Source organism: Tenrec ecaudatus, chromosome 9 (assembly GCF_050624435.1).
Source record: "Tenrec ecaudatus isolate mTenEca1 chromosome 9, mTenEca1.hap1, whole genome shotgun sequence".
NCBI classification, from domain to species: Eukaryota; Metazoa; Chordata; class Mammalia; order Afrosoricida; family Tenrecidae; genus Tenrec; species Tenrec ecaudatus.
Window position 1 is genome coordinate 157,986,978 of NC_134538.1, and position 62,989 is coordinate 158,049,966.

At 55.1% G+C, this 62,989-nt stretch overlaps 2 protein-coding genes across 3 annotated transcripts; one reads left to right on the plus strand and one right to left on the minus strand.

Moving 5' to 3' along the window:
* Positions 1-10,662: 10,662 nt before the first annotated feature.
* SLC37A3 (solute carrier family 37 member 3) lies at positions 10,663-38,575 on the minus strand. Of its 2 annotated transcripts, none has more exons than XM_075558736.1 (15): positions 38,440-38,575; positions 30,250-30,408; positions 29,301-29,409; positions 26,915-27,007; positions 24,713-24,796; positions 21,734-21,879; positions 20,860-20,956; positions 19,898-19,982; positions 18,564-18,754; positions 16,754-16,895; positions 14,789-14,890; positions 14,337-14,384; positions 13,519-13,670; positions 13,271-13,336; positions 10,663-11,595 (listed from the first exon to the last, which is right to left on the minus strand). In XM_075558736.1, exons 2-15 carry the CDS (start codon positions 30,336-30,338, stop codon positions 11,503-11,505), a joined length of 1,497 nt encoding a protein of 498 aa, XP_075414851.1. In that variant the 5' UTR covers positions 30,339-30,408; positions 38,440-38,575; the 3' UTR covers positions 10,663-11,502. The 2 variants fall into 2 exon arrangements, with proteins under 2 accessions (XP_075414851.1, XP_075414852.1); XM_075558737.1 differs by lacking the exon at positions 38,440-38,575 and adding an exon at positions 37,710-37,889.
* A 7,832-nt stretch (positions 38,576-46,407) lies between these two features.
* RAB19 (RAB19, member RAS oncogene family) lies at positions 46,408-54,531 on the plus strand. Its single transcript, XM_075557753.1, has 3 exons — positions 46,408-46,608; positions 49,073-49,256; positions 52,429-54,531. The coding sequence occupies exons 1-3, from the start codon at positions 46,408-46,410 to the stop codon at positions 52,695-52,697; spliced, it is 654 nt and encodes a 217-aa protein (XP_075413868.1). The 3' UTR covers positions 52,698-54,531.
* The last annotated feature ends 8,458 nt before the right edge of the window (positions 54,532-62,989 follow it).

Below are 62,989 nucleotides of genomic sequence, written 5' to 3' on the forward strand. Positions count from 1 at the left end.
AGCCAGTGGCTCAAACCCACCAGCAGCTCTGTGGGAGACAGACGACCTTTTCTGCTCCTGCAAGGATTTCCCGTCTCGGGAACCAACCGTGTAGAGGGCCGAAGGGAGCCAGGACCAGCTTGATGGCGGTGGGCCTGGCTTGTCTTGGGCGGGCTGCTATGAAGAACCCCTGTGATACAAAGGCTAAGCACTTGGCTGCTAACAGACAGTCAGCGGTTCTCACCCACCCGCTGCTCTGAGGTCAAAAGATGAGGCAGTTTGCTCCCATAAAGATGGACAGGCGTTGAACCACCCCCCACCCCCCAGAGGCTCTACACAGCCCTATAGGATCCTTACAGGTCTGATCTCAGTGGCTTGGAGGGAAGGCCTGGCTCTGGGCTTTGAAAAACTCAGCCACTGCTCTCTCTGGAAATGGTCTATCTGACCGGAGTCTAAGAATTAATATACAGGTAACCAAACAACAGCAAAAAGCCAAGCAGCCCAATCATAAGATGAGCACAGAAGGCCTGGAGTGGATATTCCACCAAGGAGGACATTCAAAGGGTCCCCACACATGAAAAGATGCCACCAGAGACACTAATGGAGACCACAGCGAGATGCCATTTGGCTCCTACTGGCGTGGCTGGCAAATCTCCCCGAGCCACTTCCACTTTCCACAGCCCCTCCCCTGGACCAAGCACAGTGTCCTTCTCCAGGGACCAGCCTCTCCTGATGACACGGCCAAAGTAGGTAGGATGAAGAGACAGATGGACACAGTGGGTGCAACAATGGGCTCAAGCCTGGGAACAACGGTGAGGAGGAGACTAACTCTCGATAGGGTAGAAAGCCCGCCTTCCTCCCGTGGGGCATTGATGGTTTCCACCCAGCAGTTAGCACCCCAACTCGCAACTCTGCACCGCCAGGACCCCCTAAATAGTACAAGGGACAGACATGTCATCAGCAAGTGACACGCGCACACACACGCATCTTGAGATAGAGTTTCCTTTGGACACATCTTCTAGAAAGACCAATCGCTAGAGAAAGATGCGGTGTTTAGGAAAGGCTGAGCAAAGAGGAACGTAAAAAAGACTAAGATGTATAAAGCACATCCATACATTCCCCGCCCCAATCATTCTCAAAGCATTTGCTCTCCACTCAAGCCCTTTGCATCAGGTCCTCTTTTTTTCCCCCCTCCCTCCCCGCTCCCCCCTCCCTCATGTGTCCTTGGTCATTTATACATTGTTATTTTGTCATATCTTGCCCTATCCGGAGTCTCCCTTCCCCCTCTTCTCTGCCGTCCCTCTCCCAGGGAGGAGGTCACATGTGGGTCCTTGTAATCAGTTCCCCCTTTCCAACCCACTCACCCTCCACTCTCCCAGCATTGCCCCTCACACCCTTGGTCCTGAAGGTATCATCCACCCTGGATTCCCTGTGCCTCCAGCCCTCATATGTACCAGTGTACAACCTCTGCCCTATCCAGCCCTGCAAGGTAGAATTCGGATCATGGTAGTTGGGGGGAGGAAGGAAGCATCCAGGATCTGGGGGAAATCTGTGTTTTTCATCGGTACTACCTCGCACCCTAATTAACCCATCTCCTCTCCTAAACCCCTCTATGAGGGGATCTCCATTGGCCAACACTTGGGCAATGGGTCTTCACCCTGTACTTCCCCCTTCATTCAATATGGTATATATATATATATATATATATATATATATATACACACACACACACATATATATACACACACATATATATACACACACATATATATACACACACACATATATATATATACACACACACATATGTATACATACACACACACACACATATATATACACATACATCTTTTTGTTTTTTTTGCATGATGCCTTACACCTAGTCCCTTTGGCACCTCATGATCGCACTGGCCGGTGTGCTTCTTCCATGTGAGCTTTTTTGCTTCTGAGCTAGATGGCCGCTTGTTCACCTTCAAGCCTTGAAGACCCCAGACACTATCTCTTTTGATAGCCGGGCACCATCAGCTTTCTTCACCACATTTGCTTATGCACCCATTTGTCTTCAGCGATCCTATCATGGAGGTGTGCAGTCAATGATATGATTTTTGTTCTTTGATGCCTGATAACTGATTCCTTCGGGACCACTCGTCACACAGGCTGGTGTGTTCTTCCATGTGGACTTTGTTGCTTCTGAGCTAGATGGCCACTTGTTTATCTTCAAGCCTTTAAGACCCAGTCACTATCTCTTTTGATAGCCGGGCACCATCAGCTTTCACATTTACTTGTTCTTCCACTTTGGCTCCAGCAGTTGTGTCAGGAGAGTGAGCATCACAGAGTTCCAATTTAATAAAAGAAAGTATTCATGCATTGAGGGAGTGTTTGAGTAGAGGCCCAAGGTCCTTCCGCCACACCTTAATACTTAACCTATAAATATAGACACATAGATTTATTTCCCCATCCTCCTATATATATTTGCATGTACATGTCTTTGTCTAGACCTCCATAAATGCCCTTTGACTCCTAGCTCTTTCCTCCATCTCCCTTGACTTTCCTCCTGCCCTACTACCATGCTTCGTCGCCACCTGGGCTAGAGTATACCTCTTCTCTAAGCAACTTTACCCTTGTTCATTTCCCACCAGGCCTGCCACTCCCCCCTCTCTACCATTTTGGGTCCCATGTTGTTCCCTTGTCCCTGTGTTTGTTAACACCACTTCCTTACCCCCCCACCCCCACCCCAAGTCCCCCCTGGAACTGTCAGTCCCATTGTTTTTCCTCCAGATAGTTCATCCAGCCTGTCCTATTCAGACAGACCTGTGGAGACACTAACATGCACGAAAACAAGACAGAGGAAAACAAAGCAACAGTATACAACCAGACAACAAAACAACAAAAACAAACCACTGACAAAAAACAAAACACTTCACAAAAGAAAAGCTTGTAGTTAGTTCAAGGATCGTTTGCTGGCCCTTAGGAGCATTTTCCAGTCCAGTCTGTTGGGGCACCACGCCCTGGCCCCAAAGTCCACTTTCAGCATTCCCTGGGGACCTGGCCGCTCCATTCCCTTGCTGCTCCGCTGCACTCCCCCAGTGCATTGCCTCGGTGTGGTGGGATCAGGTCAGGTGCAATTCCCACACTGTGTCTCCGGTGCAGTCCCCTGTATCGCCCTTAGCCACTGATTGGCATCATTTCTCATAGTGGGGCCAGCCATGTGCTTTATACAATTGATGTATGTATATGTATGGATTGTGATAAGAGTTGTATGAGTCCCTAATAAAATGTAAAAAAAAAAGAGGAAAAAAAAAGAAAATGATTAGGGCAAAGAATGTACAGATGTGCTTTATACAATTGATGTATGTATATGTATGGACTGTGATAAGAGTTGTATGAGCCCCTAATAAATTGTTTTTTTTTAATTTTTTAAAAAAAAGAAATGTGGATGTGAAGAAGTGTTGAGGGGAAAGACTAAAGAATTGGGTGGTATCTGTAACGATTACCTCTGTTGTGAATTAAGGATGAATGTAAATAAAATATGCCCCAGCACTGTCTATGGAAAAAGACTAAAATGACAAATGTTAGGTATGTCTTTCCTCACAAGTTACAAAACTTACAAAATACAACAAACCACCACGCTCCGCAGGGCCCACTTCACAAGTTCATGACAACAGCCTTGTTCTTCCCATTCCATTTCCCCTGGAACTTCCCACAGCCCCTCGCATGACAGGCCTGGGCAGACCTGCCCGCCAGGCTCCCCGGGGATGCCGGGAGCTCAGTCGCTCATCTGCCCTTTGGGCAGCAGGGCTGTGGGCCCATGCTGCTCAAGCTCGGCTTTCTCAACCGCATCAGCCTGGACTCCATGGGCCCAGGAGGAGCCCGGATGTCCCCTCCCCCCAGGGGACAGGACAGATGTGTGGGTGGGCTTCTCCTTGGGGAGGGAGTTCAGAGGGCAGCCATCCTGATGGATCACCCCAGGGGCTGTCCAGTAGTACTGAGACAAAGATGGCATCCAGGAGGAGGGGTTCCTGTTGAGTTTGAACCCCAAAGAGGAGCTATGGGGACCCCTCCCTGCTTCGGATGGTGACTCGGGTCTGCGGTGAGAGAGCCCCAGGCCACTTCCTTTTAACCCCACTAGGCCCCCAGGGGAGGCCGGTCTTGCTTTGTCTTTACATGTTAATCGCAGTTACAAACCATGTATCCGAAACACAATGATTGCCATGCAAGTCTGCTCCTTCAATGGTGTCCGCCAATTGTGTCTCCATTTCCAAAATGCCCAGTGCCCGGAAGCAGCAAGCCCCAGCCCGCAGCAGCCACAGATCCACCTTGTTTCCAGGCATGGGCACTAACTTGGGACCCCTGAACATGAATGAACTAACCCTTGCCCCAAGAGCCCCTCTCTACCTGCAGAGGTCCCACCTAGAGGTCCCTGCAGCACATGCCCCTTAACCCCGAATGGCAGCCTGGGTTAGGCCCTCTCTGAAATAGTCTGGGGACTATTTCAGCCCAGGGGTTCAGCTACTTGTCTGTTGACAGACCCTGGTTGCTACCCCCTGCTGGTGGGTGAGGGCAATGCCAGTGGCCTGCTCTGTGTGTCCTCTGCTGCGTCTGCAGTTTTGGGGGCTGGTACATCCCTGAATAGATGTGGACCCACAGACGTACCTGGACAGTCCCACCAGGTGGCCTGCCCACCCTGAGCCCCTCATGCAGCCTTGCCGGATCAGCCAGCTCAGGGCGCTGGGCAGACACCCAGGGCGCCCGCCTGTCACCTGAGCGGAGTGGCACGGGGCCATCCTGCTTGCGAGGGTCAGGGCCATTCTTCCACCGCACAGGCTTGGATGAGGTTACACCCACCCCCTCCGCGGCTGGCACGCTGGCAACCCCTGCAGCCAGTTTTCATTACAGACACCTCAGGACAAGAGTGTCCTCACCATAATGAGAGGCGGCTGCAGATGCCCTCCTCGTCCCGAGTCCCCTGCTCGGCTCCGCTCGAGGTGATCCACCGGAGACTCTGCTGGGCACCGAGCAGCCACCAACCGAACAGCAGCAGTGGGATCCGTGCAGGGACCGCTGGGGACTTGAAATGTTAGAAAGACATATCCTGACGGGTGGGACCTCAATGCCACCAAGAGCCACCGTGGAGCACAGTTTCCAGACCGGGGGCCCCCGAGCTGAGAACCTCCCAGCCCCAGCGGCAGATGATGCCAACACACCTGGGCTATCTCCTCCAAGGGAGGCCAGCCCCACAGGTGCAGAAAGGAGACAAGGCCCTTCCCCCAGAGCCGACCGAGAGAGAGCCTTCCGCCTGAGCTGGTGCCCTGAGACCGGGTTTCTAGCCTCCTGAACTTTGTTAAAGAAAAAGAAAAAAAGAAATGTTAGCTTCTTCAGGTGGGAAAAGCCTCGGTCCTTGACTTCGCAGAGAAAGAATTCACACCGGAGCCTGGTTTGTGATCCACGTGGGTGTTCATAAAGGACAGAAGCCGTTTCAGGCATGACATTAAGCCAGGGGTGTCAAACTGGTGGTCCTCGGGCCCCACGCAGCCCCCGAGGTAATTTTTTGTGGCCCACGATGCTCTGAAATAAAGTGTAATGAGGGCATTGTGTGTACGGTATTGCCTCCATCTCTCCTAAGCGCTATTTTCTTCATAATAATTTTTTTCTACTTTCATTTTATTTTAGAGCATTGTGGACCACAAAACATTACCTTGGGGGCCACATGTGGCCCGTAGACCGCCAGTTTGATACCCCTGCATTAAACCTAGGAGAAAGAGCAGAGGCTGTAGCACGGCTGAGCAGAAGGCAGGGCATTTGGGGGGCAGGGGGGAGGGAGGGAGGGAGTGTGTGTGTGTGTGTGTGTGTTCCAGTCTTTTGGGGCCTGCGGCTGCGAGGCATGATCGACGGTACTGGTTGACCCCTTTGGCTGAATTAAGTCCAGCTGGCCTATATTGGGCCAATCCAGGTCTACCACCTTCTTGGCTCCAGGGCCTGAATTGGCGCATGCCCTTTGCCCTTTATCAGCTTCCAACTTCCTGTAGGGGCCCCTAGACATGGAGAAGAGCAGCCCCCTATATTGCCACCTAACAGGAGTTATTAAATACAAACCCAGCCCCCACAAGACCTCCTGAGCCTGATACAAAAACAGGCTGGAGAGACAAGGGGGTCCCCGGGGAGCTGCTCTGGAAAGACACGGAGAACCACAGCTTCCACCTGAGACAGAGAACAGCAGAAGGGCACCAGAAGGGGCGGGGAGAACCGCCCGCGGCGTCCACAGTGCTGGGTGGGATCCAGAGGGCTCCTCACACAGGGCCCTGGAAGTCTTCATGGGGGCGTCTGCACAGAGCCCGGGGGTCCTCACACAGGGCGGAGTGGCGCTGGAGCCGGGCACATCAAGAAGGGCAAGGAGGGCCCCAGAGCAGGCCTTTTCTCGGGACCCCAGCTGGCTGTGGTCTCCAACCTAAGGTGACCCCACAGGAGTCAGGGGAGAACAAGCTCCCCAGGGCACCCCACACAGGCTTCCTTCCATAGTGCCTCGGGGGAACAGGCTTGGACCTCCACCCACCCTGCAGTCACTGCGGGCGACAACCTCTGGGGACTCCAGGCACTGCTGACCTGTCTGGTGGCAGAGGCCCAGGCTCTCTGATCAATTACTTCCCCAAGGGCCTCACGTGTTTGCAATGGCCTTCCTAGACCATACCGTACCCCTACACTGTAAGTTCATGTAACAGTGAAGTCCAAGGGCAGCCCAGCTGCCTGTGGTAGTCTGCACACCACGACCCTGTGATGCGGCTCCAACAGGCCAAGGTCCTGCAGCCTGTGGGGGCGGTAGGGGAGCTTGGCTGCACCACTTGCTTGCAGAGCGCAGGTGCCCGAGGCTGGACTTCAGCACAGGCATTTCAACAGGTATCCTCCCTGCCTTGTGTCAGACAGTGTGCCAGGTTTGCGTCCATGTGGCCGAGCAAGGATTCTCAGTTGTTTGGTAATTTAGGCCTGCCTCCCTGCCACCCAACCCCCTCGCCCCCATACCCCCTTTGGAAGGAAACTTCAGGTGTGTGGCCTATGTAAGTTGATTCTGGGGGGAAACTAGCTCACTTCTGCAGGGTCTGGATCCCGTGTTTTGGATTTGAGACGATGAATACCTGCTGTGTTCATCCAGGTAGACAAGAGAAACAAAGCCAGGGTGACTCATGTGTGTACAAGAGAACTTTATATCAAAGAGTAATGTGTATTAAGAAAGCATCCCAGCCCGTTCAGGTCAAGTCCGTGAGTCCATATTAACCTACATGTCCATTACTAGTCCATAAACTCCTCTTCTGACTCAGGCAGCACAGGCAATGATGCCAAATGCAGGAAGATCACAGGCCGGTGGGTGGAAAGCCTTATAGATCCAGTGGCTGTAGAAGCATCTCAGTGTTGGCATGGGTCTCCACATGGCTCCTCCATCTCTAGGGCTCTGGCCACCATCAGTGTGTCTGCATGTGGCTTGTCAACAGGAATGTCTCGCAGAAAGTGTGTGTCCCGCCTCCAGAAGGAAGTCACAGCTCCCAGAATCCTCAGGGGAAGGTCATGCCCACCAGAGGCCTCATTGGCTGTGCCCTGATTGAGGCTAGACTCCACTGCTTCGCAGGATGACTGATGAGTTAACTGCCACAAGGTGTGCAAGCAGCAGGCAGCATGGAGAGAGGACGTGCACAGAAGCACCCTGGGAAGGTGAAGCAGACCTGTCTGCTCTGATGGTGGTCAGGCAGGATCCCCGAGCTGCGCCCTGAACAGGTAGTTTCCACTAGAGAACATGTGGTGACACACGTGTTGCCCAGAGCAGTGGGGGACCAGCGTCCCCACAGCTGAGTGGGTACAAGGGGCGGTTGTGTAACTCAGGGGTAAATTCAAGGGACAACAGACAAAGCTTGCAAGGGGCTCACCTCCTTGGATGGAGACCGAACCAGAGAGAGCGGGGGCTGTATGCTCTCAGGCTTACACAATCTCGGGCGTGCGAGCCCCAGTGAGCACATACGTACCCAACGGGAAGGGGTTGTGTTAAAGGCAGACAGGAGCTAGGAAGGGGAGTGCTAGAGTACACGTGTGACAGGAAGGCACACGTGTGACAAGAGAGGCGGGTTCTAGAGTCAAGGTAACCTTGGTCTTCTCTGAGCTGACTTGACTTTAAGTGCCCCTGAGCTCTTCTCCAGGGAACAATCCTTATCAGTGGGCCCTCCCTAGGGTGGGACAGACAATAGGGTCTCATCACTCCAGGGCACACAACCTCCAGGCAGATAGCCTGCAAGCAGTTGGCCTTCATGTGGAGCGTAGCAAGCATGTGCTTTTAAGCACCTTAAGACTGGCATTATTCCGGGGGACTTGGTGGGGATTAATCTTCATTATGACAATGTGATTGGGCCTCATCTCTAATTTCCTCCAACCAGAAACCTGGCCTCCCAGGCTTCTTCAACATGAGAATAAAGAACTTGTCCACATGCGCTCTAGTCCCGGTTCTCAGTTCCCCACAGCGCTCGCCTTGTGTCTGTAAGAGCAAGTGGGGGTGGGAGGGGCGAGCATGGCTCCAGGGTTTGGACGGCTGAAGAGTGTGGACATGACCCAGTGGGCGTGGACCTCCACAAGCTGGAAGAGAATGGAGTCAAGGCCTCCGGAGGTCTGTCGGGCCGTCATCTCTAGGATGGATGGAGAGGGCGAGGAGTTAAGAGGCATTTCTGTTCAGGCAGGGTAAGGGCGGCCTGGATGAGGGCAGAAACAGTGGGCCCAGGGAGGATGGCAGGCTATGAAGGTGTGCAGACAGCCTGGGCGCTCACCGGACAGAAAGGAAAGACGACAACAGACTGGGCACTGGCCCTCTACTTCACACCCGTGACGTCTTCTCTGGGAGCAGAGTGCCCTTTCTGCGAGGAGACAAGGATTTGCAGGGTTTCTTGCCGCACATGCCCACATTGGCATCTGACATGGAATCCGAATCTGGTAGGCAACTTAGCCTAGGGAATTGGGAAGTCCATTTACGCATGCCCAGGAGGGCCAGCATAGGACAAAGCTGGATTTCCCCGCTGGTGGGCTCGGATGGGCATTACATCTGGAGCAGCCCACCTGGGCCAGGTGATTGCAATTCAGTCATTCGACCTGGGGTCGTTCACCACACCTCCCCAGGGAACCCTTGAAAAGGCAGGGACCGGAAGGGAGAGGGGCTTGTCTGGTCGTCTTCATGGGAGGAGAGAGATCCTTGCGTGACCCAGAGCAGTCTCTGCCAGGCCGCATGGTCAAAGGAATCCTATGGGTGCCGCATAAAACCTGAAGCTTCTTTTAGCTCTCATTAAATTCACTTGGATCACGAGCCTGGCTTCGGCGTGAAATCTTTCTTGCGCAGAGCCAAGGACCGAGGCTGAAATTTAGGCTGGAGAGAGAGACCTTACAAATCCAGCTATAAACAGCCCTGGTGGTACAGTGGATTCTATGTTGGGCTGCTAACCAGGTCAGCAGTTCACACCCACCTGCCATTCCTCAGAAGAGGCTGTCTGCTTCCAGGAAGATCTGGTCTGAGACCCGTGGGGGCAGTTGTACTCAGTCTGATAAGGTCACTAGGGGTCAGAACAGGTCAACTGTGGGTTTTAGTTTCAACCACGGGTCAGCAAACTATGGCTCTTTCAGTTCCTATATGTGGCTCAGAAGTCAAATTGAAAATGAAAATTGAAGGGTATTATTCAGATAATGGTAATTCATTTATTTGAAAAAAATATATATCTATGGCTCTTGGGTCATTTTTAAATTGCTTTGAGGGACAGAATTGGCTCTTTCATCCCCCAAAGTTTGCCGACTCCTGCTCTAGACATATCAAGGATTTCAAAAGTTGATGGGAAAATGCCACGATCTTTCTTCTCGTTAACTTTTGTGACCCAGGGACAGCTGACAGTGCTGGCTGCTCTCCGTGGTCGCTCATGCAGCTTCCTCCCCATGTTTGCCGCCTGCTCCCATTCTGCCTCCTTTCCTGACCCCTGAACCGTCTTTGGGGAGACATTGCTCCCTAAGTCTGGAGTGGTGGGTAATTATTAGGGTGAACCCATTGCTAGCGGTGGTGGTTCCCCTCTTAGACCTGTCTACTGTTGGGGGACCCAGGAATGATCGGGGGTGACCTGGGGCATAAAGCCTGGAGAGGGGACGTGGGTAAGCCACCACGCCTGTGTAAGAGCCCACCGAGGATCACGACCCCATGCTCCTGAGGAGACGAGGAGGGCAGAATCAGGCGTCCACGTCCGTCAGAACAAGGAGGCGCAGGCTGCTCCCAGAGGGCTGCCCGACTCCTGAGCCAGCCGTGAGCAATCCAAGCCCCGCAGTGTCCCCGTCTCAGCCGTTCTGCGAACCGAGTCCCTGGTTGGGGGGGGGGGAATTGGCTATAGGCCTAAAGAGCAAGGGCAGCCACCCACCAGAGAGGAACAAGAGCTGTGATGGGCACCAATAGGCAGCCGTGAGGCGTGGGAGAAGGTAGTCTTTGTGGCAGTATCAGGCAGGGGTGAGATCAGCACGGGCCTGCCTGTCAGAGGCAAACTGGCACCACCCACGCAGCGTGACCCTCAAGAGAGGCTGTGCCGGCTGCTGCCTCGAGGGGCCGGGCTCCCTCAGGACATCCTGGGGCACCACCCCCACACTGGACGTCAGCACCCAGATTGGCCGTTCAAACAAAGATGGACATGTATGTACTACAAAAGTCCCTTTATTTCCCTGTCTGTCAGTCATAATAATGAAGTGATTGGAGGTTTGCATGATTGGATAACGTTGATGTTATCAGGTCCACGAACATCCACATCTCAAAAGAGTATAAAGCAGGAAGCTGAACATCGTGCACCCCACCCCGTGTTTGCTTACATGATTTAGAACACATATAGGGTGACCTGATAATATCGATGAGTGACCACAGCCCCTGCCCCTCTTCCCATGCCCTAGCACGACAAGGGGCCCGACAAGGGGCCCTCCCACCCAGCCGTCTGCCGAAGAAACGCCAGGCTGTGCCGAGTCCAGCAATGGCAGTCGACCATCAAGTGCCCAGCCGGCAGATCAGGGCTGAGTGCCTGGGTTGTCAGACCCTCGCTGGAATGATCAGGCTAACGGACGTGCCCTTGGTCCTCGACAGGAAGTCTGTGTGGCCTCTGAATGTGGGAGGGTGGGAGGGCTGACGGAGTCAGGCCACGAGGACCTGAAGGTTCTGTCCTCAGAGCGGTGACGTGCTGTGGGACGAGCCCTCTCCTGCCAGACGAGCACGGGGCCCCACCAGGCTGCTCAGGCTGGGTCCCCTGAACACAGAGGATGCAGGGCACACCCTCTGCCTGTGGGGTACGAGGTGAGGTATCTCCACCACCCACCCCCCAGGTCAGGGGGGCTTCGGCATGTCAGGCTGAGGGGAGGCCGCTCCACACTTGTAAAACAACAGCACCACATCACGACGGTCTCGTCCCGAGGGGAAGTCAGCTGGCTGGGGCTCCCACAGCGAGGGCGGGCAGCAGAGCCCCTCCAGGTGCCGTGGCAGTGTGTGGCCCGCCGTCACTCATTTAACACAGGGGCCCTTCTCCTCCGCACCAGGTGGCCCACCTCCCTCACGACGAGGGGCAGGATGAAGACGATCGTGCAGCTTGTCTGCGGGGGGAGAGAAAGGGACACCATCAGCGGAGTCTTCTCTGCGTGTCCCGGGCATCGCGCTGTGGGCCTTCATGGGGCCTCCAGGGGAAGACAGCACCTGATCATAAATAGTAAAACTATCACTCATCCTGCCATCGAGTCAATTCAGACTCACAGTGACCCTGTAGCATGGGCCCTGTCGGTCTATCCAGAAGCAGAGAGCCTCATCTTTCTCCCACAGAATGGATAGTGGGTTTGAACCGCCAACTCTGTGGTCAGGAGCCCATTGTGTAACCCATGTGCCACTAAGGCTAAGGTTATTGTTAATACCAAATACTTGGGTTACCTTTCCCTCTCCAAACGGAGCTGAGAAGCAAAAAAGAACCCCTCTGTCATAAGGGGAGCAGAAATAGCAGTGTTTCCTTCTGCGGCTTCTGCTGGCCCCTGGGCTCCCAGCAGGCACTCCTGGGTGTGGGTGTAAGTGGGGCATTGAGATGGGCAGAGACCAGCATCAGTGCTGGGTGACAGCAGTAGCTAAGGGCACCCTGGCCATCTGCTCCTGTGTACACTAACACCCAGGAACCCCCCCCCTCCCCCCAGGGCAGCTAACTTGGTGTCCCGGGGTCCCTATGGGTCAGGATGGGCTGGGTGGTGCACAGTAACCGGATTCTAGCGCTGGGTATGCTTCAGGGGGCACGGTCTACACACCATCCACTCAGACACTCACAGGTGCATCACATGCCCCTCAATGGCAAATCACATGCCAGCTATCCCCAGAAAGTGTAAGCCCCAGTCAACAATGCCCAGCATAGCGGGCCCATCTAGAAGTGACGACCACGCTCAGAGCCACAAGTGCACTGGCCCAGTGCTGGTCACAGCAGGGTGTGGGGCTAGCCCAGGTCACCAGCCCAAGCTGGCCAGGCCAGGACCCCAATGGAGCAGGCCAGGGATCGACATCAGTCCCTCACTGTCAGCTTCTCTAGGTGGAGATACTTGTCAGACTTGGAGTCCTCAAAAGAGATCTATTATTGTCAGGTGAATATGATGTGACTTTTTACAAAAGCCTCTTTTCAAAAAAGCTGACAGATTTCAACAAGTGATGTAATGCTTTGCTGCTGCTGCTGTTGGGTCCCATCAAGAGGGCTCCGACCACAGCGACCCCGTGCCCACGGGAAGGAAGCACGGCCTGGCCCCGGCCATCCCTGGCCTCGCCTGTTGATGCGGCCACGGGGCCAGTCCACCTCCTCAAGGGCCTCCCCCTTCCTACTGCCTTTCCACTTTAACAAACGGCATCCTTCTCCAGGGGCTGGTCTCTCCGTCCTTGCCGCCATGGAGCACTCCGGCTGTACTTCTTCCAACACAGAGTGGTTTGTCCTTCCAACATCCTTCTTCAGCACCACGATGCAAATGCAGCGATTCTTCTAGTCTTCCTATTCAAGGTCTAACTTTCACATGCAGATGATGTGGTGAGAGAACACCACGGCTTGGGTCAGGTGCACCTTAGCCCTCAAAGTAACCTCACCCTCTAAAGGGGTCTTACGCCGCAGACTTACCTAATGCAAGACATCTTTTGATGGCTTCACTGTTCCATGTAAGATACAATCCTTGACACCTTCAACCTTTTCTCCATTTCTCCAGTCTAAACGCTTTAGAGTATATTAATAAGAAAAACACATTACCCTTACACACTTACCATGAGAATGAAAAAATAGAACACCCACATCCATCCAAGTTTGTCCTGGATCAGAGACACCAGATACTGAGAGAGAGAGACAGGATGAGAAGATGATTAGAAACTGATCAAACGGAGTGGCTACACAACAGGGCGGCCACGGCTGCCTCTGAGGAAAGGAAATTACTGACAGCTGGGTGCTGCAGGAGGGCAGGACCACCAAGGATGTCTGAGCCCCTGACCACTCCTCCATGCCCCCTCCCTCTCACCTGGCCAGCCGCAGCCCCAATGCTCCCAGTTCCATCAACGATGCCCGTGACAGTGGCCAGCGCCTCACTGCTCCCGCGGACTTGCTCCTGGCGCCCCAGGTCAGCAGAAATCGCAGAGCTGATCATGTTTGATGGTCCACCAATGAAGAACCCTACAGTCACAAACGACCTGCTCTCAGGAAGACATCCTGGTACCCCCTGGGACACTGGTGCATAAAGGAGCCAAGGGCAGCCGTGGTCCTCCTACTCTGGCCACTAGGCAGCTCCACTGGGGGAGGCGGCCCCCACCCAGCAACAGTGGGAGCGCTCCCCTCTGTACACACATGGCCATGTGGGCTCCCAGATCACACACCAAGTCGCCAGCTTCTAGGCTGACTGTGGTCGGAGCAGCCAGCTTCCTGGGTATGTGCCCGCAGGTGGACCAACTACACTGCCACAGCTGCCTAGTGAGTGGCTGGGCCCGCGACCAAGACCTCTCCAAATGCTGGCTCCGGATGTGTCACCGACAGTTCTAAAGGACTTCGTCCAGAGGCAATGCGGGGAAGCTGACACGGGACAGGAGACCCCACGCAGGGCAGAGCGAACCCTGCAAAGGAAGGACCACTGGGCTTTCCTAGAACCCCATCCCCCACAGGGCAGTTTCCTTCCTGTCTGGAGGGCCATGACATCCAATCCTAGAGGCCTTTGCCAAGTGTTTCTGGGCTTACTGCTCCCCAAAAGTGTCAGGAGGTTCCAGAAGGAGGGGGGCATGACCAGAGGCCTGCAGCAGCCAACAGGGAGGCGGCTCCCAATTCTACTGTGAACATACTTCTCTGTACCTGTGACTGCCATCAGGAGAGCGTTGATGGACTTGCTGTCCGGCGAGCCTGTGAGAGAGAGGCAGAAGGCCATAGTCGACCTCACGGGTGGCGGCAGTCTCCGCTAGTGGCCCTGGGGATGACTGTGACCCCCCTGCCCTATTGGGCTTCTATGTTCTATGCATGGACACACTAGCAGCTCCACTCTCATGCAGATGCCAGACTCACTCATCACCCTCCTCCCCACCCCGGACCCCACCTTTTAACTGCTCTTTTGCCTGGGTCCTCACCAAGCCAGCCCAGGTCCATGTCCTCCCAGTCACATCAGCCACTGGAGGGACACTGCCAGGTGCTCGGGGACATGAAAGGGATGTGGCTGCCTGTCACTGCCTCAGGTCTCCACAGGCATTCCCTAACTCTGTGGCAAACACCTCCTCAGAGACCGGAGAGCCCTGGGGCAGAGGGATACTCACGGCTGTATCCCACGAGGGCCCCGGTGGCCAGCAGCAGGCTCAGTGCCAGCACAGGGGCCCTCTTCTGCAGCAGGTCGGAGATGAAGCCCTGCAATGTGCCACCTGCAGAGGACAAAGCAGTCAGGGGCAGCAGGGCTGGCCACCCTGGTCAGTCCTGGCACCCACCTTCCCCACCTGGACCCCACAGCTGGCCACCCTAAGACGGTGGGCTCCAGAAGAGCCCCTCCTTAGCTTCCTCTGAGAAAGATGGACGCTGCGTTGCCACAGCAGCTGATGGGCACAGGCCACTGTAAATCAGACACCAACATACAGACGGAAGGGCCTTACCCTGTCTCTCCCGAGAACAACCCGTCAGTTTCTTGATGTCCTACCAGGGACTTTTGAGAGACCATTTCCCGGGTCATGTGTCTGAGGCCTTAACAGCCCACAGCCTGCAGGTGGACCCTGACACAGGACACAGCAGACCCGCTCTGTAGGGTGTCGGCATGTCCATCTTTACAGACAACCTCATCTTTCCCGAGGAGCGGCTGGTGAGCTTGAACCATTGACCTTTAGGTTAGCAGCTCAACACTGAGCTCAGGGCTCCCTACAGCCTGTGAATCAAACCAAAACCACGGTCCCAATGACCGAGTCATTCTGACTCAGTGACCTCACGGGACCAGGTAGAACTACCCCTGTGAGTGGCCAGGCGGTAGCCCTTTGCGAGGTCGAGAGCCTCCCAATCTTCACCACAAAAGCAGCGGTCAAGAAATCACAGCCTGTGTCACACTGGATAGGCCTGCGGCAGAGACTCACGCAGGTGGGCCCGACACGCTTGTGAAAGCTGGCCCTGGACAGGGCAAGTGAAGAGCGCGGAGAGCACTGGAAGCATCTGGACTGTCGCCCCGACCAACCGTCTCGGAACGCTCTAGAGAGAAGGCTGGGACACTGCCTCGTGTGCTGGGGAAGACCCTGGTACTTGGCAAGGCAGGAGTCTGGGGAGAGAAGGACCCTGGACGAGATGGGTGGACAGAGTGGGCTCCAGCCTAACAGCTGGGAGGCGGGCCCAGGTGCGAGCCAGAAGGAGCGAGGGCAGCCGGCAGCAGCAACAGGAAGTCAGCAGCCACAGACTCATGCTGACCAGAGGGCGGGGAAAGTGGACAGAGAGGGGGTGACCCTCCCCATGGTGAGGCCTGGTGGCCAGGAGGCCCCAGGGCACTTGGGCGCTTTATTTTTAAGGACCCATGTAGTCGCGCCCTTCCCTTCGGCTCTGGATCTGAGAGAAGGGCCAGGAGTTCAGGTGCAGGAAGGGTGTGTCACCCAAGGGTGTGGTGCTGGCTTTCACAGGTGAGTCTCACAACAGAATGTGCACGTCACAGAGAGGCTCATGCGTGGGGCATAGCTGTGTCCCTCACACCCTTCCTCCCGGCAACGGCCAGCTGGATTCAGACGGTCAGGCCTGTCCCCTACGACAGGTCGGCCTGCGCACTGAGCTGTCACAGCCATCAGTGGTGCAGAGAAGAGGAACCCCTTCTTGTTCACTTAGATCTTGGACACTCGCTTCCCTTCACAGCGGAAAGATCCTTGGAAGTGCACCAACCGAAATGTATACCCAAGGCCACCCAGCTGATCCCACCCAGTGAGCCGGGGCAGGGCTTCTGAGACGTCAATCCTGGCAGGAGCGGGACAGTCGTATCTCTGTCCCTCGGAGAGGCTGGTGGCTTTGAACCATGAACTTGCAGTTAGCAGCCCAATGTTTACCCAAGAGGGCCCCTAGGGCTCCAAGGGACATGTGCAGAGGACTACATTCAAGGGGACCACAGAGGCGGCAAACACCGGTGTCATCCTAAGACGCAGAAACAGAGCCCACAAGCCCCAACTTGCCCGAGCTCTGTCCCACCAGGGGAGCTATGAAGGGACGATACAGCCATGGGAACAAACAGACCTCGCGGCCCAGCAGGGATGGGCATGGCCCCACCTGCCTACCTATGATGCCTCCGACGTCGTACCAGATGGACAGCTGGTCAGCTTCGGCCTCCTTCCACTTGAAGTTCTTGCTCAGGTAGAAGGGCAGCCAGAAGAAGAAGGAGTAGTTGACCAGCTTCAGGCAGGCGTAGGCCAGCGAGTACTGCAAGACAGGCCAGCACCGTCAAGAGCACTCAGTGCCAGGAGCCAGGGAGAACCCAGACCTGAGGTTAGTCATGCCTGTCCACGCTTCCACTTGTGGCACGTCACCTCCCCTGCTCCTGGTCCCATGGGTGTCCAGGAAAGCAGAGAGAGTAGCCGTGGGTGAAAACACCTGCTCATTTCTAAGGGCCCAGTGCTAGGCGGAAGCCTTTCCTGTCAGCAGGAGAGCGTATGCTAGATAGGCAGAGAGGAAAGCACGTAGTAGTGGGGGCTGGAGGGCTACGGTCATGGCGGACTGCTGCCCAACCCCCGTCCCTGAGCTGTCCACACAGAAGCTGCTGGATTCGTGCAACAAACACCCAAAGACACGAGGCTCAGGAGAGAAGCAGGTTAAGGAGCAAGGTGGCTAGTCTCTGGGGAAGGTGGGTGAGGGCAGGGGTCCTGTACATCAAAGGGATGAGGCAAGCAGGGCAGGTGGCCTTCAGAGGGCATCTGGCCGTACCCCCTGCCCCCATGGTCCCCAGCAGTGCCTCCAGCACGGCTACCACTGTCCCCTAGAGAGCCAGGCCCCAGCCAAAAGCGTTCCACTGGTCAGCTGGCCCGAGACAAAGGGACTAAGGCCACTCTGTGTCCACTCAGGCTGGCAGGCCACGAAACACAAGAGCCGGCAGCTTGTGTGCGGCCTGGCAGACTGACAGGGCTACAAAGGGACGGGGCGTCTAGCAGAAAGGCACGGCGCTGGGCCAAGAACACCAAGCACATGGCTCTTCAGTTCTGACCGCCTGGCTGCAGGCGGTGCCCTGCTGCACGGGCACCTTGTACTCTGAACCCGCCTCCACCCTGGCTTTCACTCGCCAGGCCTGGGACCCAGGTAGGTGCGGTCTGGTCAGAAGGACACACAGCAACCGGCAAAGTGTCCTGGACTGCAGCTGCAAGGTCGGAGGTTCAAACCCACTGGCTGCTCAGTGGAGATGGACGAGGCTGTGCTCGTGGGGACTCACTGCCTGGGAAATACTCAGGGCCAGCTCTGCTCTGTCCCCCTGGGTGGTGCTAAGTGACGGGCTTGGGGTAGACTTGAGTGTGTTTATGGAAGCAAAACTACAAGCTGAAAAGCCAGGGGCTAACTCCCCCACACCCAGGGCTGCAGCCCCCGGGTAGGCCCCACAGTGGGGCTGAGACACTTGGCGGCCAGGACGTATCTTGAACTCAGAGTCCGTGGGCAAACTGGACACTTAGCCTGGGTCTTAACTTCCCTCAGTGCTCAGGCCCCGAGCCAAGTTGGCAGCAGGGTGCTAGTGGGTGGACACGGTGACAGCAGGAGCGTGCTTCCTGAGCTAATACCTGGCAGGTGGCCCACCGGGCACTACAGGGAGCTCCTTCTGGACCATCCTGTGAAGGGCAGACCCTTCTGCAGCGGTCAGATTCCACCAAATGAGGCCAATCCATGACCCGACCTTGACAGGTCTGTCAAGCATTGATCTGGCTGAACTAGTCAGGTGAACTGAGGGGCAGGGGCAGTCCCTGTGTGTCCATGCATCCCCAGTGGCTTTGTGCTCGTCCAGGCTGCGTAGCATGGCAGAGACTGTGGTTCCCTCAAGCTGACACCAGGCTGTCCATGGCCATGCTGATCTGCTACCTCCCCCCAAAGGGTCTGGGGCAGGGTCCTCACCGGTATAACCCCAGGAAGGCAGCAGGCCTGGGAGAAGCTGATGGCCTTGACCTCATGGGGCTCGGCCGGCGCACCGCCTGCTTGAACGGAGTAGTTAGGTTCGTAGTCGTCTTCGATGCCGGCGCCCGTGATCAGTGGCTGGTGTGAGTCTTCCTCCAGGCTTCCATCTTTGGCCTCCACACCCGGGAGCCCTAGAAGGAGAGGAGGAGCCCACGTGTCAAGGGTCACCCGCAAGTCCTGGGGGCCCCCACAGCAAGTATTCAACAGCTTGTCAAGAGGATGGAGTCAGGTCCATGTAGAGGCACCTCAGCAGAAAGGCCTGGTCACTGACACCCCGAGCTCTGCCCTGAGACCCTGGGCTGCTGTGCCCTGGGGAATAGGGAGGGTGGACTGGGGTTTGGCCCATAGTCAGGGCCAATGGTGTTCAGGGCCAATGGGGTGAAAGTTTCCGAGGCCAAGATGGGTCAAGGTCAACAGCTCATAAGTACCGAGTCCAGGGCTCCCCTTATCCCATGCCATCTGCTGGCATGAGTCCCTGCACACTGTGTGCTCACTTGAAGTGTCTCTGAAAATATGTAAACCATCACTGCGTTAAAAATACTTTAACACGATACCAGGAGGGTGGGGTGGAAATGGGGAACCGATTACAAGGATCTGCATACAACCTCCTCCCTGGGGGATGGACAACAGAAAAGTGGGTGAAGGGCGATGTCAGACAGTGCAAGATATGACAAAATAACAATTTATAAATTATCAAGGGTTCATAAATAATATGATCAGCCAAAAAATCAGCCTCAGTAAATTTTAAAACATAATAATAAAAAAAAGAAAAAAATTATCCAGGGTTCATGAGGGAGGAGGGAGGTCGGAGGAGGGGGGAGGAAAAATGAGGAGCTGAGGCCAGGGGCTTGAGTGGAGAGCAAATGTTTTGAGAATTATGAGAGCAATGAATGTACAAATGTGCTTTACACAATTGATGTATGTATGGATTGTGGTAAGAGTTGTAAGAGCCCCTAATAAAATGATTTTAAAAAAACACACAAAAAAAGGCCTCCGGGTTTGGGCCTTCTCACCTGCTGCCTTTAGCCCCAGGTAAGTATCTAATCCAATTCTTGTCACAAGTAAGAGCAGGGCACCCCTCCAGCCCCCGCCCCAACCCCAGCTTCCTCAAAAGGTGAAATCAGGACAACATCCTGGTTGATCCACAGGCAGGGTTTCCATGAGGAAAACTGTCCTCGGAGACCAGCCAGGCCTCCGGACCCTCCTCTCCCCTCCCCAGGCACCCGCCCCCACAGAGCGCCAACAGCAGCACAACCCCAGGTCCCCCTCCTCACCGATTTCTTCTGGGGACACCAGGAGCCCAAAGAAGATGACAACTCCACCAGCAAACTGCACCGACGCTGTCACCAGAAAGGCATACTGGGAGACAGGACAGAAAAGGCTCGGCGTGGGGGTACGGTCGGACAGGTGGGGTGCTCAGAGCACAGGTGGGAGGCAGGGAAGGGTATGGCAGCTACTATCTGGAGCCTCCCACAGGGTTCCAACTCACAGCGACCCCCCGGACAGAGCAGACTGCACCCCCCAGGGTGCACACCACAACCCCCCCATGGGGGTTCCAAGGTGGACTGCTTAACCAGTGTGCCACCAGGGCTCCAGAGCCCAAGCAAACCCACTGCCACCAAGCTCATTCCATCTCACAGTGACTCAGCATGGGGTCCCCAGACTGAACACCCCTAGGGAAACAGATGTGCACCCCTTGCCCCTCCCAAGGAGTGGCTGGTGGGCTGGAACACCGATCCCAAACATACTGCTCCAGGAGAACCTGGAAAGGCTTCAGGAACAGGTGCTGACCACACGCTGACCACACGGACAAGCCATGTGTGCAGGGGCATGTTCACACGTGGTCAGGGGTGGGCTCGACTCCCAGGGACTTCCCTTTCAGGGTGCTTGCTGCCAGGCCTTTTCTTAGCGGTGTGGGGCCTTCATACAATAAAGGAGCCCACATAGGGCAGCGGGTTAAAGGTCTGGTCGCTAACCAGAGGGTTGACAGTTCAAAGCCACTGGCTGTTCCTCAGGAGAAAGATGAGGCTGCCTATTACTGCAATGACGGGTAGTCTTGGTCCTGCAGGGTTGCTGTGGGGTGACTTGGGGTGGGGGCCCTGTTTACACCCTAAGGGGAGCAGCTGTCAGCACTCTCAGGACCCAGACACAGCTGAAGCCGTCTCAGACAGCCATGCGACGACTGCCGTCTCAACAAAGGGTGCCCTGTGCCCAGATGAAGCCATGGGGGACGCACCTCATAGCCATACTGCAGGACGGAGGACGCCAGGCAGGCTCCCAGGATGTTGCCCACGGAGGCACAGGCACTCCACAGCCCGAAGATCACTCCCCGCCTGGGGTGCGGGGGCGGGAGGGAGAAGAGGGATGACAAGACAGGGCTTCAGAGGTGGGGCTGTGGGACAGGCCATATGTCACACAGCCAGAGCCACAAAGACAGATGCCACAGAGAGGCAACACCCCGCCTGAGGGGGTTTTAAGGACACCAGGAAGACAAAGCATCCGGTGTTACCTAATTCCCAAAGTGTATGATTTTGAAACCTGCTCTGGGGCTCACTGGGAGGCAGGGGGAAAGGGGATAAAAGGGCATCAAGACCAGGACGTGCTTGTCCAATGGCAGACCTGCACTCAGAATATAAAGGGCTCCCGGGACTGGGAGGGGGTAGCCAGGAGAATCCACTGACAAATACAAAAACAATCCAGTCACCTCAAAAGAGAATTTTTTCTTTAACTGACAAACTCAAGAACCTCAAGTCAAATACAGCCTAGGAAGTACAAGCCGGTTTGGGGGTTTGGGGAAGCCCCGACATTTGGCATTCTTAATCGGAATCACATGGTGAAGTTTGGCCCCACTAAGGTGTCTCCCACCTAAGAAAGTTGGAGCAGGTCCCTGAGAAAGGCCACGCCCACAGGAAGGCACTCAGGGCGACAGCGGGGGTGGGGGAAATATTCTAAACAGAATCACGAGGAAAACTTGGGACCCACTCCCTCCGTCTGAACTCGAACCCTGGGGTGGGCCCGCTGGGTGCCTCCTCTCCAGGGCAATGCCTGAGGAGCAAGCCACCGACCGGCCTCTGGTGAGCTGAGCAGTGGTGCTGGGCAGAGTGGCTTACCCAGCTTTCCCGAACCAGTTGCCCATGACGGCCACCACGCAGGGCCAGCCTGTGGACTGCAGCAGCCCATTGATGACCCACAGGGCGCAGTAGAACCACTTGTTGTAGAAATGAAGCCACTCTGTGACGGTGCCAAAGACAAAGACCTGGAGAAGGGACACAAGAGAACCTGTCACATCTGGAGATGCACCACTTACAGGAGACGCCGTGAACACATGAGCCTGGGGGTGTGTGGCCAGCCTGCAGATGCCCTGGCCAGAGCTGGCACTGAGCAAGACAGTCACCAAGCTGCCACGGGCGAGAGGGTCAGAGATGGGAGAGCCTGTGTGTCCTAGTTCATGAGGCCCTAGTAGCCAAAGCCTCTGTCACTCCCTGTTGCTGCCTGGGTCTGGTAGGAAGGTGGGGCAAGACCCTGATAGGATTCACTGATGGGTAAATGCAAACAGGATTCCCTGAGTGCCATCCTGTGGGCACACAATGAGCCCTCTGAGAAACAGCAGGGGACCTCACTACTAGCCAGAGCCGGGGGTGGTTGTGTCCTTGGAACCCCAGGATCTCTGTGCAGTGAAGACAGCTGACATCGGAGGAGCAGCAGCAGAGCCAGGAGCCAGAGCACGAAGCACAGTGGTGGAGAGCTGCGTGCCGTTGGGCAGGAGACTGGCTGACAGAGTGGGGTGCCTCACTTACTGACTGATGGAGGTGGAACTGAGTGCCGATTGCCTTCAGGCTGAGGTTTACGGAGGCACGACATGCCCTCTGGGCGTCTATGAGCAGCTTTGGCCCTTGCCAGGCACCCACCTCCACCTGCTCTTCTGACACCTGTGCACAGGAGTCAGGTGAATGGGAGTCTTTCATGTGAACACAAGAGCAGAACTTGGGCTGAGAGACCTCAAACCGCCAACTGAAGCCTCACTCCCAGACACGCACGGGAGCTTAAAGTCTCTCAGAATTCATACCGGACCCCGCTTCGCATGGAAACTGAGAGCGAACTGACCACTACAGCAGCCTCATGTGGTTTCTGAGTAAAGGGGCACCCCCACCCCAGCCCCGTGGTGAGGCCCATGCCCTCGCACAGCCCAGCGAGCCACCATCCTCGTCCTGGTCCTCATCCCGTGAGGGGCTGTAATGTCAGTCTCTGTGCCAGGGGTGGGGGGGGGGCATCCACTTCAGAGCGGCCCATTATGATAATGAGGCGGGATCAGGGTGGGCTGCTTCCCAAGCTGTGGTGCTAGAGGGTGTGACTAGTCCCTACTCTCCTGTTGTCACACCTGTAACTCAGGAGGTGAAAGCAGAGAGGAGCAAAGAAAGGGGGACCTGACTACCCCCAAGAAGGGGAGCCAGGTGTGTCCTTTGGACCCCGGGTCCCCACACTGGGAACCTTCTAGATCGAAGAGACAGCCCTTCCCAGGGGCTGGACCCTCGTGATCACATGCAAAGTGCCCAGGGAAGTCTGGCCATCCTCACTTCCAAGGGCACCCTGTCTCTCCCCCGACTTGTTCATTCTACTGCCAATCTGCAGTCTAGTTCACATTCCCCACCAACCGCATCACTCAGTCTCCAATTCTTCTTGGCTGTCACATGCATGTTTTGCAAACCTGCTGCCCGCCACTGCACATTAAGTTCTTTTCCTCAAATTCAAGCTTCCCTGAAAATGCAGTGACCCCTGCACACGGTCCCCGCCACACAGCAGAGCTGACAGAAGGGCACTGCCCGTGGTACCATTATTCTACTTACATCTGCCAGGCGGTGGCCACAGTCGTGCATCCACTGAAGACACCAGTAACTTAAAGAACACCAGAGGTGAGCAATACAGGTGACAGGCCCCAAACTCACCCCTGGAGCCTCGGCCGATTTGGCGAGGCTGTTTTGGGACATGGGTAGGGGGCGTCATGGACAAAGAAGAAAGCATAGAGAACGTGGGGGAAGGAGAGCAAGCTGTGGAACAAGGCTCGCTGGACAGGTCACAGAGGACAAAGGGCAGAGGACAGTTCCATGTTTGTGTTCGTGAGCACTGGTCAGGGCTGGCTGTTTTGATGGGTGTGGCCACTCCGTTCAAGGTAAATAGATCGGTCTTGGAAGAAGTACGGCCAGATTGCTGCTTTGAGGCCAGGAGAGCGAGACGTGGGCCCACGCCCTTTGGACCTGTGTCAGGAGACAGGTCCCTGGAGAAGGGCGTAATGCTGGGTGAGAGGCAGCTAGAGGGCGAGGCCCTCGATGCACAGCCAGGCTCAAGCCTAAGGGCAATGAGAGGATGGTGCAGGGCACGATGAATCAGCCAACTGAGGGACTGAGCAGCACGAGCTTCCCAAGAGAGTAAAACCAACAAACTGCCGTCTGCTCAGCAGGTTACTGCCATCCTCAAGCACCGGCTCTCGGCACTTTTCCTTTTTAACTACTGACTTATTTCCTCTGGGGTTTTTTGAGAGTGTGCATGCTTTGAGAGTGCTCTGTGAGAGTGGTCGGCATGGATTATGAACTGCACACAGGGTGCCGTTACATGATGCTCTGGAGGAGCCCACCATTGAGGGCCGGGGGCTATGGCCAGTGGCTGCTGAAGGCCAAGGGCACTAGTGGATGGACCAGCAGCCAGGCAACTGGCCGTTCTGCTAAAACTCAGAATGAGCAGCTACAGAGGGCGAGTTTACAGACATGACACCTCTGTTTTTCAAAGGTGCAGAGTAAAAAGGCTGCGCTGTCCTTCCCCACATGTGCGTGTCTGCCGGGCGAGCTGTCTGTGAATAAAGTACCTCCATTTCCAATATTCCAGGGAAAAAGCTCTTCCTTGGACTGAAGGGACAGACCCTGGAAGTGAAAGGCGCCCTGGTGGTGCAGCGGGTCGGGCACCGGCTGCTCCCTGGGAGAACTCGGACACACTCACGCGTGCAAACAGCAGCACAGAGACCAGTTCCGAGGAGGGGCCTTCCTTGCCCGGGCTCTCTCTCGCACAACAGGGCACGGCTCGGAAGCGTTGCCACTTACCACCAGTGCGGACGAACACATCCCAAATGACAAGACACACCGCAGGTTGAGCCGGTCCCCCACGATGCCACTGATGAAGAGGCCCTGAAAAGGAAGGTGTTCCACGTCACCGCTCCCACGGACACACAGCCCAGACTGGCCATCTCCGTCAGCGCCTCACCCACCAACACACCTCAGCGTGGGGCTACCACCGAGACTGACGGAGACCAGAAGCCAGCAGCCCAACACACAGTGCCGCAGTACCACCACGCAGTGCCGCTCGGCAAGAGCCCCGGCTGCCTGTCTGACGGGACCCTGGCTCCCCCACAGATGGGGGGCAGCGGTGCTGCACGTCAGGCACCAACGTTCTGCCCTCCTCCAATGGAGTCCATGACTAGCCGTGCAAACTCGGGCCCGGAGTGTGCCTGGGGTCCACCCGTGAACAGGCAGGTGGGGTGACCACGCAGCGCAGAGCCGCACGGCTGCGCTGGCCTGCTCATCAGCTGCTGCTCCTGCTGGCCTGGCCGCCACCCCAGAAAGCAAAGCCAGGAGCTTCCAAGGTGAGGTGCCTGCAGACCAGGGCCCACGGGCACGCCCTTCAGATGACCTCACTCACAGAAGGAGCAGTGCCAACACACGCAGAACCCATGGTGGTGGCAGAGTGGTGGGGCAGGGCCACCCGCCTGCAGACCCTCCGTGGAAAGGAGGGTCCCCAGCTGAAGCCCCACAAGCAGCAGAAGGGACCTTGTCCAGAAAGTGCCCAGGACGGAGTACCGCCTGTCACAGTCTCCTCTTGGAAGGAGGGAAGTCTCATAATCCCTGACCAAGCCCTCAGAGGCGCCTGAGGACTGGCACCTGACTTACGCCTGAAAGGCTTCTTTGTAAGTGCCGGACTCGTGTCCACAGGAGGAAGCAGGGCTGAATGCCCACAGCCCAGTTTAGCTGTGGTCCCACCAGGACTGGGATGACAAAGACGTCCTCAGACCAGGACAGCATCACCATGGCGTGTCTCCTCCCTTTGCCCGTCTTTCCATCCTCTGCAGCCCTGTGGGACCCACTCCTCCCCCACCGTGTCCCGGGAGGCTCTCACCCATCTGACTTTCACAACCGTGCACACTCCGGTCTCTGAAACGTGTGTCCCAGCCTCAGCCTCTCCCACAGGCCACAGGCCAGGTGACCCAGGGTCTGCTCTTCAGCAGTGGAAGGTGAGCACCTCAAATTCAGCATGCCCACGCCTGCCTCTCCCCGGCCTTCCTCCTAGAGCCCGGCTCCCACTCTTGCCCAGTAAGGAGGGCATGTGGCTACCTTCTGCGCAGAGCTCCACCTTAACCACGACCCACCTGCCCTCCATCCCCCAGCCCAGCAGCACCCTCAGCTCCCCGTGCACCCTGAGAACAGCCATCGGCCCTCAGCTCGGCTGGAGCAGCCTCACACGCCCTACCTGTCCTCCAGGTTCAGTCTCCCAGGGCAGCGGAAGCACCTAGGCCCTCCCTACTGCCACGCTGGTCCAGTCATCGCCCATACTGACCGACTTCTCTGGCCTTTGCTCAAATGGCCCTCGTCAGCGCCGTCTGTCTTCCCCACCCACCTTCTTCAAATGACAGTTGACACCTCAGCCCACACTCAGGTCTTTCCATGTCCTTTTCCTGCGCTCCTGCTCTCCGCCACTAGTTTTCACGCTGGAGCGTGAACTGGGTGAAGGAGCACAGAGCAGACGGTTGGTTTGAAGTTTGACCATTCATACACATTGTTTCAGCTCAGTCACCGCCACTTCCTCCCTGTGTCTCTGTCCCCATTCCTCTTCCTGCCCTAACCCGAGCTCTGTCCTTGGTGGATGCTGGCCGATGACTGGCAAAGGCTGGCTTTTTCTTCCATGTGCCTGCCTCACTAGTGTGACTATCCCCTGTGGACTTGCCTATTGTTTGGCTGAAAGCTGAGCCACAGGGTTCAGAGCCCTATGCCCCTACCTATCCCGAGAATCCAAGCTGCGGAAAGGTAGGGAGCGGACCCGTGTGGCTGGCTCTCTGTTAAACTAACTCCCAGTGACTAGAGCTGTACTTGGTGCACATTGGATGGATGAGTGAATACACAAACTGCTCCTTCCAGAAGCACTGGGCTTGTCTCTGGTCAGCAAGTTCAGAGTTCCATACAAACTTCACGAGGTTGAGGGTCTTTTCCGCTATGCCTCTCCCTCACTTAACATCCCAGACCTTCCCAACTCACCACGGCGTAAGAGAAGAGAAAAATGGTGTCCAGCGTGCCCAGGAAGAGCGTAGCCCCCTCGGCGTCGGGGAACAGATGGTTGCTGCTCCAGAGCTGCGAGAGGATGACAGTCACGGTCAAGGCCACCAGGATGCCCCGCCCCAGCGGGCACTTTCCCAGACCACATCCCCCCTCCCAGACACCCTAAGTGCGAATCTGCCGGGATCAGAGACTGGGCGATCACTGTGTGAGGAGCAGAGGGTAACAGGATGTCGTGGTGCTGTCAGGTGGGTTCACAGTGACCCAACATACAACCAAACAGAACCCTGCTGGGTCCTGCATCACCCTGTCATTGCTGCTTGAGCTCGTGACTGCAGCCAGTGTGTCACTGCACAGTGTCGAGGGGCTTCCTCTTTGTAGCTGATGCTCAGCTTGATGAGCATGGGGTCCCTGCCAACCACACATGGCGCATTCTGGCTGCCCTTCCCCCAGGACAGATTCGTTCATCCTGCGGTGCCCATACCACACCCATACTCATCACCAGCACCCTGATCCAGATGCACCCACTGTTCTTCAGTCTTCCACAGTCACAGGCATGGGAGGGGATTTTGAAAACACCACGGTGTTGGCCACGCAGACCTGACTCCCTAAGGTGACATCTTTGCTCACTGGTCAGGAAGTCCTCTGCGGTCCTCCATGCAGTAGCACGTGACTTCGTTTCTTGACTGCTCCTTCCGTGGGCACTGTCTGAGGATCCAAGAGACACAGTGACAACCTCAACCATCTCTCCATCCGCCAGGACGTTGCTTGTTGGTTCAGTTGTGAGGGGGCTTGTTTTCTTTATGTTGAGGAATAATCCACCTTGAAGGCTGCAGTCTTGATCTTCATCGGTAAGTGCTCAAGTCCTCGTCACCTTCTGCAAGCCAGCTTGGACCACCTGCGTGTGACAGGTTGTTTATAGGTCTAGATGCATCCGTCTTGATTCAGTCCAGCTCGTCAGATGATTTGCTCGGCACACAAACTGAATAAACATCATGACAGGACACAGCCTTGATGCACGTCTTGCCTGATTTTACACCACACAGCACCTTCTCATTCTGTTCTACAACTGCCTCTTGGGTGAGGTACAAGTTCCATGTGGGCACATTGGGGTGTTCTGGAATTCTCATCCATCACAATCAAACCAAAAGACCCACTGCCACCGAGTCAATTCTGACAGTGACTACCAGACAGGCCCGGCCTGGGGGTTTCCAAGGCTATAGGAGAGCAGAAAGCCTTCTCTTTCTCCTGTGGAGGAGCTGGTGGGTTTGACGCCAATCTTGTGGCTCGCAGCCCAACATCGTAACCCACCATGGTAGTCTGAGCTCCTGATTGTTCCCAGTATTATCCATTAATTTGCTGTGATCCACACAGTTGAATGTCTTTGCATAGTCAATAAAATACAGGTAAACATCTTTCCAGTATTCTCTGCTTTCAATCAAAATCTATTTGACGTTGACAATGATACTGCTTATTCCATATCCTCTTCTGAATCTGGCTTGAATTTCTGGCAGCTCCTTGTGGATGTGCTACTGCAACCATTTAAAAATTGTCTTCAGCAAAATTTTACTTGCATGTGATATTAATGATACTGCTTGGTTATTTCCACAGTCTGAGTCTGTCGGGTCTGTTTCCCTGAAATGAGCATAAATATGGATCTCTTCCAATTAGCTGACTAAGTAGCTATCGTCCAAGTGTCTTGGCATAGACCAGTGAGCGTTTCCAGGGCTGCATCTATTTACTGACACAGTTTAAATGGTATTCTATCCAGTCCTGAGTCTTGCTTTCGCCAGTGCCTTCAGTGCAGCTTGGACTACTTCCTTCCTCTTGATCACAGGCAACCCTCTGAAGGGGTACGCAGTACGACGAATGAGTAAGGAGTGTGATGTGTTCCCATAGGGCTTTGTACAGGTAGCAACTCTGTCTTCAGCTTGTAACAGAAACTTGCTTTGGTTCATCGTGAACTAAGAACGGGGTGGCAAAGAGCTTAAGCAAGATACTAAGTAATACACCAATGAGAAAGCATTGAACTTGGATATTAAACCATGTAACACACTGTGGAAATGCTCAGAGGTGGGGAAAGCCAGCAGAATGGAGTGACAGCTGTGGCGGGTGAGCAGAATCGCCCGGCAGACCAGAGCTTGGGACTTGTGGGATCAGAGGGAGGCTGATCCTCGCTGGGATAGGGGCGTGATTTCTGAGCAGTGAAGGTGGGCAGGAAACTAGGTGGGGCATGTGGCCTTTGTGCCCGAGGAAGGAGGAAGCCTTCAGCATCCTGAGCTTGGGGATGGGATGCAATACAGATGGACAGGGCAGGGGCTGGCCCCCTGCCGCCCACTCCACCCACCTGCTCTGTGCTTCTGCTTACCTCCGCAGGCAGCTCGGCCGACTTGTTGAAAGCCGTCGGGGTCCACTGCTTAGAGATGCTGACTTTGACATTGCTAAAGGTCTTCCTGGAGGCATGGAGCAGAGAGTAACTGAAAAAGAGAGAAGACACCGCTGAAAGGACAGCGACAAAGTAGCACCAAAGAGTGGAGGGCTCGCGGCCACAGGTTCCATTCCACTGTGGGACACTTTTGAAGGGGCTGGGGGACCTGCTTTACAAGGGCCAGCAACTGAGAATGTCTCTGCTAAACAAGATGGAGAAACCAGCCTTCATTCCGAGGTCTCTACCAACCACTGACCATACATGGGAGCCACTGCACTAGCCGGGCAAGGGCTTCTCCCCCAGTCCTTGGGGCTCTTCCCTCACATTAATTCACAGCCGCCCCTTGTCCCACCTCTGCCCCACACAGGCCAGAAAAGTATCCCCTAAACCAAGCATCCAGAATTAACTAACAATTCTTACATAATGAGAGAGCCTTCTCACTGGTTTCTTCAAAGAGGAATAATAATAAAATCTCCGAAGAAGTCATCAAAGTACCCTGCAGCCTCACACCTTGGCGCTGCTCAGCCCGACTGCCCATTCCCAACCCTCTCCTGGCAGGTGACAGCACCTGCTGCCCACAGACGCCAAGGCACAGGCCGGGCTCTCGAGCTCCTGGCTTTAACTACGGGGCTTCTTCATGAGATGAGGCTGTCTGCGCCCATAAATATCTAGTGTTGAAAAACCTATGAAGCAGTTCCACTCTGTCCTATGAGGCCACTGTGAGTCAGCACCCACTCAAAGGCGGTGGCAGTGGGTACCGACCAAACAGGAGAACCACGAAACAGCCTGTTTCACTTCACCGTGAGCCCAGGCCGCTTCGTGCACCAGACACCTGCCACCCACTGTCACCTTCAAACAGGAAACCAAGACAGAAGCCTGGAGTGCTCACCTGAAGAAGGTGAGGAGGAAGACGACGACGTGATGGTGGCTGAACCGGGAGAGGAGTGTCCCCCTCCGGGAGCGGTCTGGCCGGGCCATTCTCCCCAGTGCCCTTCTCAGCTGGGCGCTTGGTGCCTGGAGAGCGCAGAGTTCACATCATCTCTTCTTTCTGGAACACACACAGAGCATTGCTCAGAGCAGGCAGTGGGCCCCAAAAGAATTTCTTCAGACTTAAAACCAATTAGCCTTGGACGAGGTGGCCTGGGCTAGGTGACACAAGAAAACTGCACTGATAATCATGTTTTGTAGCAAGGGTTACTGCTAGGAACAGAAGTGCTACTTCAAGAGAATGTTTGCGTGCCTCAATCATGTGACTGCAAGGAGAACTTCACACCGCTGCTGATAAAGCAGAAACGAGTACAGTCCTGAGAAGGACAGTCCTGAGAAGCCGGCTCCCAGGGCCAGCTGTGCACTGGGGGTGGGGGGGATGGGGCGGGGGAAGGGGCGGGCCCCGAGAGGGGCCGCTGTGCTTGTAAGGGTGCTGCATGCTCATTATGTTAATGATAGCCAACACCGAGTAATCATAGAGCAAGTTTCTAGGCAGTATGTGCTGTTACAAGCGTGCCGACACCACTTCAAAGGCCACATAGTGATGGGCCAACCACAGGCTGAGACCATGTCGTCATTCGGCACGACACGGCGCACTAAGAGAATTTTCAATGGAGTGAAAAAAATGCTACATGAAACACGAGGGAGACAACTAACTCTGTGTCTACTTAAGAGTTACAAATGTGCAACACTAGCTCTTAGACCTAGTGATGTTCTGGGCAATGGTTACGCTTCCTCTATATAATGTCCTAAAAGTTCTCTAATGAACTAATGAAACATGGCAACAAAGAATCAAAGCACAGTTCACCAAGAGGGCTGTGGGGGGATAAGATCTACGGCATTGGCCACAGTGTTTTGAGGTGCTCACAGGACTCTGCTTGTTGGCTTTCGGAGGGGCTAAAGATTGGTAACAGTTGCTCATTGTGAAAGTGTTTTGAGAAAGCTAGCCTGAGCTTCAGCAGAAGACCACTCGGGAAAGCTTCACCAGAGAGCGTTTCTCTCCCAGGACAATGCTCACTCCTCTTCTCAAGCAAGGGCAGCTTTGAGTGAGTTTCTATGGGAATCACGAGTCATCCACCTTACAGTCCTGGTTTGGCTCCGTCTGTCTTCTCTTCAAGGAGCGCCGGGCACGCAGTGGGGAGATGTTAGACTCGCCAGCTGCTCTGAGAGAGAAGCATGAGACGTCCTTCTCCTTTAAGGGTTACCCTGGGGAATACTGAGAGCAAGGATGATACTTCGAGGACGAAGGTGCGCCTGACCCAAACCAGGGCATGCCCCGTGGCCTCACAGGCCCGTGAGAGTTGGACATTGAAGAAGGAAGACCACAGGGGAATTGATGCATCTGAATTGAAAGTACCACGGGCTGCTGAAAGGACAAATCGATCTGTATTGCAAGAAGTAAGGACAGAGTGCCCCTTAGAGGCAAGGATGGCAAGACTTCACCTTACATACTTTGGGCATGTTATCAGGAGAGACCAGTCCCTGGGGAAGAACACCAGGTTTAGTAAAGTAGAGAGGCACCCAAAGAGAGGAAGGGCCTCATCGGGATGGGTTGACACCTGGCAGCATCCATGGGCTCAGGCACAGGAACTCTTGGGAGGCTGGCGCAGGACTGGGCAGTGTCTCCTGTTGTGCCCATGGTCGCTATGGGTCGGGTGGACTCGATGGCACCCAACAACAACAAGGAGTCACAGAAACCCGCAGGGGCAGTTCTCCCCGGCGACGGAGCTGCTGTACGTTGGGAGACTTCTAGGGTTTCCTAATCTTTGTTTTTTTAATCAGGTGGTTTAACAAATAATATTGACATTTCAAGGAACAGGTCATTCCAGTTTTACACAAAATCTTTGAGGGCCTCAAACAATGGGCAACTTCTTTTACAGCTCACTCTGGATTCTGTTACAACGCTGACACCTAAACCAAATACAGTAGAAGAAAGACTTACAGCTCAATCTAACTTCCCAACATAGACATGAAAATTCTAGACAACATATTGACCATCTGAATACAGTAGTATATAGAAACCACCCGACCAACTTGGACTTACATCATCTTGCATCATTTCACATGGGAAAATCTAGTCTCATAAGAATAAAAATGTTGTTAATAGACTACACATTTCTTAAGAATAAGGACTACTTGTTTTTAATCATTTAAAAAATTATCTTGTCATTTGTCATAAAATTAGTATTTGTATGCTGTACATATTTCTATAGATATCTATTCTTAGTTTTTTCTTTTTAAAAATACTTTTATTGGGGGCACTTACATCTCTTGTCACAATCCATACATTCCTCTAGTGTGTCAAGCACATTTACACATATGCCGCCATCTTCATTTTCAAAGCATTCTCTTCCCACTATCAGCTCCCTATTTCTTCCCCCTCCCTCCCCTTCCCACTCTCCCTTATGAACCCTTATAAATTATACATTATTTTTCCAAATCCTACATCGTCCTCTGTTGCCCCTCACCCACTTTTCCGTTATTTGTCCCCCTAGGAGGGGGTTCTAGAATCTAGGTTGATCCTTGTGATCGATTCCCCCTTTCTCCCCCCACCCTCCCCTAATCCTCCTGGTGTCTCCACGCTCCTTGTTGGCCCTGAGGGTTTATCTGTCCTGGATCTCCTGTGTTGTGAGCTCTTAGCTGTACTGTTTCCTAATCTTTATAACAACAAAATCTTCAAAGGGCATCCATTTTCTTCAGTTCATAATATAGAAAAGACTGCATGAACACATGAAACTCTCAGGACCCTCAGTGTTTTAGGGCTGGTACACCATCACTGACACATGTGTCTTGAACTTGGTTTTATGTTGAGGTAAAATTTGTGCTTTTAAAATTTTTACCTTGTAAGTCCGTTTTCCCACGTATGTGTGAAGGTCCCCTCACACCTATACTACGGCAGCCAGGCAAAGACACCCGTTGGCGAAGTCTGGGTCCTAACAGCGAGGAGTGGCAGGGCGTCATTCGTGACCCTGCCATCATAGGGCATTTCCTCAGTCACCCTCCGATGAAGCCAGACCTCCCTGGCTGAGCAAGGGCCCTGGCAGAAGGCCATCGGACAGGGTCTGGATTCAAGGAATAAAGTGATGGACCCCTTCTGGGTGCTCCCCTGGCTGGCTGGTCCTCTGACATGCTCGCCCTCCTCTGGGAGCTGTGAGGTTGGACCAGGAGGGATTGGGAGATCGCCATCTAAGCCAGTGATCCAGGGCCGATGGCACCTGAAGGTCATTTACCCGCAAAAACACGGTAACAAAATAAGGGGCAGTGTAAAGCTGCAGAATCCCACCGACAGGTGGCCAAAAACCTTCAGTCTGGAATGCCAGAAGTTCTCAAATGCATGCTGCCAGGGCGACGGCCACAGTGGCCACCACTGCAGAGACTTCACTTGACAGTCAGGCTGTGACCACGGCAGCTCTGGGCGCTTTGGATGAACCTGGCTCTGCTCTGAGCACACGCCGTTTCACAACACGGCTGCATGCTGCTGCCAGCAGGGCTGGGGACAGGAAAGCCATCGCTGAGGAGGTCGAGTAATTCCAAAAACGGATGCTCCAACAATCCCAGTGCTTCTGCGGGCACTGCATTTGGGGACTGACTGCATGGCCACGGCAGAGGCTTTAAAGGTCCCCCTGGCCGTGAGAGCTGAAGGACTGGCTGGCGCCTGGCTACCCTGACTGAACGTTTCTACCAAAGACTCTACAGGGGAATCCAGGTCAGAAAATGGGCAAGTGCAGTGCAAAGCTCCACCTTCTCATGGACTTCCTGGAGTCCAGATGCTGAAGCAGCTCCGAAACTGCCGCCTGGAGATCATCTTCACACGTTAAACCAAAATGCGTATAAACTGTTAAGCAGAAAGCTAATTTGCGTGGTAAACTTGCACCCAAACTACAATAAAGGTTAACATCCACAAAACACAATCCAGAAGAATCCCCTGAAGTCTTTTAAAGACCCAACAGGAGTTTAGCAGAACTAGAACATGTCTGCCATGAGCAGTAGGCCCTGCTGTGGTGAAGTGCTGCCAAGCTGATTCTGATCCACAGCAACCTTACGGATGCTGCCCGGGGCCTGCGCCGTGCTCACACGGTTCTCGTGCCCCAGCCCAGTGTCACAGCCACTGTGCCCATCCATCTTGTTGAGGGCCTTCTTCTGCACTGCCCTCCGCTTTACCAAGCACGATGTCTTCTCCAGGGACTAGTCTCTCCTCACCACATGGCCCGGAGTAAGGCAATGTGGGAATGATGGCACAGCAAGGGGCTCCCGTGATGCTCCGTCAAGGCTTGTCTTAGAGGGTCAAGTGGACAGCAACTTGGAAGACGAGGCAGGAACCTTGGTGGGTAGGGAGCATGCATTAATGGAAAGCACATACGAGAACAGTTACAAACTGTTCAATGTCACTGGAATGAACGTGTAGAAACTGTGGGATTGGCATATGGGTATTCTCAACAACTTCTAAAGAAAATTTTTTTTTAGAAATCAAAGGGTTTTAAAAGAACAACCAAGCTATTTGAGACCATCTGGATCTGGTCTTTAAATATGCCAGCTTTTCCTTAGCTCCAGTGACGGTGAGACAAGACATGGTAAGTACTCTGATAAAAGGTTTTAAACCTTCACCTGCTGTTGGCAACAGGCCACTTACAATGAGTGCAATGAAGTTACAGCCACGAGGATACTAATAACACCTGGCACTAGAGGCCGTTCTGGTGACGTGGGCAGAAAGGCAACTTTCTCTGCTGCTCTTCAGAGGAGGAAAAAAATCCTCAGTGGTTTCCACTCGCCTGTAAAACCAACGTCCCCCTGCCAGTTAGAATCGCCGAGAGCCCTGATGGCTTAGTGGTTACAAGAGGGCTGTGTGCAAACTACAAGGTTGCCAGTTAAAACAACCAGGCCCCCTGAGGGCCAAAGACCAGGCTGCCTCCTTCCGTTCGCAGATACGGCCTCCGAGACACTGCAGGGACCGGCCGCTTCTCCCCTGCCTTAAAGGGAGGCTAGGAGTTGGAATGTGACTCAGTGACCGTGGATGTGGGTTAGAATTTGTCATCCAGCATTATCTGTCAATATGTACTGAATATACAACTATTGTGCCAGGATAGCAAGAACTCACTAAAGGGTGGGGGGGTGGTGGCATTCTTGCCATCTGAAAGACGAGGACTCCCTGGGTCACACGATTGAAAACAAGCTCACCATCTTGAACTCGCAAGGGCATGTTTCCTCTCAGCTCTAAACCAGCATGACTCTCTCCAGGGCTGAAGGCCACAATGTGGAGCAACCAGAACGTGTGGGGGTGTGGGGGCTTCATGCTCTCTAAACCGCCTGAGGGGGCGGCAGTCTCCCTAGAGCGCTGCTTCAGGGCAGGAAACGGTCCTAAACACTGCTATCCAGAGATTTAAATCCATCCCAACCCACAGATGTCCTCTTGTCTCAGCCGGCTGGGAGAAAGCAGATGTCAGGTGGGCAAGGAGAGGCCACAGGAAAACACCCCCTCATCTCGGCCACTGGGGACCAGAGTCTCAGCTGGCCGTCTTCCCACCCCCACCCTTCTTACTCCACTCTCCAGAAAGATGTCCACAGACCCCTGGTCTCTCTTCAGGGACCTCTTTGCCTTTCTGCCTGGCACTCCTGCCAGACACCTCAGGGGCACCGAGGACCCCACTTCAGGGAAGAAGCAATCTTCCCCAGCTGGCATGCCTCAAGGGCATGGGGTCCCTCCCTGTTCCCCACCCAGCAGCTGTCCCCACACAGGCAAGGCACGCAGGGGGTCAGAAAGACTCGCTGGTGCCCGGCCCTTCCCCGCTGCCAGAGAAACCACAAAGGCAGGCTTGCTTCACTCTTTTGATTAAAAACCGCAAACCTCAGAGGGCCTGCGACACTGCCCAGCGGCCTCCTGCACTTCCCTGATGCTGGGGCATCCTCAATCTGAGTCACCGGCACACTCAACTTCCCGCTTCTGGCTTGTCCGCCTCCTGCAGCCAACACAGAAGCCCCCAGGCTGAAGACTCCCGGTGCACAGCTCCAGCTCCAACCAACCACCTGATGTCCCTCTTTGGGTGCTCAGAGTCCACCCAGAGATGGAATGGAAGAAAGGCCTGCCAACCTACTTCCAAGAACCAGCCACCAGAAGCCCTGCCCAGCGTTCAGTTGTCCCTGTCCCACGGGCAGTTACCAGGAGTCTACAGCAACCAACACCGGGTACAACACATGACCGGCCTAACAAGCCTCCTGCGGGACAAGGCAGCTCATGGGGAGCCGTGGGGGCACTGCTGGGTAAGTACTGGGCTGCGAACCTCAAAACCATGTTTGAGGACCAAGTGGAGACTGCCCCTGTGAAGACTTGGAAAGCGTGTCAGAGGGCCACTCTGAGTTACCATCGACCCCATGGCAGGGGTTCTGTCATGGCAGAAGGGGTCTGCTACATCTCTGTCCGGCAGGGGCTGGCGAGTCCAAACCACGGGCCTTATGGCTAGCTGCCAAGAGCTTCACCACTGTGCCACTTAAACTATATTTGAGAATGGGGTCTCTTTTGTACCCTAAAACACCACAGAACCCGGGTTATGTAAGAGACATCAAATACCCATGCTGGGTACACCATCATAGGCCCACGACCACTGAGATGACTCCTACACCGGGTTTCCAAAGCTGTACATCTGTACGGGAGTTCAGTCTCCACTTTCTCCTGGGCTGGCTGATGGGTTTGAACTGCTGACCTTGCATTTCGCAGTCCGAAGCTTACCCAAGAGCGCCACTGACTAAAGCGCGGTTAGTTGGAGGTGTCACGCCTTTTACTTAAGAGGCAGGTGACCAAACTGGGAAGATGGGGGCGGTAACCTTTCCTCACTAGCTAGTTAACCATGTTCACCTAAGTACTGAAACTGGAAAGGCTATACCTCTGCAAAGGCAAAACCCTATGCGGGCAACGTACAGATCAGCAGATGGAAAAGACCTGCTGAAGTCACCTCCAATCAATAAGCTTCTAAAGTTCAACAGGTTATACCAATAGCCTTCACCTTGCCACAAGGGCGTCCTTCTCACTTTCAAAGCGGAAGCCGCTGCCCTGTATTCCAGTCCCTGTGACTCGCTTCCCAACAGAGCTCCAGTCACCCTCCTCCTCCCTTCTTAAAAGGTTTCATGAACCACAGAAGATGCAGCACTCAGTTGCCAAAAATTCCCTTATCCAAGACAAGGGATTCTCTCAAATCATCCTACTTATTCCGAACTTGCTCCAAAGCCCGATGTGTCCTGGAGACACACACGTGATCGCTGCTTTGACAGGCCGCGCTCACTCACAGACTGGGTGACACAATGAACAATGGCTGTGACCCTGGCAGCTAAAAGAAGCGGCTTGCAAGGCAGCGCTGCCCTAGGCGAGGTTACCGGTAAAACAGCCTTTGTGTCCGGGTCTTCTTTTCTGATTGATGCAGAGTGGGAGACAGGCACCGAGGATGCAGGTGGGACAAAGAACGGTGTAATTAAAAGGGCTAAGGCAAGGTCCCCCAAGAGAGAGACGTTCGTTTGGATCCAAAACCCTCCACTCAATCCACTTTTGGAACCCCGATTCCTCACGGAAGGAATACATTCGCGGGCCGATCAAGAGGCCTTAGAGCACCGCGCCTGGCAGACCGCAAATCCCAGGGGGCTGCAAAAAGTTGGTCGGAAAATTCCATTTCTCCTGGAACTCTTTGAAGACCCCTTGTGACCCCACTCCCGCCAACAACGGGGCCCGGGCGACGCTGGCAGCTGGGGGGCGGCGGTGGCGGGGAGAGCCAGCCCTCGCTCTCTGCGGATCGAGTGGCCCCCCACGCGCGTCTCGGGCAAGTTCCCTCGAAGGCGCCTCCAGCCCAGTCCTTGAACCAAGCGGCGCCGCGCCCCGGCGGGACCCGCCCGATAACTGCACCAGGGGACGCGCAGCGCCCGCGACGACCGAGCAGAGGGCCACTTGCCGCGAGACCCCGCCCCTCCGCTCGGCAGGCCGAGCCCACGCCCGCCGCGCTCGCTGGCCGGGGTCGCGGGGAGGCCGCGCGGGCCGGGATGTGGAGGCTCCGCGCAACCCGCGACCCGCGTCCCGCCCCGTCGCGGGGGCCCCTGCCCGCGGCACCACACCCACCGGCCGCCGCTGCTCCGTGTCTGCGGCGCCCCGGGAGTCCGTGGCCGCGGCCCCTCCCGGCTCGGACCTCGCGCCGCGGCCTCTGCATCCAAGACCACAGCTCCGCCCGCTCCTGTCGCCCCGCCCCGGGCGCCACCTCAGCCCAGGGCGGTGTCCAGGGCTTCCGGGAGCCCACGTGACCTGCCCGGGCGCGGGGCACGCTGGGAGCTGTAGTCCGCGTCGCGGTTTCAGGGACTTCCGGCGGCGGGCGCCAGGGTGCTGGGTCCCGCGAGGAGTGGCGGCTGCTGGGGCAGGGCTATGAGGGGAGCTCCCTCTCTTGTCCAGAGCTGTCATCTGGGGAGACGTGATGGGTCGACACCTCACTGTTCTAAAAAAGCGTTGTTCGCTCCCTGTTTTCATCCACGGTGACGCCCTTTACAGGCGTAGAGAGTGCTCCTAAAGTGCCCGCGGGGTGGGGGCGGGGGTGGGAGGGCAGCCCAGCCCCAGGGTCCAGAAGTTACTCATCGAAGCTGCCCAGACCCATGAGTGATCCTTAGATCCTGGCCACAAGGAGATCCTCACCCAGCCACGAGGGGTCCCATCGCAGGAGGGGTCCCCAGTCTCCCGTCAACCACCACTACTGAGCTGGGGCGGTGGGTCAGCGTGATGTCCAGGTGAGCAAGAATAGTCGGGCAAGCACCCTGGTCTGCAGAGCTATAGTGGCGCATACAGTAACTGACACATTAGAACCCGTGGCGCAGGCAGGCTGCAAACGCTAAGGTCAGCAGTTTGAAACCACCAGCTGCTCCACAGCAGAAAGACAAGGCTTTCTGTTCCCACAAAGATTTGCAGTCTCAGAAACCCAGGGATGCAGTTCTACTCTGTCCTAAGTGATAGCGAGTTGGGTGTGTGTGTGTCGGGGGGGTGTTGTTTGTTTGTTTGTAATCTGTGGGCACTCTAAAAGGCAGCTGTGAGGTGAGGTGTACCTTTTCTACCTCACCTCAGGCTGCCCTTATCAGTGGTAACCACTTCCTCATTCTGCTTTGTGCATGTATACCTGAACACTGCCCAGAGGCAAATCCTGGTTTCTGAACATGATATAAATGGACTCAGAGCGAGAGCGCCCAGGTGGAGCAGCTCCACAGGAGAAAGACAGGGCTTTCTACTCCCGTGAAAGAAAGAAAGAGAGAGAGAAAGAAGGGAGGGGGAGGGAGGGAGGAAGGAAGGAAGGAAGGAAGGAAGGAAGGAAGGAAGGAAGGAAGGAAGGAAGGTAGGAAGGAAGGAAGGAAGGAAGGAAGGAAGGAAGGAAAGATGATAGGTAGATAAGTAAATAAAAGTGTCGGGGACCTCACAGGGTCAGCTCTGCGCTCACCATCCCATAGGACCACTCTGAGTCAATATTGCCTCTTCTTCACCCAGGACAGTGAGAATAAGATTTGTCCAGGTTGCACATTCATGTTGGCCAACTTCCCTGGCCTTGTGTCTGCATTTCCTCTCACAGAAGAGGAACTTCTGACGCACCCTACCCCCACCGGGGCGTGCACAGAAGAGCTGAGCTCCGCTGAGTTTTCTTTTTTTTTCTTCATGATTATGGGGTTTATTAACAGGTTACAAGTCAGGATCAGAAATGTTAAGGATACAGTTTTTTGTCTGGATCTGGAATGTTAAGGATGCCGTTCTTTTGTCTGCAGTGCTTTTTCTCAGCCATGCTAGCAGCATACTTCTCTGGTCCTTGACCTCTTAGCCACATAGACCTTCGATCACTGCTCTGCTCTGGCAAGTGTTACAAAGCTACTTTAGTGGTGGCAAGTGCCGAAAGGGCACCCCCTCTGCAAGTCAGCCTCCTACCCAAAGACACCCAGATTTCCTCTTCCCCTGGGCCAGGAAGTCTGCTGCTTTCCTCGTGGTGTCTGTGTTGCCGCTTCTGCTGTCACTGCCACTTCCCAAAGAAGGATCTTGGTTGTGCTTCACTCGTGGCTCTTCTTTCTTGAAGCTCCGCTGAGTTTTCAAGACTGACCTTTCAGAGCCCTCGCCAGGCCTTTCTTCTGAGTGCCTCTAGGTGGCTTCAAACCACCAACCTTTCAGTCCATAGCCAAATACATACCTGTGCCACCCCACCCCCATCTCTGCCCTGCTAACCCTCTCAACTCCTCTGAAGAGTCTCTTGTCCTAGGGCGACCATGGGAGTGGGGGAGGCAGAGTCAGGAGTGGCCTTGAAGAGCATCTGGGCATTCCAAGTTTCACTCTCTACTTCTAGCTGTTCTAGGTCAGGGATGGAGGCAGCTTTTCTTTGGCTGGCAAGCATTACCAGAAGGAAGGAAACACTTGATGTCTAACCTCAGTGGTTTTACTTCCTGCCTACAGCACGTAGCTTCGTGGTGGGTCTCTCTCTGACTCCCTGGTAGGGGAGAGATGGCCCCAGGTCTCCAGGCGCCAGCGTTGGGCACCGTTTTGTTTTCTTGCTCTGCCTACACACTCTCTCTCTCTCTCTCTCTCTCTCTCTCTCTCTCTCTCTCTCTCTCACTGCCATCAAGGCAGTGCCAACCCATAGCAACCCACAGGGTAGAACTGCCCCTGTGATTTCCAAGATTGAACTCTGTGGGAGTAGAAAGGGTCACTTTTCTCCCTCAGAGCCACTGGTGGTTTTGAACTGCTGACTTAGCAGTTAGCAACCCTGTGTTAGTCTGGGTGGATTAGAGAAATAAATCTAGGGAGACTCGTGTGTGTAAGAAAGAGCTTTATATCAAAGAGCAATTGTATATTAAGAAAACATCCACACACACAAAAAGAAAACATCCCAGTCCCGTGCAGATCAAGTCCATAAGTCCGACATTACCCCATAGGTTGATACAAGTCCATAAATTCCTCTTTAGATTCACACAGCCATGCAATGACGTCAAATGCAGGAAGATTACAGGCCAGTGGGTGGAGAGTGTATGGATCCAGTGGTGGTGGGAGCAGCTCAGCGTTGGTGTGGGTCTCCACATGGCTCCTCGAGCTCCAGGGCTCTGGCTCCATCAGCATAGCTCCATGTGGCTTATCAACAGGAATGTCTCACAGGGAGTGTGTATCTGGCCTGCATGCAGTGAGCTATTTATCTATGTTGCGCCTCCAAACAAGGTCATCGATCTGCGACCTGATTGACAGGTTAACCTCCACCCCTTCACCCTTAATAGTCTCAAATTGACCCCAGCTGATGTAACTACCACAGACCTGGTGCCTGAAAACTGCTGTGGACATGGCCCTCCAGGTACAGTGCCCACGTGGGGACCCTGAGAAGCAATGACAGAGGGTGATCTGGGTCCAGGAGCCCATGTGCCCTCTCTATAGGGCTGCTCCACTTCTTGGACCCCTCCATCCCCCCACTGGGAAGAGAGTCTGCATCACCTCCCAATCTAGATGGACAGACGTTTGCCCTGCTCATCCAAACCATTCGATAGCTTTTCTGTGTGAGCTCCATTCTGTCTAGACTCGGGTTGCGCTCACTCTGGCTGAGCGCACGGCGGGCACATTACCGCGTGGCGGGCAGCTGGAACACACAGTGCCATTTAAATATTTTATCAGCCTGGACGGTTCTGGCTGGTTTGTTTTTCCAGAGAGCTGCTTGGCCGCCTGCATGTGACGGCCACATGGCGGAGAAAACGCAGCGTGTGTGAGAGTGGACTCCACTAGAGAAATGCGGTGGGTGGGCTCTCGCCTCTACACTCAGCGCTGCCCCTGGGCTGAGAACCGCCTCCCCTGGAATCCTTGTCCACACTCCACATCTCCTCAGGATCACCCCTTTTCTCAGTGGCACCCCCAAATGAGTCATTCAAACCCACCAAACAACTCAGCTCCTCAGGATCCTCCTGCAAACGGTTACTCTCTCCACGCCACCCCCAAGCCCAGCCCAGCAGGAGGGGGGAGAAGGGCCAGGTGGAGCTCAGGTAACTGCTGGATGCCTTCCTGAGGGGCGTTTGTGTGCAATCCTGGGCCCAGGGGACACTTGTGGCTCAGAGCCTGGGGCCAGCAGCTCGCCTGGCATTTAGTGCCCCAGGCAGCTCTGGGCTCAGCGGGGAGCGGGCGGGGTGCTGGCAGGTGGGAGGGTTGGCACTTTCCTTCCACTTCCTCTAGCAGCCCGGCTGACACCTGGAGAAGAACTACAGTTCCCACCACACTGTGAGGCGGGAGAAGAGGGAGCTGAAACACGGGAAGCTCCAGCCAAGGAACGTTACCTGGTGGCAAAGGTGAGGCAGCCAAGGAGTCAGCTGCAGGTGAGTCAGGAAGGTGCCCGCTGGAGGGCGGGTGATAGAGCAGAGGTGCCTCCGGGGTTTCTCGTCACCTGCCGCTCACTGTGGGCTGAGTTAGGGGAGCTTCGGTGGAAACCCCAGTTCCAGCTGGGGGGCAGAGTTGGCTTGGACAAGACTTGAGCTCTGTGGTGACTAAGATAAAGACACCGGAAGTGGAATGGCTTTCTCTCGCGGAGAAATCAGGTGGGGGAGTGGCTGGCCCTGCAGCTCTGTCTCACATCTGTGGCAGGACTTGGCCATCTGAGAGTCAGACCCCCCCTCCCCCACCTCCCAAGCAGAGCCGCTGCTTGGGAGGAAGGTGACAGGTGGCCTGGAGTGGGAGCCCACGGATGTGCTTTGGTTTGCCTGCTGAACTTCCTTCAGCGTTCAGAGCAGCCCACCAGAGCAGGGGGGAGGGGGACCCCCTCCTCCTCCTCCCCTAAAACTGGGGCATGTGTACGTCCTACTTCGTTCTGGGCTACAGACTTGTTCTTTCCTGAGACTACAGAGAAAAACCAGAGTAAGACAGGGGATCAGGAGGGGCGGGTCAAAGGGCAGGAGCCATTCACAGCACATCACGTGTGTAGCCACCGCATGTGGTAAGCTTTCATGTCTTTTTCTGAGATGTTTAGTGATGGCAAGGCCATCACACAGTACCACAGGCAGACACTGAAGGTGTCACCGCCCCCATGGCCCCTCCGGTAACAGAACATACCTTAGTTGGGAGAAATTGAGCTGTAAGTGGCTCGAATGTAATGCTCCTTAACTTCTATGAAGACAAAACCAAATTGCACTGTAAGACCTTCTAGAGTAAATTACCGTAATAGCTGAGTGGAAGCTTTGTAGGTTTTTTAGCTCCTTTCCCTTTAATTATTACTTCATGCTCAAACAGTTACTGATTGCGATTCACAAATGCCACTTACCACCAACTACAAAAGCAAGTGATGAAGAAATTGAAGAATTCTACCAACGACTTCAATCAGAAATTCATCAGACATGCGATCAAGATGCATTGATAATGAGTGGCGATTGGAATGCAGAAGTTAGAAACAAAGAGGAAGGAACAGTAGCTGGAAATATGGATTTGGTGATAGCAATGGGAAGAATACACAGAGTAACTGGACCAGAAGAACTAGTCAAAAGCCCACCATTTGGGGAGGTCGTGCATGAGCAAGAACCGATGGTGCTGAAGGAAGAAGTTCAAACTGCACTGAACGCATCAGCCGAAAACAAGGCTCTGGGGATTACAGGAATATCCGCTGAAAGGCTTTAGAAAGATGAAGAAGCACTGGAAGCTCTCAGTCGCCTCTGCCAGGAAGTTTGGCAGACAGCTACCTGGCTAACTGACGGGAAGAGATCCACATTTGTGCCCATTCCAAAGAAAGGTGACCCAATGGCATGCTCAAACTGCCGAACAATATCACTAACGTAGCACACAAGTAAAATGTTGCTGAAGATCATCCAGCAACAGTTGCCTTACCACATGGTCACGGAGCTGCAGAGGGTCAGGCCGGATTCAGAAGAGGACGTGGATTAAGGATATCATTGCTGATGTCAGGTGCATCTTGGTTCCAAACAGAGACTGCCAGAAAGATGTGCACTTGCTCATTGGCCAAAGGCATTAGCTGTGTGGACCATGATAAACTGTGGATGACTTAGAGAAGAATGGGAATTCCAGAGCACTTCCGGTGCTCACGCAGAACTTGAGCCTGGACCATGAGGTAGCGGTGAGAATGGAACGAGGGCACGCTGCATGGTTTACAGTCAGGAAAGGTGTGTGTCAGGGCTGTAGCCTCTCACCATACCAGTCCCTAGAGAAAGCCAGCATGCTTGGTAGAGCGGAGGGGCAGCGAAGAAGGGGGAGGCCCTCAATGAGATGGACGGACACAGCGGCTGCATCGAAGGGCTCGAGGACACAGTGAGGATGGCGCAGGACCGGCAGTGTTTCATGCTGCTGTGTTGGGGGTTGCTATGGGTCAGAGCCTACTCAAAGGGACCTAACATCAACAAACTAGAAAGCTTGATGAAATCAGTTACTATAGAAACATCAGCACTTACTCCTGGCCTGAGTATAAAGCCACGTGTCTGGAAGCGTCACTGTAATTGGGTAATAATGACAACAAAAAAGCTCACTGCCACCAAGTCTCTTCCAATAGAGTAGCCTGCCCCTGCGGGTGTCCCAGGCTAAAACCTTTACAGGAGCAGAGAGCTCCATCTTTCTCCTGTGCTCTTACTGGTGGGTTCAAACTCTTGACCTTGTCGTTGGAGCACAACATGAAACCCACTCCCCAAACCAGAACTGCTGCCATCGAGTTGATGCTGACTCAGAGCACACCTACAGAACGGGGTGGAACTGCCTCTGTGGCTTGCCGAGCCTGTCACCCTTTCTGGGAATAGAAAGCCCCGTCTTTCTCCCAAAGAGCGGCTAGTGGTGCGCAACAGTAGGTCTTGCAGTTACACACGCCGCCACGGCAAATAGCATGGCACTGTAGCCTTGCTGCAGCTGTGAGCAATGTCTTCCTGGTTGTAACTCCTTACGGGGATATTTTGGTTTACAATGAGAAACGTGACACAGACATTTTAGACAGTCACGGTAGTGTCACCTGCCTGATAGGGTTATCCAGACTCAGAGACATGGGGCAGGGTCAGCAGAGGGAAGCCCAGGCGGGAAGGCTTCAGCCCGCATGCAGTGCAGCTACAGTGCACAGTGGCTTTTCCTCGGGAGGTCGTGAGTTCCTTGGGCTCGGGTCTCTAGGAGCAGGGATAGTGCAGACAGGGAACAAGGTCGTCTGCTAACCAGGAGGCTGGAGGTTAGTGGCCACCCAGAAGGTCCTCAGAAGAAAAGCCTGGCAATCCACTTCTGAAAAAAACAGCCGTTGAAAACCCTCTAACTCACGTCGGGTGCCAGGGCTGGGCTCGAGGTCCACTGTCTGGAAGTGGGACAGGCCCAGGCCTCCTGCACGGAAGACAAGAGTCTAATGCAGAAGAACCAGGGCCGGTTCATAGGGCCCATCTGAAGGAAGTCCAGCCCACCCTGGACAGAGGGGGCTTGGGTCTGGCAGCTGCCCTGTGCCAACCTGTGGCCCTGCTGGGTCAGCGCTGGTCAGCTAACTGCCTGCTTGGGGGGAGGGTGGGGCAACCTGCTGGCATGAAGACTGCCAGCTTGGGGACCACAGGCCGCAACTCTGCCCTGTCCTGTGAGCTCCCTGTCCTGTGGGCTCCCTGTCCTGTGGGTCCCTGGGAGGAGGATGGACACGGTCATGGCAGGTCTGTTTATTTTATTTATTTATTTTTAATCATTTTATTAGGGATTTATACAACTCTTATCACCATCCATACATACATCAATTGTGTAAAGCACATTTGTACATTCATTGCCCTCATAATTCTCAAAGCATTTGCTCTCCACTTAAGGCCGTGGCATCAGCTCCTCATTTTCCCCCTCCCCGGGCCCCCTCCCTCATGAACCCTTGATAATTTATAAAGTATTATTTTGTTGTATCTTTCCCTTTCCGACATCTCCCTTCACCCATTTTTCTGTTGTTCGTCCCCCAGGGAGGAGGGAGGTCACATGTAGATCCTTGTAATCGGTTCCCCCTTTCCAGCCCACCCTCCCTCCACCCTCCCAGTACCGTGTTTATTTTTTTTCCTCACAGGTTCTGGGTGACGGCCCATGCAGCTGTCCTCTCCCCCTCCTCGGCCCCCTCCGGTGGCCACAGCCATGCCCTTCTCTAGCTCGGCCCGGGCCGAGGATGAGAACTTCGACTTCCTGTTCAAGGTCATCCTCGTTGGGGACTCCAACGTGGGCAAGACGTGCGTGGTGCAGCACTTCCAGTCGGGCGTCTTCAGGGACATGCAGCAGAACACCGTCGGGGTGGACTTCACCGTGCGCTCCCTGCACATCGATGGCAAGAGGGTCAAGGTGAGGGGTGACAACAGGCAGCTCAGGCCCCTCCCCTGAGGACGTGCCTGCTCTTGCCCTCCCTGGACTGTGTCTGGTGTCACTGTTGTGCAGAGCGGCTCCGACTCCTGGTGACCGGCTCAGCCCTGAACCTTCCTCAAGGCCGACCATCCTGGCTGAGTCCTGGTAGCAGCCACAGGGCCCGCCCGTCTCCCTGGGGGTCTTCTTGTTCTTCTCAGAGGTTAAAGGGCAGTGCCACCATCATTGTCATGTGCCCAGGGAAACATGACAAGGGTGTGATGTGACTTCCTATGGGGCAGGTCTGAGTTGCCCACCCGCAGCGCCAGCCCCCTGCGGTGGAGCTGATGCTGAATTATGGGGCCCCTCCGGGCCAGTGAACATGGGCACTATCTCGGTGGGAGCAGTTGGCCTCTTTCTGCCCTGAGTGGCTGGCTGGTGGGCTCAAACCCTCAACCTCTCCATTAGCAGCCTGGTGTTTAACCCGCTGTGCCACCAGGCCTCCTGTGGGTACAGAATGCCACCCGGTGGAGGGTTTAAAGCAGTGTTCTCCACGACTCTTTCATATAGTTCCTCATGTGGTGGTGACCCCAAACCATGAAATTATTTTCATTGCTACTTCATAACTGCCATTTGCTAAAGGGTCATTTAACCCACAAAGGGGTCACGACCCACAGGTTGAGAATCACTGGTTGAAAGAGAAGGTGGTGTTATGGTCGCACCCAGGGCTGCCACTGGGGAGGCCAGAGCCAGGCTGTCCTCAGCCTGCCCTGGAGAAGCACCTTCTTTGTCTCCCCCTGGCCACTCTGCGCATTTCCGACCTGGAGACCTGGACGTGTCCTGTGGGCGTCATCTTCACAGGCGCCCTTCCTGTGGCCTGCTTCTGGGACTGCCTCTTTGTTTACAAGGCACGGCTCAGAAGGCACTTCCTATGGAGGGTTAAGGGCTGATGAAAGAAACAGCTTAGTTACAAACAAGGTCACCTTGCCCTCCCAGGGCGAGACTTGTGGGTCTTTCTGGGGAGACCGATTCCGTGCGGAGCAGGAAAGCGCCTTTCACACAGACAGGCCCCAGTGTCAGCCGCCCCTTGGGACACCCAGGCCGACTGGCATGACTCAGATCACAAAGACAGTGTTGGACAACCTCCTTGGGCGAGCAGCGCTGGGCTCTTCAAAATGGAGGAGCAGCAGTCTAGGGCACTACGGCTGACCTCTCCCTGCCTGGGCAAGAAGGGGTGGAGAAAACAAAACCACGTGGAAACAGTGCCAAGAATTCGTGGGCCGCCCAGAGCTCAGGCTCCATGACCCCGGGATCAAAAGCATGAGATGGGGCCTGACACCCACTGCCCACTGCCCCGAGAGGGGGTACCTTACAAGGTCCTGGGCAGCGTGGGAGACGAGGTGGACCAACACTCAGAATTAGCAGGACTGGGCTTCCTGCTCTGACTGGTGGAACCCATGAGGCCCTTTCAGCCATGTATGTGGCTCGCCACACAGTGGGCAGGCTGAGCCGTAACCCCAGGGAGCACCAGTCCTTGGAACCAGCCATCAACCACAGGAGCGAGCTGAGCACGGCGTTGGCCCAGGGGAGACAGCTCAGAGGCAGGAAGGCACAGGACAGAGGACGGGTGAAAGCAGGAAGCTCTGGAAATAGGGCGAACACAGAGGAGCCCCCTTCCCGCTCAACCAAACTGCCACACACAGGAAAATGACCACGGGGTGCATACTGCCTTGACTCATCGGATCGGGAAAGATCACAGGCATGGATTAAATGTAGAAAGGGGAGCTTATTGGGGATTCGGACTGAGGACAACGGAAAGATGTGAGGAGACACGCTGGAGGGTCCGGGTGATGGAGTCAGTGGGACTGTCACCAGCAGAGACCACGGCGTCTGTCTCCAGCAGCAGGGTGTTTGTCCATGTGTGGAGAGGTCTGGGATTCCATGTACCACAATCAGCGGAAGACATGGAGGACGGGGGCCGAGGGGCCACGTCTGGGCGAGGGGTGGACAGCAGGCTGGACGCTCTAGTGCTGAGGGTGAGGGAGCATCTCCCTGAACAGCACTGTGAAGCCGAGCAAGGGGAGGGGGTGGTAGCTCAAGTCCCCGGGAGCTGTTGGCGAGGACATGTCTGGGCATGGACTGCCTAAGTGGATGCCTAAACATGCCGCAGCTGGCCCAGGCCCTGCTGGTCCCTGCACTACCAGGAGCAGGCAGCCTCCACAGAGGGACCCCAACATCTGCTCCTAAGGAGGGGGATGTGAAAAGTCCCCGCACCAGCATGCCCTCTGACCGTTGTGAGTCTCAGTCCGTGGTTCCCAGACCCAGAGCAAGTCCAGCTCCTGCAGGGAGGCGCCGGGGACATGGGTTCCCTCACTCTCTTGGGAGAGCCAGGGGCTGCTGGGAAAGGACCCAGGTGGGGCTCCCCACAGGTGGGGACTCTGCCCCAACCCTGCCCATCACTCTGCAGATGCAGGTGTGGGACACGGCTGGCCAGGAGCGCTTCCGGACCATCACCCAGAGCTACTACCGCAGCGCCCACGCGGCCATCATCGCCTACGACATCACGCGCCGCTCCACCTTCGAGTCCGTCCCCCACTGGATCCAGGAGGTGGAGAGGTACAGCGCCGCCAACCTGGTCGTGATGCTGATAGGTGAGTTCTGCTCGGTGACAGTCAGGGAAGGGACAGTGCCCTGGAGTTCCCTTGTCAGGAGCAGATGACCTGCGATTCTGGCCCTGTGTCCTGTGCTGTTGGGAGGGAGCAGCCTCTGGAGAAGGGCATCCTGCTCCTTCAAGGGCAAGTTAGGGGAAGAGGAAGATCCTTAAGGAGATGGGCTCAGGCAGGGCGGCTGGGAGGATAGCACCGGCCGTGTTTCCAGCTGCCGCATATGGGTTGCTGAGCTGACAACTCAGAGCATGGTGTTGGTGTCGGCAGCTTCAGCATCTTCAGCGTCATCCAATCTCCACTGCTGGACGGGTCGGGGCTCAGCCCTACCCTACCCCCCACTGACCACCAGCCAGTCCCGACTCAGCGACCCTACAGGACAGAGCAGAGCCTCCCCACGGGGTTCCCGGGTACCAGCAGCCAGCCACATCTCTCCCCCACCAAGCAGCTGGTGGCTTCTACCCACCGACCTTTGGGGCTGGCAACTGAGCGCTTCCTCCCTGCGTCCTCAGGGCCCTGTGGGCTCCCAGTCTCCATCATCCCTGGGCCCTGGTTCCCCTTACAGCTACACGCTCTGCTGGGCAGCCAGCAACTAGCTGAGAAGGACTGGGACCCAGTCTGCTAGGTGCCCACTGGGGGGACCCCAATCTATCAGGTACCTATCAAGGGGGGACAGCCTAGTCTGTCAGGTGCCCACATGGGAGACATCCCTAGCCTGTCAGGTGCCTACTTCAGGATAGACTTGCTGGACACCCCCTGGCCTCTCAAACACCCACTTGGGACAAATCTTCTGCCAGGGGCCCCCCTTAGTCTGTCAGGAGCCTGCATGAGCACTTAGCCTCTTGGCTCCCCTTTCCTGGTCTGGTGGGCGATGGGAGCTTCCCAGCTGTACAGTGGGGAGGTGGTGATGCCCATGAGGTGCTTGGCCCAGCACACCAGCTCATCACCAGATGCCCTTGTCAAACCCAGCTGCTGATTACGCCCACGCCCGTCAGCGTAGAGCTGGGCCTGGGGACACTCCCAGAGATGCATGTTTGGGCTTTGATCAGCAGGCCTTTCTTCCGAGGGGTCTCGGGGCAGGCCGGGACATTCACACTTTCTGTTCGCAGAGGAACGCCTGGACCACGACGTGCTCAATCAGGTGTGGGATTTGTTTCTAGAAAGTTCACTTGTTTGAAGGGACTAACTCAGCCAAATGATGTGGGTGGAGGGCACTGGTGGCGTGGTGTGTTAGGCATGACACCACCAGCCATGGTGGGGAGAAAGCTGTGGGTGTCAGCTTCCATCACACCAGCAGCCTCGGGGACCCACAGGGCAGGCCTTCTGTCCTGCAGTGTCACTTGAGTGGGACCGACTGGGGGCAGTGGATCTGGTTTTGGTGTTTAAAGTCCCAGAAGGAGCCCCAGTGGCATAGCCATTAAGCACTCAACCGCTAACCAGAAGGTTGGGAGTTCAAGGCCAGCAGTCATGCCTGGCGGGGGGTGGGGGAGCTGTGGCTGTATGCCCTGGCAAGATGGCAGCCACCACACCGGCAGGGCAGGGTTGCGTTGCCTGAAGGGTCACCTGAATCCGACCCCACTGTGTGGCAGCGGGTTGGTTCTGGTTCTCGCAGAGACAGGCCCAGCAGAGCAGGAGCCCAGGGCAGCTGCACCAGGATACATAGGATGTCAGGGTCCTGCTCGGCCAGGCTCTGCTCAGGCAGTCCCTCTGTTGCTCCTCTGCCCTGCCTCTCACACCTGCCCCCTCCCCCTTCCCCTGGGCCCTTCCCAGGGCTTCCAGGTGGCCTGGCAGGTGCCAGGCCCAACTGTCCTCACTGCTAGTGGCTCCGGGGTGGCAGAGGGTGGCAGAGGCCAAGTGTCAGGTCTCTGGGGACCTCAACGTTCTCTGGTGTTTACTCCGAAACCGAGCCTGTCTTTGCAGACAGCCCCCTCTAGTCTCCCGAGTTGGTTCTAGCAGAGCCCAGGATGGTCAGAGGGAGTGCTCCCCAGCCCCCAGCCTGCGCTGACACTCATATGCAGGTTCTTGCTCTCTGCCAGTGCCCACCCCAGCCCCCGGGCTAGCAGGTGGGTACCTGCTCTCTCCAGTGTCCCCACTCCCAGCTGTGGTTCAGAAAGTCAGACATTCTGAGGAGGCCCCACCCTCGCTGGGCCCCAATTCTTGCAGCCCTTGCAGCCCCTCTAGCCCCAGACAGACAGCAGGGTGGATTGGAGCCTGCTCTCCAGCCACTCCCAACTCCTGCGTCCATTCCCCTTGCTGAAAACCCCCAGTGATGACTGCAAGGACATCGCTGGTGACCCCACTTCCCTGAGCCCTGGGAGGAGGCAAGTCAGAGACAGGATGTGGGAGGGGCTTCCAGGGGCTACAGGAGCCAGTTTGGGGTGGGGAGCAGTGATGTTGGGTGCACACACAGGTGAACCCTCACACACACAGGCACGCAGGAGCACACATAGACACATATGCCCCTGGGTCACTTAAAGTGCATGTGCATAGACACACGCCACACATATGCACGCATGCACGAGCACACACCACACACAAACACATACACACCCTGCTCAGGTCCACAGCAGGGGTTTGGTTTGGTGTATGGCTACTTCTTGCTTCTGCCAGAATTTCCCTGATTGAATGTACGCACGCACGAACAGCCTACAGCCCTCAGGGCACTGCCCACTTCTTGTTTCCCTGGCCAAGGCCCACCTTCCCCCAGTCTCCTTCTGAAAGGGAGAGTCAGAGCCAACATGCCCGGGGACACTGGGCAGCTCGGTGGGCCAGCGCCTGGGGACCAGGGTCATTTTAACACTGCCCCAGAGGGGCTGGTATGTGACATGGTCGCCTCACTGTAACTCTGGGCCTCGGGCTGTAATCAGTATGCTGAAGGACGGGAGAGGTGGGGTGCAACTTAACTTGTGGCCACAGTCCCCTGAAATAGATGTCCGCAAGGGAAGGGCTGGGTCTTTCCCAGCCCTGGAGGGACAGACGCCTCACCTTCCTAAGCCATCAGGGCTTGGAACTGGGCTAGTGGGTCCCAGAATTCCCAGTCGCCCACAGGGTCTCCAAGGCTGCCAGGCCCCCTGCCGTGCTCCCCACCCTACCCCCGGGGTGGGGGGAACCCCATGTGAGTATCCCCACACCTGAAATGTCCTCTGCTCCCCGCCCCCAGGAAACAAGGCCGACCTGTGGCAGCAGCGGCGGGTCCTGTTCGAGGACGCCTGCACACTCGCCGAGAAGCAGGGGCTCCTGGCCGTGCTGGAGACCTCGGCCAAGGAGTCCAGGAACGTGGACGAGGTCTTCGTGCTCATGGCCAAGGAGCTCATGGCCCGCAACAGCCTGGCCCTGGGCTCAGAGGGCACCCTCGGCAGCCTGGCACTGGACTCCAGCCCCGTCCTCGTGGGCCAAGGTCCCAAGGCCAAGGCCCCCTGCCACTGTTGAATGCAGGAGGCCGCAGACAGCCAGTACCCTAGTGTCTGCCGGGCAGCCTGGCCACCGCCGCGCTGACCCCAAGGGTAGGGCAGCCTAAAGACTTGAGGTGGAGGCCTGAGGGCCCTTGTTCTCCTTTCCTTGCCCAGCCCTTTCACTGTTCTCTGCTGGAAAAAGAGGGTAGAGAAGGGCTGTGTGGAACATTCCGGAATAGTGGGCGGCAGCTCCGTGGAAGGACCGCTGCTTACAGAGGCGGACTCCTTGTTCCCTGACAGCCACAGGTCCCGTCAGGCTGGAAATACTCCGTGACATAAATGCCATTTCCCCAGGTGACCGTTGCGCTGGGCCTCTCTGCATCCCCTTGGGGACCTAGGAGAGGCCAACCATCTCCCTAAAAACGCCAAACTACCTGCACACTGGCATCGCCTCAGCGGACACGACACTGGCTGTTGCTGAGGAGCAGGCCCCTCTGCCCGTCCCTTCCTGGGTGTTGTCAGGGAGACGCGGTGCCTTCCTAGAGGCAGAGGCCCAAGTCCACCAGAGGCACCTGGGAGGAAAGGCCTGGCTGTCAGTGTAGGCCGTCCCCTGCTTATGTCACGGATGCTTGTCTTCCTTGTCCCCGGCCCCACAGCACACACGCTTGTCCTCCTTGTGAAACTCCCTGGTCCCTGAGGAGCCTGTGCTGTGGCGGTTGGCAGGGCCCAGCTCGTGGTGACCCCAGATGTGCAGGGTGGAGGCAGCGGCCCTGAGTGTCCCTGGCTGTGCCTGTGGGAGCCCATAGCCAGGCTTGTGCCCAGGTGCTTTGGGGAAGTGGTCTCCTTTTTCTCCAAGGTTTCAGTGAGAAGCCAAGCCTTAATCGATCACAAGAACCAACATATAACCCCACACCCCCCACGGGGGACAAACAACAGAAAAATGGGTGACGGGCAACAGAGGGTGATGTAAGATATGAAAATAACAATCTATACCTTATCAAGGGTTCATGAGGGAGGGGGGTGAGTGAGAGAAGGGGAAAATGAGCTGATATCAAGGGCTCAAGTAGAAAGAAGATGCTTTGAAAATGATGATGGCAGCAAATGTGCTTAAAAGAATGGGTGAATGTGCGGCTTGTGATACGAGATGTAAGAGCCCCAATAAAGGTACTTAATAATAATAATAAAGAAGAAGCCAAGCCTGAACTGCACAGCCTAAGCCGTGGCCGCCACCAGGGCTCCTCTGAGAGGTACGGGGTGATTGGAAAGAACAAGTTTCCAACCTCGCATGGCTCCCTGTGTCGCCCACGTGATGGACAGGGCAGGTGTCCTGTGGTCCATGGCTCACTGTGTCACCCACGTGATGGACAGGGCAGGTGTCCTGTGGTCCATGGCTCCCTGTGTCGCCCTGGTGATGGGTGGGACAGGTAACTCATGGTCCAGCCAAAAGAGAGGGCAAGGCCTGGCTGCCCTCCGAAGCCATCCCCCAGCATCTCCCTAAGCCTTTCCCCCAGGCCCCCTGGGTGCCCCCAGCCTTCCCCAGCTTCTTTCCAGACCTTGCCCTCCACCCACCCTCTCTAGACCCCTTCCTGCCCCTGCCCCTCCTTCTCCCATAACCCCCCAAATCTAGCCCTCCCCAGCATCTGCCTAGTATGCTTCCCAGCATCCTCCTAATATCCTCCCTGCATCTCCCTAGTATCCCCAGCATCCCCCTAGTACTCCCCTGGTATCCTCCCCAGCATCCCCCTAGTATCCTCCCCAGCATCTCCCTAGTATCCCCAGCATCCCCCTAGTACTCCCCTGGTATCCTCCCCAGCATCCCCCTAGTATCCTCCCCAGCATCCCCCTAGTATCCTCCCCAGCACCCCCCTAGTACTCCCCTGGTATCCTCCCCAGCACCCCCTGGTATCCTCCCCAGCACCCCCTGGTATCCTCCCCAGCACCCTCCTGGTATCCTCCCCAGCACCCTCCTGGTATCCTCCCCAGCACCCTCCTGGTATCCTCCCCAGCACCCTCCTGGTATCCTCCCAGCATCCCCCTAGTATCCTCCCCAGCATCTCTCTAGTATCCCCACCAGCATCTCTCTAGTATCCTCTCCAGCATCCCTAGTATCCTCCCCAGGACCCCCCAATATCCTCCCCAGCATTCCCCTAGCATCCTCCCAGCACCCCCTAGCCTCCTCCCCAGCATCGCTTCCAGCAGGTCTCCTGGCAGGGCAGCCATGGTGCTGATCTTGCTTCTCCCTGCTGCTGGGGGAGCTCGTGCTGCTTCTTTCCTCCCCTGTGCAGGCTCAAATGCTGATCTGGGTCCCGGATCTGTTCATTCCCTGGACTTTTGGGTAGCATCCCCTGACCCAAAGAGCCCTGGTAGTGTAGAGGCTAAGCAATCCATCCGCTACTCAGCCAAGGTGAGTGGTTCAGATCCACTAGCCTCTCCTTTGGTCAACAATCTGGCCAGCTGCTACTTCCGTCAAGACCCCAGCCCAGCAAGCCCGAGGGGCAGTCCCGCTCTGCCCTTAGGGTCCCAACAACCCGCCCTCCCCACCCACGCTCTTCAGCCACACCTGGCATGGCCCCCAAGCTTCTTGCTGCCTGGCTCTTCTCCCAAGGACGCCAGGGTACAGACACAGGTGGCACTGATAGGACACTGCCATGTCCCCCTACCGGCTCAACCTGGTTCGAAATTCACCAGACTTTCCCCACAGAGTTGAGTCCCCCACACGTCCCAAGGAAGACGTACACCTCCACACCCCTGCCCACAGGCTGCAGCTGTGTCTGGTTCCCTAAATCATCTGCGTTGGTCTCATTCAGGCCTCCTCAGCCGTCCCTAGGTACCTTTCATCACCGTTTAAAAGCCATGACATGAATTCCGGGTTCTCGCGTGGAATTGTTTTTCCGAAGGCAGTGTTCTAATATTAAAGTGGTCGTATCAAAGTCTGTGCTTGTCTTGTCTCAAGGTGCATTTTTCTCTCTGGCCCCTGTGTTTCCAGCCTCTGGGAGTTGGGTCAGCATGCCAGCTCGATGAAGGTGAAAGTTCTGGGAAGGACAGGACGTGGGTGGCACTCGGAGCACGCCCTCCAGATAGCGGTGTCATCAGTGCAACCAGACTGACCGGAGGGGGTGGGGGGTGGGGGCTGGTGGTGCCGCGGCTTGAGCACCAGGGTGCCAATGAGAAGCTCCGTGGTTTGAACCCGGCAGCCACTCCACAGGAGGAAGGTGTGGCAGTCCACCCACTGCCACAATGATTTGGGTTTTGGGGTTTTAACTGAACTGTAATCTTGAGGCTGAAACCCTGGCATTATGCTCTGCCCGGTCCCCAACCACACGGGCATGCCTAAGGGTGCTGGCTTTTGGGGTTTGTTACGGGCTGCTGCTCTAGTCCTGTCTTCCCTCCCTTGGCTCGGAGCGGGCCTTTTTCTGTAAAGAGCCTTCCTCTGGTCCCGGGGGATGAAGGACATCGGTATTGGCGTCCGCCTGCGTCTCTGGGTGTCTACTAAGAGCAAAACCAAGCCCACCGACTGCAGGACAGTGCAGCTGCCCCACAGGGCTGGCGCTTCCTCCTGCAGACTCCGATTTCCCTTTGCAGCCAAGCACTTAACCCTGTGCCACCCCCCTTTGAATCAGTTACTCCTTTAAGCATCAGGCGAGAAGCTGTCTCTGAGATCTGCAGGCCCGGCCTTAAGCTGGCTGACTTCCCGAGCTGGGGAGTGTCAGGACCCTTGGCTTCAGAGTCTGGGGACCCGGAGCCTCTTGACCAGGAGCGCAGGCATAAGAAGTGGTTTCCAATGATTGGAAAGTCGTATCTGAATCCACAAGAACATCCAGGAGCACCAGGCGGGCAGGCGATCTGTGCCTCTCAGAAGCCTGGGGCGTTTAGATCCACTGCCCCCGAGAGGACAGAGGGAGGTATGCAGCCCTACAAAGCGGTTCATTGGCACTAAGAAGTACACACTCCTCAAGAAAACATTTGATGCCAGCCCATTGCCTGCAATCCCCGCCCCCCCCCCCATGAAATATCACCCTGTTGAGCCCTTCTAAATTAGCCCATCGCCAAATGTTCCCCTTACAGTACACACCTGTTTATTCTTGGGGCTGAAAATCTAACGGTCCTGGCCCTGGAGGGTGACCTGAGGCTGTACACTCAGGGGTTCTGCTGAACTTGAAACAATCAGCAAGTCTGGACGTGGATGGGTTTGAGCTTTGTTCCACATTCTATTCTCACTCCTTCCAGGTCCTCCCATGTGATCTCCTTAAGAGCAGTTTGGCACTACATAGTTCTCCAGGCCTCAGGGTGGTGGAGCCTGAGGTTCATGATGTGACCCTTTAGCCCAGGGGTTCTCAACCTGTGGGTCGAGACCCCTTTCGGGGTTGAACGATCCTTTCACACAGCTCACCTAAGACACTCGGAAAACACAGAACAGAAACATTTCACAATATATAATTTTACATTGTTTTATGATTAGTCGCTGTGCTTTAATTAGGCTCCGTTTGTAACAATGAAAATATATCCTGCATATTAGATATTTCCATGACGATTCATAACAGTAGCAAAATGAGTTATGAAGTAGCAACGAAAATAATTTTATGTTTGGGGTCACCACCACCTGAGGAACTGTATGAAAGGGCTGCGGCACGGGTAAGGTGAGAACCACTGCATTAGCCCACGGGGCTAATTGTGTCCACGGATTTTCATTTTTTTCACTCCCTCCTCCTTCCTCTGGATGGGCAGAGACCGAGCCTTACACGTTACATGCTGCTCGTGAGACTTTAAGACCCTACTTGCAACTTCCCAAAGCAGGATGCAGAACACTGCTTGTGGACTGTGTTACGCCAACTGACCTAGGTGTCCCCCGAGGCTTTGGTCCTGAGCCCCAGGTCTAGCGAGTCATTCTCTCCAAGTGTCTGGTTATGTCCAAGTTCTCGTAGATGCCTCAGTCATTTAAGAGACAACCATGTATGCTTAAAATGATCACTGTTTGGTGGTGGTGGTGGAGATGGTGGTGGTGGCGGTGGAGGAAGGTGGGTGCTCTGTCTGTGCTGACTCACAGAAAGGAAGGGACGCTGCCTGGCCCTGTGCCATCCTCTCAGTCATGATGGTTGAGGCCAGTGTGGCAGCTAAGGTAGCCATCCCTCTCACTGAGGGGCTCCCTGTGGTCTTACCAACTATGATGTTGTTCCTCAGAACATATGTCTCAGATGCCCCCATGGAACAGTCTGGCTAGACTTATCTAAGACAGGTTACAGACATTAAAAATAAAGAATTTAATACTAATAATATTTAAAAGGTGAACAGAGAATGGAATGCTATAGAAAAATCCCAGGCCAGGTAGACTTGAAAGACAACCACAGATAGATGGTAGAAATGAAAAGCACAGTCATTGAAAGTCAAAATCAGGAGAGAGGAGAGAAGGGGTCAAGAGCCAGGCCTCCTGGCACGCCCATGCTCTATGCCCCCTCCCCTCCCATGCTCAGCACTCTCCCTCTTTCTCTGCCATGCTCTCCCCTTGAGAACCTTCACCTGGCTCCAGCCATAGGCAGAGGGGTAGCTCCAATATTCGGGAATCTCAGGCACCGTTCCACCTCTCCAAGGATCATGACTGAGGGCTTGGGGACAGGGGCAGCTGTTTGCACCTGGTCTGCGGTAACACTTCTAACTTCCACTCAGGGGCTGGCTCTGCGAGCCACCTCAGCTTAGCAACTCTGCAGGGCAGAGCCAGAGATGTGTCCCCTGCCTGGGATGGGCCTAATTCCCTCACAGAGGCAATCCCCTGCTGTGCTGAGGACAGGACCAGCCCCAGGACTCAGTCCCAATCTCAGGGGCCTGTCTCCTCCCTTGCTTTCTCCTGGCCCCCCTTCATTTAGCACGTTCCTGCTTCCAGACAACCCCTTCCGTTAAGTAGCAGCTGGAGCCGGAGTGTTTAACCTAAAGTTAGTCTCCGTCGTAAAAAAAAAAAAGAAAAAAGAAAGAAAGTCAAAATCAAAGGCCAAGGCAAGCTGATGAGAGTTGGAGCCAGAGAGATTCCGAGCCCGCGGAGTCTGAAGTAACAGGACACAGAGTGTCCGCATGCCCATTACCTGCACCCACAGGCACACGTGAGCCCTTGAAATGGGGCGTGTCTGCATTTGAGAAGGACGCCAAGAAAACATAGCTACCTTCCCAATCATTTCGATAGGGATCAAATGTTACCATGGTGTCTTGGATACACTGTTGCTGTCGGGTGCCATTGACATGGTCCCGGCTCACAGCGGCCCTGCAAACAGCACGCGCAGCACCATCCTTACAATGGGTCTCCCGTTGGAGTCTGCTGTCACACCCGCCGTGTCAACCCATGCCCTCCAAGGCCTTCCTCTTTCTCACCGCCCTCCCCTGGACCAAGCAGGACGTCCTCCTCCAGGACTGCTCTTTGCTGACAACCTGTCCACAGCACATGGGAAGAGATGTCTCCACCCCGCCTTCCAAGGAGCACGCTGGCTGTGCTGCTTCCGAGACAGACGGGTTTGCTCTGTTGGCAGTCTGTTGGTGCTTTTAATATTCGTTGCCAACCCACCACTATTCCAATGCCCAAGTCTTCTTTAGGCTTCTGCGTCCTTGTCTAACTTTCCCGTCCATGGGAGGCACTTGGGAGACTGCAGCTTGGGGCGGGTGCCCCCAGTCGTCAGAGGGACAGCTTTGCTCTTCCACACTGGCCACACTTCAGGAGGTTCGTTCTGAGGCACCAGATTGGCCCGATGCAGTAAGTGGTTGGATCTCTTGACTGCTGCATCCATGAGCACTGATGGTGGATCCAAGCGAAATGAAATCCTTGACTTCAATCCTTTCTCCACTCATCATGATGTTGTCTATGGGTCCAGATGTGAGGATCTGGGATATATTAGGCTAAATAAACTACGTGATTAAAAACCTCATTTCCAGTTAGTTTTTTCACGTGGCTGGACATTTTTACATCAGATGCGTAGGGCCCACCGTGCCCCTAGTGAGCAGCACTACGGGTGGAGCCAGGGGCCGCCCACCTCCTGAGGGCAGCGGCCAGGGCATGCTGTTTCAGATTCTCAAGACCCCTGACTGGGACAGACACCCACGACTGGGACAGACACCCACACTTCTTCAGCGAGGCTAGCTCATGATCCTTCTCCATGGTATAACCTGAGGAAGGACCTCGCCAGGGAAAGCAGGGGCCCTCCATGACATGACTCACAACAGCCTCAAAGCCCGGGGAGGTAGTGTACCAGGACCGGCCGGTGTTTCCTTCCGCTGGACCTGGGGGAGGTAACCAGGCATTAGAGCATCTGCACCCCCACCCCCACCAACTACCGAGGTGTGGTTGGAGGAGGCTGGGAGAAGGGTCTGAGAACCCTCACCTGAATGGATGCCAAGAGGTCTTTGTTGTGGAGGTGACGTGAGCAGCTCGATTCAGGGACACCCCCGCACCCCCAGCAGGAGCTGGTTCTAGGGAAAGGGGTCTGCAGAGCAGGCCCCCAGGGGTAGAGCAGACTGTCCCAGCTGTGAGGAGGTGAAGAGCCCACAGTGGTGGTGAAGGTGAGGGAGAGGGGGGAGGGAGTGAAGAGAAGCTGAACAGATCCCAGGGCAATGTCCCTGGTCAACCAGCACACCCTGCCCGAGGCTACTGGTCTCCCTGCCTTTCAAATACAAACCTCAACCTACCTCCAGGAAACCACCAGCTTCCAGGATTATGCCCTGAGGGGTCATTATCTGACTAAAGCAAGCTGGCCACCAGAATCCCATCAGCTTGTCATTAGCAGCCTGGGGTTCTGGGGAAATTGTAGGGCTGTGGCAGAGCCTGCCAGCCTCTCACTCTCCCTCCCCGCTCCTCCCTGGAGGTCAGTAGTTATGGACCTCCTCCAGATTGCCTTGCACCCAAAACCCTGGACCGATCTTGTAAGCTCCTCTCATGTAAGGTATGTGTCCCATTCCCATTGCCTTGTCCCACCTGGAAGAACCGTCTGCCACCAGCCCTGCTTTGGTGACAGTGTCCTCTGCCCTCCCAGGTCCTTGATAAAGCTCTGGTCTCAGCAAGCCCTTGGACACCACGGTAACCTCGTGCTAAGGGTCTCTTTCCTCACCCCAATGTTGTGTCTTTGCCCTGCTTAAGACTTAGCACATATTCTCAAGTGTTTATATTTGAGATTTGGGGATTGTTTTTGTACCCTAAACCAAGAGCAGCAGCAAGCAGTCTCTAGCAGTCCCTACGTACCCAGCACAGAATCAAATACTCAGATTCATGTCTGAGGCGGGCAGTACCTAAGAATAACTGGAGAAGGTGCCGCTGGGGGAGCTTCCGTAGCACGCATTCCCGCCAGGCAAGCGTGGAGCGAGCACCTCGCTCAGAGTCAGCCCACCCACCGACGCCGTCACTGACGCCCCTCTGGTCACAGTGCATTTTTTGTATGAAAGCAGTTTCCATTGAAGGTCGTTTTTCCTGACGGTCGGTTTAAGAGAACAGTGAGCAGCTGTGAAGTTTTGCTTCCTGCTCAGGAAAAATGCTGCAGAAAGGGCTGTGATGTTGAGCACGAGGCTTTCAAGGACAGCACTACGGAAAAACTCAAGTGTACAAGTGGCTTTCTCGTTTCAAAAACGTGCCACGTCGATTGATAAACAAAGCTCATTCTGGACGTCCGTCAACTGCCAGACAGATGAAAGTGTCAACTCGTAGTGCATTTGGAGTTTGTTCCACCAGGTCAGGCTGTTAAACAAACTTTCTATTTAGAGCAGTGGTTCTCAACCTTCCTCATGCCGTGACCCTTTAATACAGTTCCTCATGTTGTGGTGACCCCACCCATAAAATTATTTTCATTGCTACTTCATAACTGTCATGTTGCTACTGTCATGAATTGGGTGACCCCTGTGAAAGGGTCATTCAACCCCCAAAGGGGTTGCGACCCACAGGTTGAGAACTGCTGATTTAGGGGTTCTGAAAAGATTGTGTGACAAAAAAGGCCTGGTCTGTGGCAGGTGGGAGGGGCTGGTTTTGCCACCATGACAATCCACAGGCTCACAAAGTCATCTCAATGTGGGAGTTTTGGGCAATAAACAGCATGTCTTTCTTGCCCCCAGCACCTTACTCAGCTGACCTTGCTCCCTGCGACTTCTTTTGGTTTCCGAGACTGAAGAGGGACATAAGAGGACAGCATGTGACCACATAGAAGAGGTGAAGGAAAAACGAGGGCGGTGCTGCCAGCCATCCAAACAGGTGAGTTTGAAAAATGTTTCCAAGAATTGGACTGCAGACATTGGACAAATGTAGTAAGTGTAATGGAGAGTACTTTGAGGGTAATAAGGTTGTTTTGTGAAAATATTTAAATACGAGCTTTGAAAAAAAATCCCCTTGTGTTTTGTTTTTGGTACCCCCTTGTCTAACGGATAAACTACCTTTTAAAGTAGGGGCTAGTTACAATCCTCTGCTTACCATTCCTGGCAGCACTGTGGGCTCTGTAGGAGGTGAGCCAGGCTGACTGCCCCTGCAAAGATTTCATCTCAGGGACCCCGTGGAGCAGTCCTCCCTGTGCTTGCCATCCCTACGACTGGGAATGGACTCCAGGGCCTTAGGTTTTGACTGCTTACCCTTCAACAGGGGAACCCTGGTGGTGAGCATTAGGCTGCTAATGAAAAGGCGCATGGTTTGAACCTAGCAAGGTGCTCTTTGAGAGCAAGATGCGGCTGTCTACTCCCACAAAGATCACAGCTTGGAGACCCTAGTGGGGTGGCCTGACCCCATACTACAGAATTATAAGGGCTTGGAAACGGGTTAAGGGTTAGTGATTCTGATCGGGGACTTTCACTTCGTGGGACTAAAAGTTATCCACACACAAACCAGGTACTTTCAGAAAAGTGCCTGAAAGTTGACACCTCAGTTAGGGACACCCTCGAACTACAAAAGGGAAAATGGTTCATTCACGTTAGTAGGGGTGACCTTCTGAAAGCACTGTCTTAATACCTGGGTGTCACCACACCCCAAATTCCAGCCAGGCCTTTACATAAATAAAAGTGAACCTGGAGCCTTACTGTACGTGGCTTACAGTCAGTATGTCTTCTTAACATGAATTAAGAATTGTTTTTTGAGTTTTATAATACCATTTTAATCCTTATCAGCCGGAAGTGTTTCTTCCAACTACGGGCATTAGGCACCATGCCAGGACACTGACACTCCATCAGGGGAGTAACTCGTGATAAACGAAGCCCCCAAAGCCACACTCACAGCCATCAGGTCAACGCCAGCTCACAGCAACGCTGCAGGGAAGGGTAGACGGGTTTACCCTGTGGGTTTCTGAGACACTGGCTCTTATGGGAGTAGAAAGCCTCTTTCTTGTGCAGAGC

What these genes read in the sequence shown, in the direction of transcription:
- RAB19 (XM_075557753.1), top strand. Translation starts at nt 46,408, where the DNA reads ATGCCCTTCTCTAGCTCGGCCCGGGCCGAGGATGAGAACTTCGACTTC. An exon ending in TCGATGGCAAGAGGGTCAAG is followed by an intron (nt 46,609 to 49,072) that starts GTGAGGGGTGAC and finishes ATCACTCTGCAG; the next exon opens with ATGCAGGTGTGGGACACGGC. An exon ending in CCTGGTCGTGATGCTGATAG is followed by an intron (nt 49,257 to 52,428) that starts GTGAGTTCTGCT and finishes CCCCGCCCCCAG; the next exon opens with GAAACAAGGCCGACCTGTGG.
- SLC37A3 (XM_075558736.1), bottom strand. Translation starts at nt 30,338, where the DNA reads ATGGCCCGGCCAGACCGCTCCCGGAGGGGGACACTCCTCTCCCGGTTC. An exon ending in GGTGTCCCCAGAAGAAATCG is followed by an intron (nt 18,755 to 19,897) that starts GTGAGGAGGGGG and finishes CTCTCCTTCTAG; the next exon opens with GGCTCCCGGGTGTGGAGGCC. An exon ending in TCTCCTGATGGCAGTCACAG is followed by an intron (nt 13,671 to 14,336) that starts GTACAGAGAAGT and finishes TTGTGACTGTAG; the next exon opens with GGTTCTTCATTGGTGGACCA.